The 72,089-nt window shown below is 36.5% G+C and overlaps 1 long non-coding RNA gene across 1 annotated transcript; it reads left to right on the forward strand.

The window, feature by feature from the left end:
• The first annotated feature begins 24,306 nt into the window (after nucleotides 1-24,306).
• On the forward strand, nucleotides 24,307-36,056 carry LOC139439613 (uncharacterized). The gene is made up of 5 exons (XR_011649560.1): nucleotides 24,307-24,730; nucleotides 25,072-25,108; nucleotides 29,160-29,242; nucleotides 29,335-29,534; nucleotides 31,875-36,056. It is a non-coding gene; the product is annotated as an uncharacterized lncRNA (long non-coding RNA).
• Nucleotides 36,057-72,089: the final 36,033 nt, after the last annotated feature.

The following is a 72,089-nucleotide window of genomic DNA, read 5'->3' on the forward strand; positions in this document are numbered from 1 at the left end:
ATGTGAACATATACTCACATATACGCATATTTTTATAAAAATAAACATATATTTACCATGCATTTTAAATATACACACAAATATAAATCAATCTAAGGTATTCTTTTCAACAAAACAAGCAATGAGACAATACATAAAGCACAGGATATTTTTTAAAAAATTTGAACACAGCTATAAATGTGCCTTGGTCTGCAAATTTGAAGATCATCTTGTTAGAGTTTTTAATGTCAAAGATAAAATTGACATACAAGGGAATAAATGGGAGTACATTTTTCTGAGGAAAAAAGATAGGTGACTATTCTAAACCAGGGCCTGTCATAGCTGGTGTGGCCTCACTTTATCACATACACATCCCTTGGCAACAGAGGCAGTTGAAGAAAAAGAAGTTAGAATTAAAGGAGTCAGGGCTTGGCTCTGTGAGGCTAAGTCTGGTTGGAGTGAAAGCCCTGACATGGCTTGGTCAGACGTTGTTATACTGTGCCTAGAGAATATGAAGGAAGGAAGAATATCAAATATGGCCCATGAGGCATGGCAATTGAGGGAGTGTAGGTGATGAGCAACAATATAATCCAGTGGGCCATGGTATTAGGAAGGTGATGCCTTGAGTCTCACTGTCTTGGAAAGTGTTGGGGATTGAATTATGTCCCCAACAAAAACATAACCAAATCCTTACCCCAGTCCTGTTGATATGAACGCATTTGTAAATAGAATAATTAAAGATCTTATTTGGATGAGGTCAAATTGAATAAGGGTGGGCCTTAATCTGGTATGACTGGAAAGGAAATTTGGGCACAAATGTTTAAGCCACAGTAGGCCAAAGTGACAGATTCTCCTAGTGATGGAGGAAGAGATTAATTGCCAGCAAGCCAACACCAGAATGCTATAGACTTCATAGATGGTGTAGCCTGCTGATATTTGATTTTGGATTTCCAGCCTCCAAAGAATGATTCAATAAATTCCTGTCGTTTAAGTCAACTAGTTTGTGGTATTTTGTTATGGTAACCCTGGTAAATGAAGAAAGAGCCAAGGGACACTAGAGAAAAGATATACCAGCTGATAGTATCTGGGCAGGTTTCAGAGCACCCTAGGTTCTATGAAGGATCACTGCTTTCCTATCAGGCAACTAGAACCATGGGCATGGAAACCAAGGGAGATGCCATGTCCTTTGGAAATAAAAGCACCAATATAGTACAGGTGTTGGGTAGGAGAGAATACTGTGACTCAAAAGCTACTTGAGTTCATCTAAGAACCTACCCATAGCACACTAGACACTGGATCCATTGACTGCACATTCTAATCCAAAGTCTATCACATGATGGAGATAGACCTCTGACTTTGACATAATTGGCTCAGGGAGAGAGAGAGCCCTGGACCTGTGGTAGGGATCACCTTCTGAGAGGAGCTAGGAAAGTCAAGGACCACAAAAAACATTAGATGGCCCTGAAACTGCAGTCCATTACTGACCTACCAGCTAATAGTAAAAAAGAGAAATGAGAGGCAGGAAAATCAATAGCCTTTGCACCACTTGCAAAATTAAAGGGGTGTTCTTTGCAGCTGGTATTTCAAAATCATTTCTCAGAGATTTCCTAATTTTAAAAACTAAACTTCCCCTTTAAATGTCCAACACAGGCTTCTCAGGGACCAAAAACTACCTGAAGAAAGAATTACTGAATGAATGTAGGAAACAAGCAGCTCCAAATTAAAGAACAAAGACGAAGACAACCTTTGTTTCTGTGATGTTTTTCATATAACTGAATGTCCCCAAGTGCTTCACAAAACATTTAATTACATGCTAGCAACAGAGGAAATACTGGCATTGCTATGTGCCAGCTCTGGCCCACGTAGAGCAGCAATGTTAAGTGAATTCACAAAGCATAAGGGATTTTCAGAAAACTCACTCATAACTTTTTCTCTTGGAAAGCATGAGCATTTCATTTTCGAGCATTCACACATACTGTGGAGAGTGAAGTGGCCTATCCGCACTGCTTCCATCAGGCTATCATGAAAACAGGATGGTGGTCAAGGTGAGTCAATAAAAGAGTGTGAAATTGGCCATCTAAGATTCTAGCAGGGCCTTATGATGCAACTATTGGCAAAGTTAGGAAACAGCTAGAGCCTTGTGCATCCACAAAGGACCTGAGAGTCACGGAGTGTCTAAGAGGATAGGGCAGGGAAGCCTTTGAGAACTTCAGCTGGAGAGACAGAATTGGCAAAGCCTGGGGTATATAAAATGGGCCAAGATCACTTTAGATTTTGTCATTAGAGGCTGGCCTATATTTCAGCACACCCACTCTCTTTAGATCCTTAGGTAACAAAGAGCTCCCACAAGTCCTTTCTCATCTGGCCTTCAATGCAGGGATGGCATGACTGACCAAGTCCTGGAAATAGATCAACCATAGACTATAGATGCTAAAAACATCACTTAGGAGTTGCTCAGGAGTATAAAGATATAGGAAGAATCAGAAGAGAAAAAAAGAGCAAGTGCTAACTTTATAGGGAAACAGGCAGATGCAAATGAAAATTCATGGTTTGAGTGATCGCTTGGCCTCTTCTTGATTATTGGCTTATTCATTTAATTGTTTCATAAAGTATCATTGAGTGATTATTCTATGCTAGCTATGCTAGTTGCTGGATTATAGCTGCTGGAGATAAAAAGATAAATAAGATTCTCTTTCTGTCTTACATTCTAGATGACAGAACAGGCAAGTGAAAAAATTAATGAAATAAACTGTTCTAAGTGCTGGGATGAAAATATGCACAGGTTGAAGTAGAACTCAAAAAAACAACAACAAAAGAAATTGGTTAGTTGTACATTTCAGGGCATGAAGGGATTCAAGAAAGGTGACATCAAAGAAGGAATTGCTGTGCATGTAGTGCTATAGGATAACTGAAGCCAAGTGAATAGCACAAGCCAACGCCTGGAAGCCTGAAACATTAAGACCCATTTGAGACAATTATTTATATTTTAGTATAATAGCATCATGAAGACATTTTTACACACAGCAAGAGATGAGATTTTATATTAAGCAAGGGCTTGATAAAGAAGAACCTGGTATACCACTAAAATTAGTTTAGACTTTATGTTGTGGATAAAGGGCATTCACAGAAAAGTTTTAAGCAATGACAAGATAATATTTGTTCTTTTTTTTTTCTTCAGTAAGTATGTACTGAGTGTATGGTATGTACCAGTTACTGGGAATGAAACAAACATATCCCTCAATACCAAGCAATGTAAAATTTAATAGCGGTAGACTCTAGTGTAAATAAATAAGTGCAGTTAGGCATTGCTAGTGCTAAAGCAGCCTCATAATTTATGCTGATTTAAAGATAATAAAGAGGATGGGGCATTGGTCAATTTAACCTAAATATTGACAGTAAGTGGTTTAAGAAATGCATGCTAAAAGAAGCAGCTGGTTGAGATGACTTTTGAAAAGTCAGTAAGAGCTCCTTAGGTGAAGGAGTAGGGAAAGGGCTTTTCAGATATAGGCAGAAACAGATCAGGGGCATGGAGCCTTCAATCAGTCTGACTTGTTAGATAAACTGTAAGTAGTTGAGCATAGCTGGAGTACAGGGGTGAAGGAGTGAGGTGGGAAGCAGCTAGAGAGGCTGATAATCATCTTAGAGATATGGGGTTCTTACTTTGGAAGCAGTGTAGAGAACAGATGATGGATGGGGTCAATGAACCAGTTAAGAGGTCATTGCACAGGGAAGTGGTAAGGGAAAAAAAAAAGACGTCATTGCAATTGCCCTTTCAAGATAGGTCAAGAGCTAAAACAAAACAATAGCAATGAGGGTAAAGAGGAATGGTCATAGGATAAACAGTTAAGATTGCAGGCATGAGGAAGGTGGGTGTTTCCCAGACTGACACCTGTGGTTTTTGACCAGAGTAACAAAATAGCTGATAAAGATATCTATTCCTTTAGCTTCTGAAGCCAGGAACAAGTAACTATACTTTTTCCATACCTCCCACGGCTATTGCATTATTACTAATAAAAAATAAATAAATAAAAACTAACATTTTCTAATGCATTTGTTGCTCTAAAAGTACTTTTACAGACACAGCTCATAAATCTTCACAACACTGAAGCATTTAACACAGGGCTTGGCAATCAGCAACTACTTGTTGAATGGATGAATAAATGAGTGAATGAACAAATGTACCATGATGTTGGAATTCAGTATTATGCCTGTAATTTAAATTTTGATTGTGAATATTTTTTGGTATTGAGTATTGTGTAATCTTGAATATTGTGTCTGTAATTTGAATCCAAAACTGATTCAAAGTCTAGCACTTATTGCATTTAACCACAATTCATATCTAGACAGAAAAAGAAAAAAATAAAGTGATCAAGACATAGGAAGAATGAATCCATCTTACCACTTGCCATGCTTGACTTCCACTTGGAAAAAGATAATAATCATTTCTTTCTCATGACACTATTTCATGTTTAAGCTAAATTAGACGATGAAAGCTCACAGCATATAGGAAGTATTGGATATGTCAATGAAATCTGTTTGGATCACCTGTTGCCCTACTTTGCAAACAATTCCAATTGATTTTCAATCTTATCAGTCTCTGAAATGATTAGCACAGAATTTGGTCATTAAATTATTGCTAAAGATGATGTGAAAGAGCTTCCAAGAAGAATCTTCCACCTTGTATCCTCATCCTAAAAATTTCCATTCCATTCACTTGTTTGACTGAAAAACCACAGTATCAATGAAAGAGGACAACCAGGAAGACGGTGGCAGAGTAAGGAGCTCCTAGAGTCAGCTGGTGCTACAGGGCAGTTAGGAATCACCAAGGGCTACCTAAAACACCTGTTAGAGTACTCCAGGAGGCCAGAAGAGCATCATGCAACATCCTTGAAAGAATGGAAGGAAGAGACTGCTCATCTTCAGAGAAGATTTGTAAGTAGAGCATTCCATGCTTCTGAGGCCAGTGCCCTCCACTGGTGGAACAAGCTGCCTGGAGAGGTATTGTAGGGCTGGAATTGGAAGCTCCACTTCCCAAAAACAGCAGAGGAAGAGATGGTCGGGCACCAACTTCAGTTACTGATTAGTAAACTCAGCTACCTAAAGTATAACCCCAAGAACGGCTAAAGCTTGAACCTGTCCAAGTCAGAATGAGGTGGGTAGCCATCATTTTAACTCCACCCCCAACCCCCCACCCCTGGCAATCACAGTGCTGGTAGGGACCAGCTTCTTTCCATTAGATCAGATTGCAGCTCTAGCCAAAGCCCCAGCCCCACCTCTGGCAGAGAGGAATCTGGGGGGACCTGTGCCAACCTCTACAGGAAAATACAGGCCATGCCGTGGAGACTGGTGATCATTCTACTCTGGCGGCACAAGCTGCCTTGGGAGCTGTTCTGTGGCAGAATTTAGAAGTTCCATTTCTCAAAAACAGGGAAAAGAGAGATGGTTGGCCACTGACTTTAGCTACTGATTAGTAAATTCAGCTTGCTAAAGTATAGCCCTAAGAAGAGCTAAAGTTTGAACCTGTCCAGATCAGAAAGAAGCTGGTAGCCACCATTTTGACTTTGCTCCCAGCATGAGGGGAAAGCAAGCTGATTGAAAATTACAGTGAAAGCAGGGACTGGATTCTTTCACCCAGATTGTCCTGCAGCCCTAGCCTAGGCTTCAAACTCACCTCTAGTACGCACTGCACCAGCCTTTTGGGGTAACTATAGGTGCATTCAGCTGGCACAGACTGAATAATCAGAAGTCTACTGGGATAACTGCAGTCATTTTGGACCTGTATGGCATAAACTGCTGCCCACACCTGCAACTCCATTACCACTCCAAGCAGAGGAGGAAGGGGCATGAAACTACATCAATCTCTCTGGTCAACTAGAGTTTAGGCTTGCACAACTTTGATTATTACACACGGCTGTGGTTCTGTCCATAGCAAAGGAGAAAGTTGGGAGAAGTTTCATCTGTCCCTTGGACAATGCAGGCAGCTTGAGCCTCCACGGTTTATAACACCAACTCCATCCTTGGCTCCTTTAACAACCAGCAAGGAAGAAAGGGCAAGAATGCTCTAAACTAAAAAGAGAGACTACACCCAGAATACTTACATCTAGTAAGCCAGATGCCAAGATGCCAACAAAAAATTACAATCCACACCAAGAAACAGGATGATATGGTCCAGTCAAAGGAACAAGACAAGCTTCCAGATGACATAAAGGAGTTGAGACAACTAATCACAGATGTTCAAACAAATCTCCTTAATAACTCTGTGAGATGGCAAAAGAGATTAAGGATATTAAGAAGACATTGGACAAGCACAAAGAAGAATTTGAAAGTGTACATAAGAAAATAGCAGATCTTATGGGAATGTAAGGTGCAATAAATGAAATTAAAAATACACTGGTATCATATAATAGTAGATATGAGGAGGCAGAAGAAAGGATTGATAAGCTTGAAAAAATGGTCTCTGAAAGCGAACATACAAAAGAACATAAGAAAAGAATGGAAAGAATTGAACAAAGTCTTGGGCAACTAAATGACAGCAAGAGACATGGAAACATTTGTGTCATGGGTGAAGAAAAAGAGAAGGGAAAAAGAGCAAAAGCAATATTTGAAGAAATAATGGTAGAAAAATTTCCCAACCCTATTGAAGGATATGAATATCCATGTCCAAGAAACACAATGTACTCCCATCTGAATAAATTCAAATAGACCAACTCTGAGACACATACTAGTCAGAATGTCAAATGCCAAAGACAAAGAGAGTATTCTTAGAGCAGCAAGAGAATAGCAATACATAACATACAAGGGATACCGAATAAGATTAAGTGCCAATTTCTCATCACAAACCATGGAGGCAAGAAGACAGTGGTAATGATATATTTAAGATAGTGCAAGAGAAAAATTCTGGCCAAGAATCTTTAATCAAGCAAGATTGTCTTTCAAAAATGAGGATGAATTTAGAATATTCACAGATAAACAGAAACTGAGAGAGTTTGTGACCAAGAGATCAGCTTTGCAGGAAATACTAAAGGGTGTGCTATATTCTCAAAAATAAAGACAGGTGACAGAGGCTTGGAAGAGAGTCTAGAAATGAAGATTATATCAGTGAAAGTAACTAAAAGTCTCAGAAGAGTGGTGAAAATAAAATATAATAGATAAAACCCAAAGGTCAAAATTAGTGAAATAAGAACTGCCTTTATAGTAATAACATTGAATGTTAATGAATTAAACTCCCCAATCAAAAGACAGACTGGCAGAATGGACAAGAAAATATGAGTCACCTATATGTCATCTGCAATCGCCTTAGACCCAAAGATACCAATAGATTGAAAGTGAAAGGCTGGAAAAAGATATTCCACGCATTCAGTAACCAAAAAAAATTTAACAAGCTGGAGTACCTATGCAATGAGTGTACCACAATGATGGGGGAGATTGTTGGTGTAGGGGGAGTGGGGTAGGGAGGATGGGGGATATACGGGAACCTCTTATGTTTTTTTATAATGTAACCTTTTTTGTGATGTAGGTATCTTCAAAAAATATAATTTACAAAAATGATGGGGGTGGGGGAATGGGGTGTGGGTTATATGGGAACCTCTTACATTTTTCTAATGAAATGTTCTATGTGATCTATTAACTTTAATAAAAAATGTGTTATAAAAAAAGACAATAGTAATGTGCAATCTGAGGAGGAAGTCAGGAAAAAATTCCGTTTATGATAGCAACTAAAATAATCAAATAGTTAGCAGTAAACTCAACCAACCAATGATGTAAAGTACTTGTATTCAGAAAACAGCAGCTCATTGTAAAGGATATCAAAAGAAGACCAAAATAATTGGAAGAACATTCCATGCTCACGAATTGGAAGATTAAATATAATTAAGATGTCAATTCTACCCAAATTGATATACAGAGTCAATGCAATGCCAAAAAAAAAAAAAAATCCCACCAGTGTTGTGACCTGCATAGTATAGTCGCAATTGAACAGGGTCTGTGCAGTCCTGAGGAGGGAGAGGTGAGGGAATGGAGAAACGAAAGACACAAAAAAGCGGGGATCAGGTGGGCTGTGAGTAGCTGCAGGAGTGCAACCGCTATCAAACACGCCCAGCGTAATTATGCAGTTTATTTTATACCCTTAGTACAAATAGTGCATACAGCTGTTCTCACAGGAAGCTCTTGTTACTAGGTCATTACGAATACACAAGTTATTCTTTGTTTCTATTAGCTTTCTGATAACACAGTTTTCCTAGACTTCATTATCCATAATCAACATAGCTCTGATCAGCACATAACTTTGTCCAGGGGTGCCTTCTTCTTTATCTCCAGTCTCTCCAGGTGCACTTTCTTCTTCATCAACATTCTTTCTGTGAACCTTGGAGCCTGCTTTGCAGGCCCCTGGGAGTCTTGCTTTGCAGGACACCCCATACACAGCATTTTTAAAATAAATGGAAAACATGATTATCAAATTGATTTGGAATTGTATGGGTCCTGAATAGCCAGAAATATCTTTAAAAAGAAAAATGAAGTTGGAGGACTTCTGGAATTTACCTCACATTACCTCACAACAGTGTTAAAAACAGCACTGTACTGGCATAAAGACATAACAGATAGACCAAGTGAACCAAATTGATGGTTAAGAAACAGACCCTCACATCTACAGTCAAACCCACCCAGCGCAGAATGAAGAGTCCATTCAAGAAATGGTGCTGGGAGAACTTGATATCCACAGTGAAAAGAAGGAAAGAGGACCCCTATCTCACACCTTATCCAAAAATAACTCAAAATGGATCAAAAAACTAAATATAAAAGCAAGAACCATAAAACTTCTAGAAGGAAATGTAGGAAAAAGTCTTCAAGACCTGGTGGTAGGTGGTGGATTCTTAAAGGAGATAAGAGGAGTACTGAGATGGACTACCAATGTTTAATGTATGTAGAAGTTTTAATTAACTTTATTGTAAAAGTTTGGAAATGTATAGAGTTGATGGTAACACATTATAGTAACAGTTGGTTTATAAATCAGAATGTGGCTGAAAGTGTAGTCTATGGATATAAATGCCAATTGAAAGAAAGCTAGGGAATAATCTAGGGACTGAATAACGTGGTAACCATAGAGGTGAATGATAATTGTGGCTGATGATACAGATGCAAGGATGTCTTTTGTGAGCTACAGCAGATGTATATTAACCATTGCAGGGTAGTGGAAATGTGAGGAAGCATGGGAAAAATATAACTGGAGCGACCTATGGACTGTGGTTAACAGTGACAATGTAATATTCATGCATCTAAGCAAAAGATGTACTGTGTTGATAATGGCAGAGTATGAAAAAAGTGTGCCAAATGTATATTATGGACCTGGTAATAGTCTGATGATATTATCTCATAATCTGTAACAAATGTTTCACCATGGTGTGATGTGTTGCTAGAGGGATGTTATGTGGGAATCCTGCACATGTGTATGATGGTTTTGTAAGTTTAACAACTTCTGTCATAAAAATATATTTAAAAAAGAATAATGGGGTGGAATCAGGGAAATCAAATGTAAATGAGGACTATCATTAATAGTAAGATCTTGATGATATCCATTCATCATTTGTAACAAATGAATCACAATGCAAGGTGTTGGTTGTGGGTTGACGTAAGATCCCTGAATGACGTTACTCATGTTTCCTTTGTAAGTTCACAACTTCTACTATACACTTATTGTTTATATATGTTCATATACAAATGATATAAAAATAATGATAATAATAATATTAGGGTGACTTGAGGGAAAAATACACCAAATGTAAATTGTTTTGTTTGGTAGTAATATTTCGGTAGGATGCTCTTCAATCATTAGTTAGAAATGTTTCACAACAATGCCAGGTATTGTTGGTAGGATGAGATAAGATGTCTTTGTGTCATGTTATGTATGTTTGTTTTGTAAGTTCACAACTATTACTATACACTTATTGTTTTGTATGTTTATGTATGTGCGATATACTTCTATAAATTTAAAAAAATCAGTGAGAAAAAAAAACTACATCAGAACATTATAGCTTTCTGTGTGGCAGTACAGACCACCTCACTGGGTTGCCCCAAGCTAGGAAGGGGAACACATTGCTATTTATGGGAACTTCATCTGAACTGTGGCTTAGTCAGAGCAAGTAGACCTCCTAGAAGGCACGGAGCCACTGAATCAGGCCCTAAAGTAAAAGGAGAGGACAGAGATTAGTCCAAAGAAAAGTCTGAAAAGTCAATATTAATCTATAAAGATGTTGCATATTATGTAAGAATTATTTCATTTACAACTGTCAGATTCTTTCTGGTAAGTATAGTTAGTCCTCAATAATTAATGAAGTTGCAGGATATAGCTAACTCCCCCCCCCCCCAATACCTGGCTACCATGAATTATGTTACCATGAAAACACATTTCAGACTGAGTTCTGCAACATAAATAATTGGATATTAGCAGGCAGACATGACAACAGTCATACACATGTGTGGAAGCTAAAGGAAGTACCAGGTCTCTATTATTTTAGACGCTCTAACAGTACCAGAGTACAAAATTTACTCAAGTTATGAAAAATTCTAGCATCATGATTTTAATATTCATTTCAAAGTTTTGTAAAAAAACGTCAGAAAAATTATCAACCAATATTCTAGTTATGAATCCTAAACCTTGGCCACTATTTGGTATGAAACAACTACAGAGATCCATAGAGACTTACACTTGTTCATGCAAAGTTGGGAGAACCTATGTGCTCTTTCTAACCAATCCACACATTTCCAGTGTCACTCACTTCACCAGTGAAAAATCATTTCTAACATCCATTATACCAGTTAAAAAAAGCCTCTAGGGATGATTAGAGATTCAATAGCCAACGACTTCCAGCAGCCAACTGTAGAGTGGACAGTTGTATAGAATATTTCAAATACTAACTAATGCAGGATATATTCTGATTAGAACACTTCTAAATTCAGCTCTCTGCAAGGTATAGTTAAAGGAAACTGTTTAGAGGATGATCAGAACAACTTTGGGTAAATTAATTCACTTTTCTGTACTTCAGTGAATTTTGTAGTGCATCACACTATGGGATTTAATAAAATGGATTAAGTAAAATGCTAAGTCCTATAAATTGCAAACCCTAAATTCATGTTAGTAGAAAGACTAAGATATTATCTTTGTCATCACAACCATCATCATCATTCTCTCAAACAGACTCAAACTGCATTTCAAGTTCACAGTATTGATTGAAATAGGGAAGCAATTAGCCATCAAGGGGACTCCCTTGAGCAGCACTGTCCGATAGAAAATGATATGAGACACATTTGCAGTTTTTAATTTTATAGCAGCCATATTAAAAAATGTGAAAAGACACAGGTGAAATTAATTGCAATAGTATATTTTATTTAACCTAATATGCCCACATTATCATGATATATATCATATCATATGAAATTAAGATTTCTAAATTATTCTTTCATATTAAGTATTTTAAATTTTTTGTTTCATAATTCTAGCACATCTCAATACAGAGGCTAAATCTCCATAAAAAATACTAGGTCTGTGCTGAGATATCACAAAATTTATGGAAAGAGAAGAATCACATATATAAGTTGTTCAAAACATATTTTAGGTTCTCCAATAACAAAATTAACCAAAATTAAAATTTCCATTTTTCAGTTCCACTAACTCTATTTCAAGTGCTGGATAACATGAGCTCTAGAGACTACAAATGTTAATGTTGGCTTGTAGGTAACAGCACATACTGGCAACCAGCAAGGTGATGGGGATTGAGGAGCACAAAACCAACCCACAAGAAGAAGCGTAATAATAATAATTCCTCATAATCCATTTAAAGAAGCATGTCTTTGACATTAACAATGCGCCAGATTCTAGGGATTCAGTGATGCCCTTGCTCTTGAGTAACTTGGTGGCTAATTTAGAGTTAGATTAACACATGTTTTACAGCAAGCTTAAGTTTAACTGTACTTAGATCTGAGTTATTTAATTTTTCCAACAAACTCTGAGCTAAGTAGAATTATCACAATTTTTTAGATGAGGACAACTGAGGCTCAGAAATGCTACTCTATAACCTTGAACGAAAACTTGGAAGTCAAGGACACCACTCAGGCATGACAGGAACATGTCTGAGTGGACGGTGTTTCAAGACAACATAGCACTATATGCAATGGAACACCCTTTCTTTCAAAATTATTTAAGCTCCAGTCTTTTGGGCAGTCTATTCACATTATTGAATTCTGGTCCACTGGAAAAGGGAAAATGATTCTAAAGTTTAAATTTGAATAATTAGTCTTAGGTTCTATCAGCAAAGCACAGCTACTTCCCCTGTAATTCAGAGACAGACTCTGCAGTTGAATGTATCATCTCTTTCTTTCTGTCATAACTACTGTAAACTTCTTTTCCTAGGTAGGAGGAAAAAGCTAACCTATTCTGAAATGGAAATCAATTTCAAGACTCAGAGTCTTTCCCAAACAGGATAAAAGTCTTTAAGGTCCTGGCAAAGAATTCCCACAGGAAGAAATATATCCTATAAGGAGTGTCCCAAGTAATGACACTTCTCAGCTTCATTGATTGAACTTATTTTCCTCAAGAACTAGAAGCATTTTCTTGAGCTGCCTCCCCCTATCAAGTGTATCTATTTGGTAACTCGAGGCACATCTGCTTCACTGATCCAGCTATCTTGTCAGCTAAAGAGACAGGTATAAGGATCTTCTTTCTCTGGTAGAGAAAGTTTATTCCTGTAGTAGCCATGATTCTCTCCATCTGATAGCCTGACTTCATTCAGCTTCACTGGCTTTGGTTCTGAACCCCTACACATAAACCCAAACCATTATTTCCCTTGTACTTCTAAAGTAGTAAGGAGTACAAAAAAATGTAGACCATTTTTCTAATTTGCTATCTGTCTTGTATTCATTGCACTTCTACATGTTGCTGTTTTGAAAGTGGCATTTTACATATCTTAAAACACAATGTTTTCTGCCCATTGAGAAATCATCAGGAAAGTCAATCCTGGAAAATATCTGTTTCTTCAGGGAAAAAAAAATAGATATAGAACTTAGTAAATGGAATTAAAATAAAAGGGGGTGGCTCAATTTATACCGGAACTCAATTTCATGTTTTAAAAAAGAAATGTTTTATTCTGGATGACATCACTATGGATTTTATGAAATATTTTCTTTGTACTATATTAAGAGCAAAACTGATAGCCTCAGAAAGGGAAGAAGAATTGAAAAAATGGAAAAAAAGGAAGAAAAAAGACTTCTTCCTCTATGTTCACATGTAGTTTTACTTGTATTTTATCATAGAAATCTCCTTTTTCAATTTATTTTTAACTATTTTTATAGAAGTTTTAAATTACAGAAAAGTTTTATAGAAAATATAGTGGATTCCCATATACCCCACCCCCCTCCATTTTCCCCTGTTAATAATATCTTATATGAGTTGTACAGTTGTGGCAATTAAAGAACAAATATTGAAGCTTTACTACTAACCATGGCCTATAGTTTACACTACGGTTTATGCTTTGCACTGTACAATTTTATAGGTTTTGACAAAATGTATAATGGCCTGTCTAATATTCATTGCAAAATCATGCAGAACAACTCCAATGCCCTAAAAATGCCATATTTTCCACCTATTTTGCCCTCCCTTTCTCCTCAGAACCTCTGGTAATCACTCTCCACTATTTTTATATCAGTTTTACAAGTTCTTCCATTGCAACAGCAATAATAAGTCTACTTTGGTCCATAGTTGCATTACCCCCCTCATGATTATTAATTTATCAACCTTGAGGATTTAGGAATGGTGATTTCTGCTCTGCCTCAGACTGAGAGAAGGTTTAGTTTTATGGGGTGGATAGAGGGAACTGCTTTGCTTGCAGTTGTAGGTACTCTTTCCTTTTTGGGATGGGGGTTGTCTATCATCATCATTTAGTTAGTTGTCCTGGGTGAGTCCGATGAACTGGAGAGTAGGTGTTGGTTGCAACTCTGCTGAGATTCAGGGCTCAACTTGCATATGAACAGACCAAAGATTTAAGTCTCTGGGATAAATATTTAATGGTATAGAGCTAATTATAGGTGCAAATGAAAGGGGCAGAAGAACTGTGTGTAGGAATCTTAAAAATTAGCCCAACTCTGCTACACTGGGGAAGTAGGTTAAAATATATTCCAAGGTAAGGCCCAATAATGGGTTGCTGATTTCATGGAGTTTTGTGCCTTGTCTATAGTGTCCAGATGTCTCTAGAGCTCTTGGAAGCACCCCTGTTTGAGGCTTTGTTTACTGTGGCAGTTATTGAGATCTCCCTAGATGTGCGTAGGGGTAACCTCTGGAATGACCTCTGGACTCAATCTGAAATCTCTTAGCCATTGTATTAGTCAGCCAAAGGGATGCTGATGTGAAGAACCAGAAATCGGTTGGCTTTTATAAAGGGGTAAAAGCTTGCAGTTACAGAGTCCTAAAGAGTCCAACTATAGGGTACTTCCTCACCAAAATCTGTTGTCACAAGTTGAAGCAGGATGGCAGGCAGGTAACTTCTGCCTGGTCTCTCATTTCTTCTTCCTCTTAAGGCTCTGAAAGCCCAGCTTCTTCCAATCTCAGCTGTAGGTTGGCATAGGATTCATCTCTCTTCCTGGGGCTTTAGCTGTTTGAGCCATCTCCTTTTTGTCACATGACAGGTGAGAAATGACCAAGTTCTCTTCTCTTCTGTGTATGTCTGTTTCTATCAGCAGGGAATCAACCCTGAGTCATGCCCTACTGACTTGGTTGAATCAGAGCCCTAATCTTGATTTAGTCAAGTAAATGTAATACCTTTGAATTTAATACAATCAAAGGGCATCACATCCAGAGGAACAGACTAGTTTACAAAAATAATCTCTTTTTGGAATTCATAAATAATCTCAAACTGCCACAACCATAAAACTCTTTTGCACTTAATCTTTCCCCATTTTGGTCAGCATCTTTTTCTAAATGTGTTGCTGGTTGGTGCTTGGTAATAATCCCTTGGTGCCAAGGATGCTCATGCCTGGGAGTTATTTCCTATGCCAAGAGGAAGGTACTGAGTTTATTTGCTGAGTTTGGCTTAGAGAGAAGGCAATTTTGAGTACCAGGAGGTTTTCAGGAGGTAACTCGTAAGTCATAAATGTTAGGCTAAGTTTCAATTTTACAAGAATAAGTTTCATAAGTACAAACATCAGTATCAAGCGTTTGGCCTTTTGTCTGTTTTCCTTTATTAGGCACAGCCTATAAACTCTAGAGATTCTTGCCACTCTGTTAGAGAATGTATCAGGACTCCCCAGGATGGGATTTAATATATAGTTGGTTATTGTGTAGGTCTCCACTCACTGAGATAATACTCTATGACCAGATGAACACATTCATATTCCATAGATGCACGTCCCAGGTACACCTTTCCCCATACATCCCTCCACCATCTCCACCCTGCACCAGTAACCCTCCCCTGACATAGTTGCCAAAAGAACACTCTCACAATTGTATTTTCAATTACAGTCCTCTACCTCCCCAGGGTTTACCTGTTCCTTCCTCCTGTCCTCCCCCACACATTTATGGATATCCCAACCCCCCAACCATGCTCATTATTTTAATCATGTTTGATTCTAGTACAGCACACTACCTTTTGCTTTCAATCTTGCCTTGTTTCACAAGCCTGATGAATGGATTGCTTTAAAAAAATTAATCAGATCATATCCCGTTTCTGCTTAAAATCCTCCAATGACTTCCCATCTCACCCACAGTAAAAAAGCAAAGAGTTACAGGCCCTTATATAATCTGGACTGTGCCAACTCTTTGACCTCGTCTACTGTACTTCCCCTTACCTACTGCACTCTGACCATACTGGTAGCCTTCCTGTTCATGGAACTTGCTGAGCTTCTTTGCTTCATTTCCTTTGCCTGGAATGCTCTTTCCTCAAAAATCCACATGTTCACTATTTACTTCATTTTGAACTCAGCTCAAATATCCACCTTATCTGAAATTCCTCATCTGACCATCCTATTGAAAATTGCACCCCTTTGCTTCCTTAATCTCTTTATCCTGTTTCACCTTTTTTACTCTTACAGCTACATGACCTAATTAAACACCTATTCAATTGTTTGTTGTCTCCCCAAATAGAGGGTGAATTTCATGAGGAAAGGACTCTGCCAATTTTGTGTACCCTACATCCTCAGTACCTAGAACAGTACCAACACCTAATGGGGACTAAATTAATATATATTTTAAAACATGTGAGTGGAATAGAGGTTCAATGGCTTGCCAGACTCACCCATCTCATTAGGTTTGGAGAGTCCATAATAGGATCTGGATACCTTATAACTCCTATTTCTCCTAGTTTGGTGGTATCCTGCTCAATAACCAAGTGGGATTATAGAAAGGGCACTGTGCATGCTCATCACCAGGCACAGGAAATCAATAATTCATTCAAGAATCACTTGCTGAGTAACCACTCTCTGCTAGGCACTGAGGCATAAATAATAGCGTACCTTCAAACTGCAAAGAAATGCTCAGATAACCAAGGTGCTCTTGGAGCCCAAATATGATATTCTCATCCCAGATGCATGGTGTTTGTGTGGTCAAGGATGATGATTCCTTAGTGAATACTGCAGAAAAAAAGAGGATTGACCAGGCAGAAGAAAGAGCATCTTGAGCAGTTACACGGTATGAGCAAACAGCCAGACTCAAGAAAAAATGTAGGAGGTTTAGAAAATTGCAAGGATGGATGAAAGGAAGACAGCAAAGAGAGGACTGAAAATGAAGAGATAAACAGGAAGAAAATGATGAAAGACTTTAGAGATAATCTTAGGACATTTTGACTATAATCTTAAAGGTTATTGGGAGACTGAATGATTTTACAGAGGAGAAAACATGAGAAAATGTGCATTTCAGACAAAGATAATTCTCTTCGTCATTGTTGAAAAAGACTTGTGAAAAAGACCCCAGGATGCCAGTTGAGGGCCCATTATCATAACATAGGCATAAGGTAATTGGGGCTGATCTAAAGTGAAGGCAGAGCAATTCACTCTATTTTGCAAATTCCGTTGAGATTACAGTATTTATAGTAAACATCAACATTCTGCTCCTATGTCCCTTAGAGGAAGCAGAGATGGCAAATAAGGCGAGTCTCTCTTTCAGAGAAGGGAAGCATATAAAAAGAAAAAAAGATATAATCTTGATAATCAACCCTGACAGCAGGGGTTGGTATCAGTGACAAAAGTAGAAAAGATGAGGCGCTTGTGAAGATATATCTGAGATAAGCACATAAGTTTCTTTGAAAAGGCAGAGACAAGAAGCAATTCAGACACAAGCTCACAAGATTAGAGAGGGCTGAGGTATGGGAAAAAGAGGTGAGACCCGTTCCACGGAAATTGGAATCATGACACTGAAAATGATATCCTTCTTGGGGCTGGAAGCAGGCCAATACCTAGTGGGAATGTTTCACCCTTTATTCCCCTTGGCTTAAGAAGACTTGTATCACTATATAAAGAAGGAAGATTGCAACTGTGAACAAAAACTTACAAGACAGAAGCAAAGAGGATTTGCAAAATATCTGACTACTGTGAGTCAGATTTTCCAAATAAAAGATCTTTGGAAAATTGGCTTTTATTTTCCCAATAAAGACCAGTTTTGAGGCTCGATTTCTAATGCCTAATGATGTATAAGATAAGACAGAGAAAGATTTGGAGAATGTCAGAGAAATTAAAGGATAAAGAGTTATCTATGTTCAAAGTTCTAAAATCACTCAACTTCCCTTTTCCTTTCTTCCCCGATTTTAAAAGTAGGGCTAATAAGCCCTGCCTGGTCAGTTTTATCTGGTTGGAAGAGAATTAAAAGAAAGGTGAAAATACTTTGAACATTACAAAAAACAGTTATATGTTATTAAATAACATCCTCAGATTTTCCTAGATGATAAATAAATCATTCAACATGTAAGAATTTAAAAACTCACATTAAAAAATGCTTTGCATTTTGCTTTTGTTGTCCATTGTCCCCAATGAAATGTTAAAGACATCATCCTTCATTGTAAATTTTCAAACACACACACACAGACAGTGAGGATCTGGCTCTCTGGAGAAGTTACTGCTCTATCCTCTCTTGTCCTTATTTTCTTAGGTACTCTTAGGCTGTTTGTTCAAAGTGAACAGTGGTCAACAGGTGCCATCTAAATAGAACTGTGTTACTTCCAAGATGAGAGCCATACAAGATAAACAATGAATAATTATAAGAGAAATGTTAATAAACCTCAAGTGTTATCATTTTCCTGACGTCTCTGGCTGCAAGATCTTCAATATTGACTGAGACAGATGCTCCCCAGCAATGGCAGAGCCAGGACTCAAATGCTAGAAAACAGACTGCTGCCAATCACCCTGATCTGATATAAGTAAGTAGCATGAATTTTAGTTTGTTGTTTTCAAATTTAGGAATTCTTTTGGTTTGCATGGACAGTCACCTTTGGTCCTATATCCCAGACACCAGTTTCATGAGTACAGACAAGATAAGCTAGTCATACGTTGGGAGCTAATGAGAGAAAAAGGATGGAAAGTGTGTTCTGTCAGAGGGAAGGTCTGTACAGAGTGCTGACAAGAGCATGAGCTTTGAATTTCATTCTGGAAAAGTAAAGCAATTTAGTATGTTTGAAGCCAAGACTGTGAGAAAACTTGTGTGTCATTAGTGCAGAGAAATGGGACCAGGGAGTAAAACAAGGGTAAGACTGTGAAGGACATACAATTCTTTTCAAAGGGACTAAAGATAGTCTTAACTACTTTAGCGTAGAGAGTGCCAGGACTGTGGGGTACAGGACAGCTTTGTGTCACAGCACACATTTGGTCATTGAATAGTAGCTATTTTCAGAATTTGTTGGTGGCCTTGTCCTGTCACTTAGCTTGGAGGGTAACAGTCTAGTTCTGTAGTCAGATCACCTGAATTAAAATCTCAGCAGGCTATGCAACTTTGAGCAGTTATTAGGTTGGTGCAAAAAGAATTGCAGTTTCAGACCATGAATTTTAAATCATTATAACTAGGCTCAAATATCTCTTTAATAATCAAAATAGAAATCATTACAATCAACACATTTTTGCCAATGAGAAATAAGTTTGCTTATTCCTATAGAGGCAAAATCTGTGCTTTGGGATTCAACAAACTCTGGGAAAGCATTTTCTGCATCCTGCAGGTTGTGTAAGTATTTTCCCTGCAAAAAGTTGTCGAGATGCTTGAAGAAGTGGTAGTCAGTTGGCAAGAGGTCAGGTGAATATGGTGGATGAAGCAAAACTTCATAGCCCAATTCATTCAACTTTTGAGGCAATGGTTGTGTGATGTGTGGTCAAGCGTTGTCATGGAGAAAAATTGGACCTTTTCTGTTGACCTTTTCTGTTGACCAGCTGTAGGAGTTGCAGTTTTTGATGCATCTCATTGATTTGTTGAGCATACTTCTCAGATGTAATGGTTTCACCCAGATTCAGAAAGCTGTAGTGGCAGCAGACCACCAAATAGTGACCATGACCTTTTATTGGTACAAGTTTGGCTTTGGGAAGTGCTTTGGAGCTTTTCCTTGGTCCAGCTACTAAGCTGTTCATTGCCAGTTGTGTAAAATCCACTTTTCATCGCATGTCACAATCCGATTGAGAAATGGTTGGTTGTTGTTGCGTAGAATAAGAGAAGTCGACACTTCAAAACAATGATTTTTTAAAATTTTCGGTCAACTCATTAGGCATCTACTTATCGAGCTTTTTCACCTCTCCAATTTGTTTCAAATGCCGAAGGACCGTAGAATGGTTGATGTTGAGTTCTTTGGCAACTTCTCGTGTAGTTGTAAGAGGATCAGCTTCAGTGATTGCTCTCGATTGTTGTCAACTTCTGATGACTGGCCTCTATGCTCCTCATCTTCAATGCTCTCATATCCTTTACAAAACTTCTTGAACCACCACTGTGCTGTACTTTCATTAACAGTTTCTGGACAAATGCATCTTTGATGTTGCAAGTTGTCTCCGCTGCTTTACGACCCATTTTGAACTCAAATAAGAAAACCACTTGAATTTAATTTTTTTAACATAATTTCTGTAGCCTAAAATAAATATAAAATAAAGAGCAAGTAATAAGTCATTAGCAAAAAACCATAAAGCAAGAAATGCACATTAAAATGATGTATAACATAACCACATTTATTTACAAATATATTATAATAACAAATGGCAAATTTCACCAACGCAAAACTGCAATTAACTTCTTAAGTCTCAGAGTCTGCATGTGAAAAATTAGAAAAAATATAGTATTTACTTCATAGGGCAACTGTGGGGATTCAAAGGATGGAACATATATGGAAAAGTAAACATGTGCTTGCTTTTAGCAATATAGCTGTTATTTTTATATGTTGCATTCATAGTTTCTCCAGAATGTAACATATACCTAAGAATACCTACAATGTGCAAGGACGCCACAAGCTGGAAATCTCCCAGTTGTTGGGGTTGCAGAGCATCTGTGAGGAAAAAGCCTTTTCCTTGGCTAAAGCTCATTTCCCCACTGACACTGCACTCTACCAACAGGGTCTTGACAGGGCTTGTAGGTTTGCATTACCCTTCCACAATGAGTTGACAGGACCTGCCTAATAAGAGAAATAAAGTTTTGCCTTCATGGTGGCCTGATAGTCTAAGGTGAACCTGTGTTTAAGGAGGGTCAAATGTTATTTTTAGTTCAGTCTCCATCGGGATCATCTTTAGACTGCGGTGTTGTATCTCATCTGCTCAGTAATCTGTGATTAATTGCAAACCTTCTTCTTTGTGCCTAAAGAAAGTTTAAATGTTTACATTCAGACATTTTCCTGATGGCCCAAATATTTAGAAAAATTTCCATGGGACCAAGTAATCCTTGTAGCAATAACAAAAAAGGATCAGGCTTAACACATCAGTGGAGAAAAACAGTTCTCTTTTTTTCTTTGGCTGTCATATGGTTATAATTCATATTTACTATGTTCCAGATACTGTGCTAAGTGCTTTGTGTACATTATTTCATTTTATCCTCAGAAATTTATTTTTCTTCCCCTTATTTTAGCTACTTAAAACAGGTTTCTTGGTTTACAAGAGGCGGAGCCAGGATTACAATCCAGATCTGTCCTATACAAAGCTTAAAGTTCATAACCACTGTGCTCTTAGAATGCCTGTCATGATGTGATGAATTGTGCCCTTTCAGAATTATAATCCAGAATCCTACCAAGACTCTACTGGCATACATCTCTTTGGAGTCAGCACACATGTAAAATATAGTGTGTCATACATGCACATATAAACTTGCATTCATTGCCTTTTTTCTTCTTTTCTTTTTCATTGATAGGAGAATTTAATATTAAAACATCAATGCTACACAAAACAATCAATACCTGTGAAAATCCCTGTACTTTTTTGAAGAAATGAAAAAGCAGATCCTGAAATTGATATGGAATTGCAACAAACCCTGAATAGACAAATTGATACTACACAAGAAAAGTAAAGTTGGAGATATCACACCTCCTGACCTCGAAATTCACCACAAAGTCACAGTACTAAAAACAGTACAATACCGGCTTACAGACAGACGAATAGACCCATAGAATAGAATTGAGTTCAAATACATTGGTAGCATATCTGTGGCCAACTGATTTTCGACAAGGATGCCAAGTACGTTAATCGAGAAAGGAAGGTCTCTTTAAGCAATGGTGTTGGGAAAACTCGATATCCACTTGTCAAAGAATAAAATACATATTAATCAATATTATTGACTTGAGAGTTCAGAATGAGAACCTCACCTCTATGGTCAAAAGATTTTTTAGGAGAATGACAGTACTGAAGATAATCCTAGCAATGAGATGGTTTTCAAGAACAATGTGTGATAAGCAATCTGTACGCATAGATACGTTCAATTATATTAATTACTAGAAGTCTCCTATCTATAGACAGATAATTCAACCATGTCTAAGTGCTCAAAAGCTTGTTTCATTTTGTGAATCTTAATGATTATTACCATTTCACATCTAGTCTATAGGATAAATAATAAGATCAACATAATAATAATAATGATGTTTACTAGAACTACTAAAACTGCTGCTAATATTATTTATTGAATAGGATAAACCAGGTACTACCTAATCACTCTCCCTATATATTATAATATTTATTAGGTAAAATTATCTCCATTTTACATATTGGAAAGTAAAATTCAAAGTTAAGCACTGTACACAAGACCATATGGCCAGGACAAATGAAGTTAGGTTCCAAAATCCAGGAGAACTGACTTGAAAACCTATGCATGTTCTTTTTACTATACTCTACCATAAGAAATTTTTCTTTCAACAACTTTTTTCTTGATAGTAATCACACATACTTCATTCTTCAACACTCTTGAAATAATTAGGAGTATTATTCTCTTCAGTCTTCTTCTTCTGTTAAGACTGAAGGCTGGCGTCACTTTCAGGGTTTTGTAGGGATAGATAGAGAGAAGACTTTGCAGGAGGGTATTAGCGGGCATGGTGATGCTGAAATTGATGTTGGAAATCATGACAGAGCCCAAACAGAACCCCAAAATTCAGTAGTCAAAACAAGCAAGCTCAAAAAACTTGTGAAGATTTCAAAAGTCTCAGATGCCAGAAGAAGGCTATAATGACTGTTATGTTATTTAATTTATGAACTGATAAACAATATGGTGTAAGTGTGTGTGTGTGTTTGAATTAATAATCCAGAGAGTTAGTTCAGGCATTCGTACTCTGGGGTGATTCAGAAAGGCCTTGCTCCAGAGCTGGTAGTTATGAGTTGGCTATCTTTATTGCCAATCAATAGCAGAGGGTTTGCTAATTGCTTAATAAATATTAAAAATGTTTTCCAATTGTGAAAAACTAGTGGTATTCAAGACCCATCCATTGTCTGAAATATTTCAGAGACAATCCTCACACTAGCATGAATAAAATGTCCAATGAGTCGTTCACCCCTCACTCTTCAGGTTGCTGCCAAGCGGCCAAATTCTGAAAAGGTACTCAGCTATGACATAAAGCATTCTGTTTGCCTGCAAGGCCTGTAAGGTTCACTGAATCCTACTTCTTGATTGTTCCATCAGCCTCTAGTGAACCTTGTAGGCATGTTATATTCAGAGCACTTAAGACCGAGAACTGGATCATTTTGATTTACAAAACAAAAAGGCTGTTGAATTATTATTGTTACTGCTTTTAAATAAATATTTCTAAGATATATCTCTAAATATGACTGAATTTGCTATGATAATTGCTTTTATTATAATGTGGTATTCAGGTATTGATGTTATCAGGGAGTAGTTAACCCTCATTCCATCTAACTGTGGTGCAAACCAAGATCTATTACAATTAATCTAATAATTGTACATGAGAAACTTGGCATAGGCTAGTTCTCAATAACAGACAAAACTTCGACAGCAGAAATGGAGGACTGAATATCAATGAATATCAATGGAGTAATGTCTGAGGCAATCTGATAGAACAGGTATTGATGTCTGCTTCTTGCACTTATGAATGAGCCCAAGCTGATGAGTTGAGATGAAGATATGGGGTGGAAGTTGACACCTTCCTTATAGCCAAGATCTCCTTACTGATGATTTTATCTTACCAAAATAATCACAGAAAAATAAACAGTTATCAGCTATTATTTGCCAAAAACATGCATATTTCTAAGAGCCAATTCTTTATCTCCATGTTGTCCTATCAAGCACCCACCCTCACACATTTCTATCTGTACTTATTGAGTGCCTCTTTATGTTAAATACATATCATAGATTTCATTGATGAAAGCCCTTAATAAACTTAATGTGACTGTACAAATTGTTCAAGCCAAATGCACATCTAAAATGAGTTCAGTCCAGGGTAGAAATTGATGCTGTGCCCAAACTTCACATTGATCTTCCATTTCCCCAGATGCAAGCAGCATTTTGGATTCATTTTCCTATTTTTCTTTCCATTAGTGCCACCAAAGCTTACAAAATTTCCAGGGAAAACTGAAGTCTGTGTGTCGACTTTCACTAATTGATTGAGGGTAAAACATGATCTCAACTCATGCAAGGCTTGCCACAAATGCATCAACACAGGGCAAAGCAGCCTATCTTTTTCAGGTCTTTCATTTCTTTCTCTTATAAAAAAAAAAAGCATATTGAAAAAACCAAAAGAAAGCAAAAATAAAAACACATGTAAACAAACAAAAATAATCTCCTCCTTAATGACTTTCTCTAGGATGCCAGAGATCTTTTTGTCAGTTATCTTGAGAGAGGGCCAGCATCCTATCAGCATTCTGGCATTTTAATGCACTATTCAGCAGGCATAAGTCAGACTGTCTAAGTCTGTTCCTCTTTCTCCAGTGTATCTAAAAAACACAGTAGTCCGTCAAATCATGCACTTGCTCTAAAGGCAGCTTTCTGTTATGGCTCTACCCTGGATGCTTGTGCTTACTTTTGCGTTCAGCATAGAAAGGTCAATATTTGGAATAGAACAAGAAAGATATTTATGAAACTGTAGGAACACACACTTCATTTGGAAGTGCTAGCTGTGTGTTCTGCACTTTTTCTGAGCCATCTCCATAGGAAGCCTGTATAAATGCTACCTATTATTTTTGTGAATTGAGCTCTTAATTCGCATCTGTTTTCTATTGGATAACACCAGGAAATTGAGATCACCAAGTTTAAAAAAGAAGATACCTGTTTAATGTTCCATGGCATTCAGATTTTGTGCCTGATGTTTGTTCACAGCAAAAGCCTTGCAGGCAAGAGGTAAGATGAGCAATTTAACCAATCATTGACTACTTGAGTCCATTATATAAACAGAAAATAAGGCCATTGTATTAATGGGGGAAAAATAATCTTGAACAGTTCATTGTTTAAAGAGAGACTTATTTTCATGTCTGTCATATAAAATGGGCCTTTTAAAGCAATATGTAAAAATTAAAAATGAAGTCTCTGTTTTGGAACTGTAAATATACAGAATTCTAGCATTAAGTGCTCTAATGTAGCATTTTCTTTTTTTCTTTTTGGGTCTAATAAATAATAATCACAAACTTTAAAATGTATTTCACTGTGGAAAGTTGATATTTACTGCAAGTTGATTTCTTCAGTTTCAGGAACTAGCACTAGGTATCTCCTCAGTATCAGGTACGTTGTATATCTTGTCTATTTTAATCTTCTGAACAACATTATGAGGTAAGCATTACTTTCATGTTTTCTGATTAGGATGCGATGTTATATCTTTCTGATGACATGTTGGTTAGCTATTAAGTAACAAATGACACAAAGCTCAGTGACATACATCAGAAATTGTATAGCTTATACATCCAACAGTTCTCCTGATCTTGGCTGGGGTTCTTCATGAGTTTAGAGGTTTCCTAGCTGTCAGCTGAGGAAACTGGAGCAATTTGGCTCTGCTCTACATGTCTTCCAAACTCCCACTGGATAGCCTAGGCGTGTTCTTTTCATGGCAGTGGAAACAGTGTAGGAGGATAAGTGGAAACGTACAGTTGCTTTTGCAAGCATCTTTTAGCTCATTTCTATTAATAACTCACTGGCCAAAGCAATATATGTAAAGAGAGAAAATAAATTCTGCCTCTTGATAAGAGCTCCAAAGTTTCCTGACTAGGGTTCAGCCACAATTGAAAAAAAAGACAACAAAAGCAAATTCTGGTGATGCATCCTAGTATAGGTCAGAGTAAAGGAAAATTTAACCAGTAATAGCATTGTCAAGATAATACCTCAACTGAAATGGAAATATCAGATGATCTTGTTTTGATCCTGTTAAATTTTATAACCTATCTAACTCTTGTAGGACTATTCACATATAAAAATTATCTTGATCAGTAGCCTTCAAATTCTTTCAGTCCCTATTACTTTATTTTCTTATAATAAGTCAGCTGGTAGCTTCTGATTCATATTTGTTTTTCCATTAGGCATGCCTATAGTAGAAGAATAATCTATTCTTGCCAGCAAGGTGTTTTTATAGCTATCTCCATTTCATTTTAACTTCAGTTTGCACAAGTTAGTCACACTTTCAGGACCTGACTTTTTCTTGGCACTGAAATGAATGAGTATCTTGGCTTTCAGTTGGAAGACCAGATTAGATGGACCAGACTGGATGGGCTATCTCATACATATTTGTGTCTCAACCATTTTATGCATGACATGACAATGATATCTATCACCAGAAAGTATGCATTCACTATAATTTTTTCCTTTTCTTACTCACTCAAGAAAATAATTGGAAGTAAAAATGAGAGAATAATAAAACATAGGGCAGCTTTTCATAAAAAGGTGCCTCACAGGATATTTTCACTTTACTAAGAGATATGCTTATGTAATTTGGGGAGAGGTTAGGTCATCACATAAATTTAGGAAATCCTGAAATGACAAAGTGGTAGTTTGCCAAAATAGTTGATAGCAGCTCACAAGAATTAATTCTACTTGTTTCTTTCTAACTCTGCATTTAATGATGTCACATCATAGCTTGAAATTGGCTATAGTGGGAGCTTTTCCTTTGGGCATGGAAATCTGAAAACATTACAAATTAGAAAAAGTTTTCCACAGGGAACCAGTTTACCAATTTGCCTTTAGATGTTAGTTTCTTTATCATAGGATTTTCAGACCCTTTATTTGATAATACCCTGGTGTCTTTGAGATATTTTGACATGAGATGCTGTGTCATGAACTCCTTATAATTTGTTAGAAAAAACGTGCTAACGTAAATATTGTGTGATCAATTTATTTATTTTTTTCTGGAAGCACCAGGGATTGAACTTGGGACCTTGTACATGGAAAGCACTGTGCTCAACCACTGAGCTACACCCACTCCCCATTATTGACTCTTACTGACTGATCACATATGGATTACCATTTACTTATTGATTCACTTATTCAACAAATGTTTAAGAGCCTACTAAGCACCAGGCACTAATGTATCAAGACACTATAGTTAAATACCGTTTCATGATATCACTTCCAAATGTAAGCTGCATCCTGAGTTCTACAGTTTTCAGTGTCAAAATACTTGTTCACATGTCCCTGAAAGCAGTTCCTCTTTATCATTGCCAAAATATGGGATTTTCCATGCCCCAATGAAGTTGCATATTCACAATATCCTGGGCACCATGCCAATTGCCCTATATAGGATCTTATACCTAATCGTCATCCTTTGGTGGTGACATAGTACTTTGTTATTCCAGTTTTTATAGGTGAGGAAATTTAGGCACATTGAGCTAAATTAATCTGCCCCAGGTCACATGCTTGAAAATGCTAAGCCAGAATTCCAACTTAAATAAATGACTGCACAACTCAAAAGTCTACTTAAAAGTATGCCTTGCTACCACCCACTAAGACACTTTAGGCTATGTTGTTGTACCCATGTGCTTAGAGAGGAACAGTAGGAGTTAGTTCACTTGTCTCTGCACTAAGCATTTATCCAGTGCCTACCATGAATTACGTTAATCATATTTCTTAAAATGAGTTGCACATGCCCCAGAGGTGCTCAGAAGTCCTCCATGGGGGTCCCTTTAGAGCCTTAGAAGAAGTATGACTCTTCTTCCCAGAGATTCAAAAATTTTAAGGGTAAGCATAGTATCATTTTCATGTTTAAACAAAGACATATTGGGAATAGAGTGTAAAAAAGTAATGTAATTTTTAATAACACTGCAGAGAAGTTCTCAGAGATTTTATACTTTTAGGCAGCTACCCTAGCCTAAGTCTCAGAACTCTTCTGGTCTTCTTATGAGCTAGGAACACTCCTATGGTTGTAAGTATGCTAACTGTTAGCTATTACCAAAGGGGACAGGTTCTAGAGTCAGAAGACCTGTGTTTAAGCTCATCACTTACCAGCTAATTGACCTGTTTCTTGTTATCTCTTGTGCATTATTCCCCAAGTACAAATCTTTTTTCTGTTCCTACAACACTCTTTGCTCAGGATGGAACTCTTTCCCCTAGTCCTTCTCACACAGAGCTTTCAGCCTTTTATTTTTTTTACCTACCTTGACTCTCCTAAAATTTCTATTACCATATTTACATATTATCATATTTATCTTTCATAGAATATATTAATATTGGAAATCATCTTTTATATCATTGCTTTTTATACACTACCAATATCTGTCACAGGAATTTAAACTTTATGAGAGCAGGGAACTTAGTATCTTCACAGAATTAATCCTAGTTCTTAAAATGATGCCTAACATAAAGAGAGTATTCTATAATGCTTGTTAAAAGAGTGACTAAATGATGGAATGAGCAAACCAGTAGCAAATTCATTAACTTCTTTCCCTAATTTCCATATATATTAAATGGGGTAGAGAATAGTCATTTTCATAGTGCCATCATTAAGATTGCCATAATATATATAAAGTGCTTAGAAAAGTGTCCAGTATATAGTACACACTCAATAAGTGTGCTATTACTTTAATAACAGACATATATAAGAACCTAAGCAAAGAATAATAACAACAGAAAAATACTTCTCTATATTTTCTGTATTGTATAGAGACAGTACTGAAGAGTTTGATAAATAAAAAATATTTAGATTTTTAAAGTCTGCATCTGCAAACCACAACGAATTACCAGGTAGATTTATGTGGGTCTTGTCACTATGGACATAAGCTACATTGTTCTCAAAGAGCAATGAAAATGATGATGTTTCCCTCATAAGACTATAAAATAAAATAAAAGACAATAATCATAATGATTAATAGCAAGGGTATGTGCAGAAAGCTGCATCATATGGTTAATAATACATTGTAAATAGTTATGAGTTGTGGGTGTGTTTGCTTATGTGTTTATGTATTTGGTGCTGACCACTCACATAGAAAAAATGACACTGTGCTTGCCCTTTGTTGTTCGAAATCACAAAACATGAAATCACAAAATCTTTCAGAGTCTGCTTCATTGCCATAGTAACTAGACTATGTGCTCATTATCAGAAATTTCCATCATTAGATTACCTTCCATGTTAACAAAAACATTTTGGTATAAAGTGGATATTTTACCTTACAGCCCTATTTTTCAAAGCATCTCCAAATATTGGGATTCTTTGAACTGTTAAAACTCAGAAAGTACAGATTAAGCGTGGATTATATTTTACAGGTTAATAAGCAGTCATATCTAGCTTGTTTCTAAAGCTCAAATTACACATTTGAAAATATTGATTGATGGCCTATTATGAATTCTGTTTTAGATGCTGAATAAATTGCAGTGTATCCACAGACAAAATCTTGATGGTTTTTACATTCCAGTGTAGGCAACAGAGACAGAAAGAAAGTAAGTATGGCAGACTGCATTATTTTCCTCCTTTCTTCATTTATCCTTTCATACATAGTCTTCACCTAGGACTTTGTACCTCTTCTCACAAGGGACAGCATAAGTCCCTGCTCTGAGATTGAGTGTGTAATCTATTTCTTACTGGGACGCTGCCATGTTACTGAAGAGAATATCCTGAATTCAACTCTGACCCTGTGTCTGATGGATGTATGAGCCATACTTGAAGTTTGACATCTGATTTGGGAGGCTGTTAGAGTAACCACCATGCTATCAAGCATTCTGCTTTTGAAAGGTAAGTTGAAGAAGCACATTTCCTAGCTGAGCTGACCAAGTTGTTGAAGCTAATACCTTTTATCTCTGTGTACTTCTCTAGTAACAAGGGTCCTGACAACCATTTTTCTAGCTCATCTCCCAAGCACCTTTGTCTGTGACACTTGCTGCCCTGTTTTTTCTTCTCTTCTTCATCATATATAGTTTCTTCTTCCTCATACTTCACCAACACTGTGCTCTCTATACCACTTATTTTATTGTGTATAAAGTCCTTAATTTTTTGTAATAAAAATTTTGTGTCATGGATTTAATACATGTTAAATATATTTGTAAAAAAAATTTTTAATGAAATAAAGAAACCAAGTTTTACCCTAATAACACAACCCAGATATAATTGTGTTTGGCATATTCTGTTTGTCCAAACATTTTTTTGCCCTGTGTATATATCATTAGCAGTTGAATGCTTTTCTCACATTGCTGAATTTTCTTCACTGCATATCAATTAATGTAGTGCTTTGGTCCTTTATTTCCCTGTGTACCGATTCTCATACCTCCCCAAAGGAGTATATATCAAAGTCATGAGTTTGGAAGTTGAAACTGAGTAGAAGATGTCCAGCTCCTTCCTCTTTTCATTCTCTAGGGATCTAGTTGCCTACAAGGAACATGCTTTTGTTCTTTTCCTCCATGTAATGAGTCTTAGTGAGGCAGTTACCCAGTGAAATTTTTTATTTTTCTTACAGTGTCTATAACAATGGTTCTCAGGTAGGGGCAATTTTGCCCCCAGGGGACATTTGACAAGGTCTGGAGACACTTGGTTGTCACTACTGGGGGGTGGGTGCTACTGGCATCTAGTGGATAAAGGCAAGACTGCTAAACACCCTACAATGCATAGGACAGTCCTTTACAACAAAGAATTATCTAGTCAAAAATATCAACAGGACTGAGATTGAGAAATCCTGTTCTCTGTGGTAAATTCTGCAACATCTTGATTGAATTTATTGACAGGAGTTGTGTGTATGTATGTAAATGCCTTGGTTATATTTTCTGACAATTATTGGATGAAACAAAGGACTTTTTAGGTGTGAATTTGTAGTCGTATTGCTTTTTTCTTAGTTGTTACATAATAAGTTTTTATTTTGTTAGGTTTTCTACTTAACTTTAGTCTTTATAGTAATACCAGTGTTATAATATTGAAATTATTTTATGTGTAACATAGGATAAAGCAAAATAAATAAATACATTGATATGATTGGGTATCAGGTTTTGTAGTGTGGGAAAATGGAGAGCTAGGTATGAAATGGGGGAATGTGAAGAAGAGTCCTATGGTGTTAGATTTAATTTGGAGATATCAATGTAAACTTTTATATATTCCCCAGATCTAGTCACTAACCTGGAAACAATGCCATCCCATTAAGCACTGAGCACATGTAGTATCCAAAGATTGATCTCTGAACACTATTTGCCAGGAAAGTCACAAAACACATGCTCTGCAGTCATCTTCTGACACTCATCTATCCCTTACCTCCTTCTCTATTGTGCACAGATGTTTGAGTCTTTCATTCCACAGCATAGGGGAGATGTGAATCTAATGAAAAGGCCTGACCATGTCTTGATCTTGGAAACTAGGAACAAACAGCCCCAGATGCTTATCAGGGCAGGCTCTCTCAGGAGCAGGGCACCTTCTCCCTGGAGAGGATAAACACTCAACACTCAAACAGCACAGATTTGTCTCTCCTCTTTGAGGTGAAGTGAAGGGTGCAGAGTTGTTATCCACTGGTCCTGACCTGAACAGCTGGCCTCCCCAGGTGGCTGGCCATGATGGGATCTCTTCCCCTGCTCTTTGGACCCTTTGTGCTATGTAAGTAATAAAGCAGTCATTTGCTAAAAGTTTCTGTTGTGCCTGACCCTGTGTTTCCACCATACACTTACTAGCAACTCTTTCCATACTACTGCCCACTGAAGTGAATCCTTAGAGGAATAGTTGGTTCCCAGGTCTGGCTAAATATAAGTTCAAAGGAAGGACAGTTAAAGCTGACCCTGACACACAGTGTGAGTGTGTACATGCAGAAGACTGATGAGGTAACATAAAAGTTCACAGGAGCAGCTCAAAGGGCCTCATATTGGCTTAGATTAGAGCAATTGAAGCATCAATTGTATAATGGTAATGGATTATAACAGCATGAATAAAACTGTTTAGAAATCTAGAAGTCAATAGTAAAACTCAAAGAAGAGGCAAATGGAGAGTGAGACAAAGGAAATGTGGTAAATACTAAAGGTGAATCTAGGTAATGATATACAGATAGATGCTCATTAAACTATGCTTTCTTTTTTTCCCTATCTTTGCAAATTTCCACATAAAAAGAAAATGAATTGGAGAGAACCAGCAAGATGGCAGCAGAGTAAGGAGCTCCTAGAGTCAGCTCCTGCAACAGGGCAGTTAGCAAACACCCAGAGCTCTTTGGAGCTAGCTGAAGCCCCTGTTTGGGGGCTCCAGGAGGCCAGAAGAGCATCCTACAATGTCTGATGGAGTGGAAGGAGGAGACTGCCCATCTGCAGAGAAGACTCATAAGTAGAGCACTCCAAACCTCTGAGACTGGTGCCCATCCTCCACCAGAGGCACAAGTCACGTCGGGAGCTACTCCGCAGCTGGTATTGAAAGCTCCACTTCCCCCAAACAGGGGAGGAAGAGACGGTTGGGCACCAATCTCAGCTATGATAAGGAAATTCAGTGGGCTACAGTATGATCCTGAGAATAGCTAAGGTTTGAACCTTCCAAATCACAAAGAGTCTGGGAGCAGCCATCTTAACTCCATGCCTGGCAGGAGAAGAAGTGGAACGGACTGAGAATCCCAGTGCTGGTGGGGACTGGCTTCTTCCCATCCAGATCATATTGCAGGTCTAGCCTAAGCCCCATTGCCACCTCCAGCAGGGAGGAAGTTGTGGGGATCTGTGCTAGCCTCTCCAGGAAATAGCCAGCCAAGCCATGGAGGCCGGTGATTATCCTACTCTGGTGGCACAAGCCACCCCAGGAGCTAGTCTGTGAAGGGAATTGGAAGCTCTATTTCCCAGAAGCTGAGGAGGAGAAGATTGGCTGCTGATTTCAGCTACTGATTGGGAGACTTGACTGGCTAAGAGATAACCCTAGAAACAGCTGGGGTGAGAACCAACCCAAGTCAGAAAGGGGCCAGTAGCCACCATTCTGACTCAGCCCCCAGCCTGAGGGGAAGCTAGGCTGACAGTTTCTTTCACGCAGATCAACCTACAACCTGCCTAAGGTTCAGCCCGCCTCTGGTCAGGAGGAGGCTGAGGAGCCCTGCACCAGCCTGTACAGGTAACTGCAGGGAACTTTGGCTGGCATTGACTGAAAATCACAAGTCTACATAGATTGATGCACATACTTGCATCTCTATCCCTGCCTCAGGTAGGGGAGAAAGGGATGTGAAGCTTCATCAGTCTCTCTGGGCAACTATAGTCTAGGCCTGCACTTGGATTATTCCACATAGCTGTGACTCTCTCCCTACCCCTAGCAAAGGAGAAAGTTGAAAGAAGCTTCATTGGTCCCTGGTGCAATGAGGACAGCTTGGGGCTTCGCAGCTTATAGCACCAATTACATGCTTGGCCCCTACTGCATAACGAGCAAGGGAGAAATGATAGCAAGCTCTAACTAAAGAGAAAAACTACACCCAGAAAAAATACTCTAGTAAGCCAGATACGAAGACACCAACAAAAAATTACAATCCACACCAAGAAACAGGAAGTTATGGCCCATTTAAAGGAATAAGATAAGCCTCCATGAGACATAAAGGAGTTGAGACAACTAATTATAGATGTTCAAACAAATTTCCTTAATTAATTCAATGAGATGGCTAAAGAGATTAAGGATATTAAGAAGACACTGGATGAGCACAATGAAGAAATTGAAAACATACATAGAGAAATAGCAGACTTATGGGAATGACAGGTGCAATCAATGAAATTAAAGAAACATTGGAATCATATAATAGCAGATTTGAGGAGGCAGAAGAAAGGACTGGTGAGCTTGAAGAAATGGCCTCTGAAAGTGAACACATAAAAGAAGAGATGAAGAAAAGAATGGAAAAAATTGAACAAGGTCTCAGGGAACTACATGACAGCAAAAGGCATGCAAACATACATGTCATGGGTGTCCCAGAAAGAGAAGAGAAGGGAAAAGGGGCACAAGGAATATTTAAAGAAATAATGGTAGAAAATTTCCCAACCCTATTGAAGCACATAGATATCCCTGTCCAAGAAACACAATGTACTCCCATCTAAAAAAATCCAAATACACCAACTCCAAGACACATACTCATCAGAATGTCAAAGACTAAAGACAAAGAGAATTCTGAGAGCAGCAAGAGAAAAGCAATGCATAACATATAAGGGGTATCCATAAGATTAAGTGCTGATTTCTCACCAGAAACCATGGAGGCAAGAAGACAGTGGTCTGATATATTTAAGATACTACAAGAGAGAAACTTCCAGCCAAGAGTCTTATATCCAGCAAGACTGTCTTTAAGAAATGTGGGCGAGATCAGAATATTCTCAGATAACAGAAACTGAGAGAATTTCTAAGCAAGAGATCAGATTTTCAGGAAATACTAAAGGGTATGCTAGAGCGTGAAAAGAAAAGACAGAGAGAGGGGCCTGGAAGAGAGTCTAGAAATGAAGATTATATCCAGAAAAGTAACTAAAAGTGTCAAAAGAGTGGTGAAAATAAAATATGACAGGTAAAACTCAAATAGTCAGAAATAAACTTAATCAATGATGTAAAGCACTTGTATTCAGAAAACTGCAACTCAATGTTAAAACAAATTAAAAAAGCTCTAAATAACTGGAAAAACATTCCATGCTCATGGATTAGAAGACTAAATATTATTAAGACATCACTTCTACTCAAATTGATGTACAGATTGAATGTAACCTGATAAAAATTCCACCAGCATTAAAGAAAAATTGAAAACATGACCATTAAATTTACTTGGAAGGTTAAGGAGTCCTGAATAGCCAGAAACATCATAAAAAGGAAAAGTGAACCCCCATCTCCAGACTTTAAATCATAATACCTAGTTATAGCGGTAAAAATAGCATGGTACTAGCCTAAAGACAGACACAATAGACCAATGGAACCAAAATTATGGTTCAGAAATAGACCTTCTCAAGTATGGTCAAGTCATTTTTGACTAGCCTGTCAAACTCACACAGCTCAGGCAGAACAATCCATTCAACAAATGGTGGTGAAAGAAATGGACATCCATAGCTGAAAGAAGGAAAGAGGACCCCTATCGCACACCTTATCCAAAGTCTAACTCAAAACGGATAAAAAAAAAAAACTAAAAATAAAAGCAAGAACCATAAAGCTTCTAGAAGAAATTACTGGAAATATCTTCAAGACCTGGTGGTAGGTGGTGGATTCTTAAAGGAAATAAGAGAAGGACTGAGTGGACTGCTGATGTGTAATGTATGCAAAAGTTTTAAATAGCTTTATTATAAAATTGTGGAAATGTATAAAATGGATGGTAACACACAGTGAGTAACAGCTATTTTATAAATGGGGATGTGACTGAAAATGGTAGTCTAGTTATGGTGACCGAAAATGGTAGTCTAGTTATGTAAATGCCAACTGACAGAATGCTTGAGAATAATCTAAGAACTGGATAACACAGTAAACCAAGAGGTGGGTGAGAATCGTGGTTGATGGTACAGTTGCAAGAGTGTCCTTTTTACTAGAACAAATGTATATCACTACTGCAGGGTGTTGGGAATGTGGAGAAGCATGGGAAAAATACAGCTGGAGTGACCTATGGACCGTAGTTAGTAGTAATAATATAATATTCTTGCATCTATGCAAAAGATGTACTGTGTTGATACTGTGGCAGTATGGACAATGTGAGCCAAATGTACACTATGGACATGGCAATAATCAGATGATATTATTTTATCTGTAGCAAATGACATACCACATTGTGGTGTGTTGATGGAGGGGTGTTGTTTGGGAATTCCGCATATGTGCATGATTGTTTTATAAGTTTACAACATCTGTCATAAAAAATATATTTAAAAAATAGTAATAGGGTGACTTGGTGTAAAAACACACCACATGTAAGATAAGAACTATGATTAGTAGAAAGATTTTAACAGTGTTCTTTCATATTTTGTAACAAATGTCTCATAACAATGCAAGATGTTGGTGGAGGGTTGATGTATGGGACCCCTGTATGATGTTATGCATGTTTACTTTGTAAGTTCACAATTTTTACTATACACCTAATTGTTTATGTATGTTCATATATAAATGATATAAAGATGACAATAATAGGATTCGTTAGGGAAAAAAATACTTTGTTTAGTAGTAATATTTTGACAATGGTCTTTAACTGTTAGTTAAAAGTTTAAAAACTGCATGTTATTGATGGTAAGGTGAGATGTTATATATGTTTGACATTATATATGTTTGTTTTGAAAGTTCACAACTATTATACTATTTATTGTTTATGTATGAGTGATATATTTCAATAAATTTAAAAAAAAAGAAAAAAAAGAAAATGGATTAAAAATGTTATGTTTAATTCATTTCATTCTATGTGCCAGTTACCAAAATCAGATTTATTTTGAGAAACATTTCTTAAATCTCCCACATTTTAAGTATTGAATGAGTTTATTAATTAGTTTTGTTTTCTTATTGACATGTTTTTCTTTCTCAGTTGTGGCTATCTTGAGAAATATGGAATAATAGGTACCCTCCTAATTTGATGGTTTCTTGAGTTATATTATCCACTCAGTGATTTTATTGGTTCTTTGTGGCGCAAACACGTTTAAAATTATCTCTTACTATAGTAAAACCGACTGATTTTCCTATTAAAGAAAATATCAAATGTTGGTTTCTCTTTATTCTGTTTCCTTATATTTAAAAACTAGCTAATTCTTTCCTGAGCTCTTATCTTTCATATTATACCTTTCCAAATAAAATCATTAGCAAAAGAACACACAATTGACATTTTATTTCCTATCTTAGCCCTCCAGAGATACAAATTAGTAGACATATAGTCTACTTTCATACTATCAGAGGTGATTAACTTTACTAAATATTTTGCCCCTACCTTACATGAATTATTAACTTTCAGGTCCCAAAATCAATTTCATTAACACTTTTCCAATGACACCTAAGCTATTGTTTATAAAAACACCCAAATTCCAGAACGTCCTGGTAGAAGTTTTGTCCATATCCCATTGGGCTGAACCAATCACTCGGCTCTGGAAGCAATTTCAAGGGAGGATGGGGAATGCTGAAAAACACAGGAGTGTTTGGTAGTGATGCCAATCTTTTCTATTATTATTATTTATTATTTATTTTTATTTTTAAAGAAACTTTAGATTACATTAAAGTTACATAAACAATATAACAGATCACAATATGCCTCACTCCTTCCCCCTCTCACTCTTTCCCACATTAACAACATCTTTAGTGTGGTATATTTGTCACAATTGATGAATACACATTGAAGGATTGCTGCTAACCATAGATTATAATTTACATTACAGTTTACACTCTGTCTTGGACAATTTTATAGATTATGATAAAATGCATAAAGGATTGTAGCTCTCATTGCAATGTCATGCAGGACAATTCCAATGTCCCCAAAATGCCCCCATATTACACCTATTCTTCCTTCTCCCTCTCTTCAGAACCTTCAGTGGCCACTGCCTTTATATCAATGATAAAAGTTCTTCCACTTCTAATCTAATAGTAAGTCTATAATAAAATAATAATAAGTCTATTTTAGTTCATTGTTCATTCCCCAGTCTTGAGGATTTGGGGATGGTGCTGCTCACTCTGCTTCTAATTGAGAGGGATCTTAGAATCCATGGAGCAGATGGATGGAATTATCTTGCTTGCAGTTGCAGATACTCTCTGTTCCTTGGGATGGGCCTTGTCTCTCATCATGTCCTGGCTAATTGTCCTGGGTGAGTTCAAAGAAATGGAGAGTAGGTGTTGCAACTCTGCTGAGATTCAGGGCTCAACTGGCACATGAATGAACCAAAGATTTAAGTCTCTGGGACATATATTTTTAAAATATAACACTAATTATAAGTTTAAATATAAGGGACAGAAAAGCCTTGTGTAGGGAAACTATAAATGAGTCTAACTCTGTTACACTGGAGAGCATAAATTCAAAAGTAAGGCCCACTGACAGGGTGCTCAATTCCTGAGCACTATAAGCTCAATGCCCTTATAGTGTCTAGATGTCTCTAGAGCCCTGAGGACCCCTGCTGTTTGAGGCATTGTTAACTGTGGTAGTACCAGTTTTTGCCATAACCTGGCTTGATACTTTGATTCTTTCCTCTCTCCTACCGTCCCTCCTCCCTCCTTTTTCCTCCCTCCTTACAACTATTTTCAAGTTCTTGCTATCTGCCAGGATCTGTGTAAGGTTTTGGTCTTACAAAGATAACAATATCTCTTTTTTCAAGGGTCTTACCTTTTAGAGAAGACCACATCCTGATTTTGTCTTAACTTTTTTTTGGACTTTAAGCAGTCATTTAACATTCTTAATAGTACTTTCTTTATTCTTTCATGTGCACATTAAGCAAACATTTCTTTAGCCTAGGTTTCCTAGAGAACAAGTCCAAGGTGAAAGTTGTGTCCTAATACTTTTTTCAAAACTAAAATCACAGGAAGGTAGAAGTGAGGAAAAAGAAAATAAGGTAGGGAAGAAGGGAGAGCAAGTTAAACAGTGTTCATTATTAAGCTGACTGCAGCTTCCTTGTAAGGGCAGATAAATGCTCAGTGACTATGTGAAGCACAACATCTTGGAACATTTTGTCAGTCTTGAGTTTATTGGCTTACTCCTGTCACTCTTCTCTTGCATCTGTCAAAATCTATCCCACGTGGCATTGATTTCCTCACACTTGTGGGTTCTCTCAGAGTTGCCAGAAGGAAAGTCACTGGGTCAGTGTGCAGGTGTGACTGTCATTCTGTTTGTCAGTTGGTGCTGCATGGGGAGCTCCCTAATCTAAAGGGGTAGGCACTGCAGCAGCCCCAGAGAGTTGGCACAGGACCAAGTGAACTGTGGGAGCTGTTGCTAGGGCTGCTTTGGCAGGGAAGCAGGTTTAGGCCTGGGATAGGGGAGGCTTGGATACAGCAATGTGGTTCTGAGGTGGCCCATTAATCATCATCTGATCTACCAAGGTAATGTTGAATCAGGGATACATTTTTCTGTGCTTGTGACATTCACAGTATAAAAGAAATGAAATAAACATGTAAACAGAAATTCTGGTATGACAGAATACCAAATTCTATACACTGATATGATTACGGAAGGCTGAATAAATCAGGAGACATTTGGGGTGGTTTTGTGGGATGCATAAGCATTTTTAACTGCAAAGAGATTAACTAAATGAATTAACATCATCCAAAATGTATTTTTCTAAATTAGGGTCACATGATATGGCAGAAACTGCCAAATGGCTCATTTCTTCACAATCCAAAGTCCCTAACTGGCCTTCATGTGGTATAGAAGCTTAAAGCTAAAAACCTGCACTTCCCAGATTCCTTCATACCTAATGACCTAAGTTTTGGCATTGGTATGTACCTGTGGGGAAAGTAGAAGTGATCAGAATGGGGAAAGCAGACAGCATGCAAGTTCAGAGTGTTGAGTGGTAGTGGCAGCAGGGTGTCCACCAGAACAGTTAAGTGAAATAGCAGTGTTTCTCCTGGTTGCATTGTTCCAGGGTTTGTACTGTACATTCCTGGCTTTCTAGCCTTCATAGAAATGCTACAAGCTACTAATAAATGTCTTTCAACCTAAACTACCTAAGTGGATTCTATAGTCTGCATCCAAGAACTCTGAAGAACAGAACTCTGAAAAAAAGCTATGAAATGTTAATAACCATTCTGTGAAATCAGATACTATGGTCATAAACATTCAGAAAACCAGAGTTAGATTTAAACAAGTTTCTGCATGGAATGATTTCTCAGAGCTGAGAAAGGCATTAGCAGGTATTGTAGAAATGTAATTGGCATTGTCGTACAATTTTATTTATGTTACAATTGCATCTTTCTTTTTTTGCATGATTATATTTCATGGCTCATGCTACACATAACATTCCATGGGAATTCTTGACTAGATGATTTCTAAGATCCTTTTCTTTTTTAATTTTATTTTTTAAACAAATCAATTTCATTGATACATATTAGTAAAGCATATAATCCATCCAAAGTGTACAATCGATGGTATTTGACAAAATCACAATTGAGCATTCATCACTTCAATCATTATTAGAGCATAAATTTTCACTATTTCAATAATAATAAACAAAAACAGACAAACAAAAAATTCATCACCTTTCAATCTCTCTATGCTTTCCTTGCTATACATAGCTGTTATTTCTGAAAGCACAGCTTTTTATTTTATTTATAGTGCAGAGTTGTTATGCTATGCATTATTTCCTAAGATAATAACATTACTAATTGCTCTTATTTCCTGAATCTAATATGACTCACTCTACTCATTGATGTACACAGAATATCCCATTTGATCCATCCTCATAATAATTCTTTGAAGTGGCTATTATTTCCTTCATTTTACAGATGAGATTCAGAAATAATATGTCAAAGGCCACCAGTATAGCATAAAGATTCAAACTTTTGAATGCCTGTCTATGCTCCTTTCTCTTACAAATTATAAAATGGAGCTACAATCTACAGGTTAATTCAGATCTTCACAGATATAATTTGGGAAAAATTTTGCCAGGTATCTTCCACCTTTGAGACTTTAACTGGAATTATATATATAAGAACATTTAAGTTAGCTTCAAATAGCCATTAAACAATAATAGGAAACACTGTCTGCAATAGCTTAATGATAAAAGGTCATAACCAGTATGGACTGCTAAGGTGGGTTTTACTTCAATGTCTCACAAATTTTTCAGACTTTTTAGGTTTTATTGGCATTAACTAGTTACATATATCATTCTTACACAAGAATTGAATTCCTTGGCATACTTATTTTTCCTTAATCTTCCTTAATTTTTGTCAGTCTGGAATAATTACAAGTAGAGCAGATAACATGTCACTCTAAGTGATGGAACTAACAGCTTCTGGGATCAGGTCATGTTTTAAGTCTTCCTGTCAAAGTACTTTTCTGCTCCCAGGCAACCAGCTTGGAGGCTGGAACTGCTCTCCTCTCCCAATCAGAGAGACAGTAATGAGAGGGTTAATTAGGCTAATTATATACAAGTGTAATTGTCCATAATTTGAAGAAACTAAATAGCATACTTTCTGAACTTTATAAGAAAGAGAGGGAAAAGTTCTTATTAACTAGTAGAGCTGAAAAAGGGTGGGCTTTCTTTGCCACCTCTTTTTCAAGGAAGTTTCAAACAATTTTCACTGAGAGAAAACAAAGGTATTAGACTACTAGGAAAATAATTACAGCATGAGACTAGGAACTACTGTGGGCAGTAGTCTTCTGAGAGAATTGTTAGTGCCAGGAATTCAGCACTGCACACTTTTTTTAACCAGAATATAATAGTAACTGCATTATACCTCAGTTCACTCTTGAGGAACACTAAACTGCATGCTTTTAGTTTCTGTGCATCACCCTAGAATCCTGTAACAGATTCTCTGTCTTGCTTAAGCTAGTTCAAGTGGATTTAGTTTACTTGAAACCAAAGTTCTAATTAATACAAGACTAGAGTTACAAGCTCAGAAACTGAATCTTTTGGGAAAAGATAAGGCTCCTAGCTCTAGGAGAGAGGTGAAAAGATAAAAGGGTACATTTGTCCTAAGACTAAAGCTCAACTTCTCCAAGAAAATCGTTTGATTACCTATAGTGCTATTTTACCAATGGGGTGCTCTGAGCAGCCTAAACCAACAAGTCCTTTAAGCAGCAGAAGGTTGCATTTCCATGACAGGTTACTTAAACAATGAAACATTGCTTCTCTAAACTAATTTAATACACTCCACAGGACTTATGTGGATTTCAGCAAAATCTTTAAGTTATATAATCAAGTGCCTTGAACAAAGGGGTTGATAATTTTCTCAGGGCCAATGGCTGTTAATTCATTTAGTTCAATTCATTTTAAGTGTGATTGTATCTCAACTGCTGTGTGACCTGGTAAAGGAATCAAAAGGACAGGTAACTTCCCTTGGGAAATTTATGTTTTGAGTCTACATGTTTATCTTGATGTTATTTAATGAATACTTTGTTACTCTATTCTCTTTTCTTCACTGAAGGAATCATATTCTGGAGGTCATAAACACTGAGCTTAAAGTGATGCTACCCAGGCAAGTAAAAACCATGGAAGAGGTTAAGTCATTCAGGGAAAACCAATTTCCCTTTCAAATTGAGAGGTCTCAAAAGAAAAATAAATAAATAAACATAATTTCAAGAACTCTTGAAGCTCAGACTCTTGAAGCTATTTTCATCTCTAAGAGCTATGATCCTATGACCCTAAACGATGAATATATGAAAACTAGAAAGAAAATCTTCAACTGATTGAAGCAGAAAGCCATCTACTGGAAATGAAAGATTCATGAAATATTTTTCCATTACTGTCTCTAAAATCCTTTCTGCAGTAAGTCTTTTATAATTGAGAATTAAGAGTTGGGGACTTTTCTCACTGTATGCTAATGTCTATCTTTTTTCTCTCTCTCTGATTCTTTGCAAATGGGCCTAATCCAGGTAATTTCTCTGAGCTGTAACTAGATAATGCAATAAAACAATGGATGTTCCAGCAAGGTAACTAGTGGATAGTCATTAAGGGATGGGTTTTGGAGTCTGCTTGGTTTCACTTCCAACACTAGACAATTAGGTGGCACATTTCCTATCTGTCAAATGGGGATAGAAGTTACCTATCTCTAGACCTGTTATGAGAATTAAAGGAAATAATTCACGTAAAATGCTCAAAGTTCTAATCATTTTTATTAGTATTAGTTCATTCATTCAGCAAGTATTTGCTGAATACATCCTATATGCTAGGCAGTGTTCTAGGCTTTGGAGATAGAACAGTGAGCAAGAGACAAGGTCCATTCCCTCAGGGACCTTAATTATTAGTGACAGAGCAGGTGTTAAAAATGAATAAATAAGTATATTTGGAAGTGATATATATTGGAATATAATGTTTGGAAGTGATCTGTCCTATGAAGAAAAGCACTCATTTGAGTAGAGTCCTTTAATCAATGTCCATTTCAAAATGAATAGTATTTTTACAAAAGGCTTATACAATTACCTGGCTAGGGAGAATTACCCAGATTAAATTACTATACGGAAGAGTAGGATCATAATAGTTTCATTCATTATCTTGCTACATTAACCAACCAACCAAAAGCACAAAAAGACTAAACTTTAAGTTGAAAAGAACAGTAAAAGTTCAACTACTTGGGGTTTCAAGTATTGTCATTTTTAAATCTGTTGAAACAATCACACTGAGAAATAGGTAAATTGGATCTCTGAAAAGAAGATTGTTCATTCTTCATTTGGTTATCTTTTTTGAGGTAGATTGAGCAAAGGAAAGTATAATTGATCAATGTTTTTGACATTCTTTTGGCATTTATTAAAATAGCATTCACATTAATAACAATGATAATAATAAAAGTAATGGCAATAAAATCACAAATATTTATTGAAAGCTTACTCTGTATCACATTTTTGCTACACCCTTCACAAACATAATATTACCGAGTTCTTAAAACACTATGAATTATGTACATTATCCATTTCAATTTACAGATGAGAAACCAACCTTGCAGAAGTTCCATATTTTCCTGAAGGATATATAGTTGGAAGAGGTGAGTGTCAAGAGCTGTTCTGTTGATTTTAGAACTATAAATTTCTTTATTAAATGCCCTGTCTTCTTACTTAACTGTGAGTTTTTCCTTCATTGTCATTCTAGGAAATATCATTTATTCATTACATAGTGTATTAGGTACCTTATATATAATATCTCTCTTAATTGTCTAAAAATAGGATGAGAAATATATTAGTCAGTTTTAAACAATGATAAACCTTTATTTCTACATCATGGGTTTGAGAGGTGGGCTGAGATTCACGTGATCTAGTGTGGGTTCAGTTTGGGTGGCTCCAATCCACAGATTGTGTCCAAATCTGCTCTAAATGACTTTCATCCTCTTTGGACCTATTAGGTTACCTGGGACATGTGCATCTCATGGACAATGTCAGAATCACATGAGAGCAAGTTCACCCATGCAAGCAAATATTAAGCTTTTCTTTTCATCAGGTCTGATAACATTCTGTTGCCTATACTAAGCCTCATGTCCAAGTCCTACATCAATGGAGTGGGGAAATATACTTGGTCCCCAGTCAGGGCAACTGCAAAGGCCTATGACAAAAGGCATGGAGAGAAGAAAAGTAAAGATTTGGTGACAGCTATGCAATCAACTGTAGATATCTACATTATTATATTAAGTGAAGAACTTGAGATTTAGGTTGTTTAGGAAATTTCATTATGATTAGTTAGCTTTTAAATGAAACGGCAAGCTTTGTCTGCCCGTTCCCAAAGAAAAAAGACTTTCCAGTATTGGGAGATGTTAAAGAAGAAAAAAGAAATGACTTGAGAGATTATGGTGTATGCCATAAGAGAAACTTTCTCTGTATCCTTTGCAAGGCCTAATCTTGTTCCGTATCCACAGTGCATGGTCATTAAATGTATAATGGTCATGAAGCAGCCATCAAGGGTTCCAATTAAACAAGCAGCAAAAGCACAGAAATGATAGTGTTGAATGGAACATATTTATAGGGGTTTGTATAACAGGAATTGTAATAAGAAAGGCAAAAGAAGACTTGGCTTTTGAACTAGAAAATGCATATATTTAAGGAATAGAGATGATTAAAATGAAATGTTAGCATCCCATATGTAGAGTTATTATAACAAGGAATTTGAAGGAAACCTTTTATGTCCCTCGGTTTTTACCAGGGGGATCAAACAAAACAGATGAACCATGATTGTAGACATAAACTTCCTAAATAGAGGTAAATCTGACTCTGGTTTTCATCTCCTTCTAGAAATGTAAATCTGAGATGTATGTCAGACAATGGTGAGTTGATATTCTATAATTGAGGCCAATAAAACAAATGTTGTAGGGCAGCAAAAAGGTATTAGTGAAATATATAGGAAGTGTTAACTCTTTAAAATTAGCTGAGAAAGCCAGTGGTGGCATATGAAGAATGTGAGTTAACAACCAAAACATTAAGAGCTAATATTTATTCAGTTCTTACTATGAAACACTTAATACTCCACTATTACAATATGTATGATCACATCTAACCCCAATAAAGACCCTTCATTCCTTCATTCAACAAATAATATAGTGATCATCTGTTCTTTACCAGACCCATACTAGTTGCTGGCAATATAATTGTGAACAAAAGTAGAACCCCTGTCCTTATAGGTTTATAGTACAATCAAATAATAACAGAAAAAAATTATAGCATTAAAATTGTGCCAAGTGCTATATAAAATGAAGTTAATAGGTAATTTAATCTGGCTAAAGAAGTCAGTGAATGGTTCCTAAAGGAAGTAATTTGAGCTGAGATCTGAAAGGTAAAGATGATTTAATTATGGGGAAAAAAAGCACTTGGTCAGGGGAGCATCATACAGAGGCAAATTTTCTAGAAGAGCAGGAAAGCTCTGTGGTGCTGGAGGGCAGAGAGTGAGGAAAAGCACAGAGAAGAAGGCTGGATAAGCGATGGGGACCATACCACGTAAGGCATGGTCAGCTGAGTAAGGAGTTTTGTTTTTATTCTAAGTATAATAGGAAGCCATAGAAGGGAACCAGAGGAGGAAGAGATGGTATAAGTGACATTATCAGGTTTTCAAACTGCCTGGCTGCAGGGAGGAGGCAGGACTGGATAGAAGATGGGCAGAGTGAATGCAGATAAACTACTTGGGTAGCTATTACAGTTGTCTAAGCAAAAGTTGGTTATAGCTCAGGCTAGTGTGATGATAAAGGTAAAGAGCAATACATATTAGAAATTCTAAGATGCACTTTTAAAGAATTAACATCTCTAAAATCAGAATGCTTCTTAAAGTCTCTGTAGTAGTTGTTATTCAACTGCCATTGACTATGCAAGTGTGGAGAAATTTTTAAAATACAAAAGAAAACAGAGCAGCAATCTTAAGAAATGGTACATTGCCAAAGCTCTGATGGAACAAGAGGAAGATATATTGTGAAAAAAATCTGGAGTCAAGTAACATATCATCATGCTTTGATTGGTAGCATTCTTTCTTTGGGTTACTTAAAATAATAATTAGGGATTTTATATGAACTGAAATAAGAAAACGGGATGTTAGGAAGTTAAATTGATTTTAAAAATTAGTGAAGATAAGGGAGAGTGACATCTTAAATTCATGATCTGGCAAATGGTTGAATGTTAATGCTGTTCAACAAAATGGGGAAATGTTGGAGAGTTTGAGGATTAAAAACCTGAGTTCATGGGTATATTGAATTTGAGGTACAATTCAGGCACAACAGAGAAGACACCTAATAGATAATTTAATATGATGATCCAGAACTCAGAAGAGAAGTATACATTTTATGAATCAAGAGGTTAATGCCATACCAATAATATTTCCATTTAACTGGTAAACTAATTGAGATAAGTGGAATTAAGAAAAATTTGGTCAAGAACTACCAATGCATAAATGGCAAAGAGGTGGGACAGATTTGATTGTAGTGCATGAAGTGCAAAGACACAAATACAAACAAAGCCTGAAACAACAAATTTTCAAAGAGTAAATACCTCATTAACAAATGTATGAAATATATTAGACCTCATTTATTCTCTCAAGTAATTAAGAAAATGGAAAAAAATAATCAGGATTCTGTATTGTGCCTTCTACATTATTAAAAACAAAACAACAAGAACAAATGAACTTCAAAACAAAGAGAATTTTCATATTTGGCTGGGTATCATTAGATCTGTTCACTTGTCAAATGTTATAAACCCTTTGGGAAAGCAAATGGGCAACACACATCCAAACAATTTAACATGTCTATGTTTGATCCAGACATTTATCTTTTGGAATGTAGCCTAAGAAAACAGTCTGATAAAAAACAAAGAAATTTAAACACAGGCGCACACACACACACACACACACACACATTCACATACACACTCATCACAGTTTTATTTAAAATACCAGTTTGGAAACCACCCACATGACCAAAAGTGGTTGATTAAATACTGCACCTGTATATACTGAATATTACACAATTGTTAAAATTGTCTCTTCAAAGTGCTTTTAATGTGAAAATAAGTGGAAAAATTAGAAAAGAAAAGTGTAATCATATTGTAATTATAAATATGGTTTTAAAAAGGCATAAAAAATGAAAATTCCCTTGTCTTCAGAAACTGTCAATGTTGAATATATATTAACTTTTTAATGTAAAATAAAATTAGTTAACATTTAAGCAAATTAAAATAAAATATTAAGTGTGACAGAAACGAATACATGGGTCCAAAATATGTAAATAATGATTCAGTGTAAATAAGCTGGATTTTTGTCATTTCCTATCCCGAGTTCCAGACTATATTTCTTTTCATTTTGGGGGCGGGGAGGGGTAAACAGCGAGAAGAAGACAATTGCTACCGAATTTTTCCAGCCAGTGCTCTTAGCTTGTGTTTAGGATCTTGAGCCCAATTCCTAATTCAGACATCCTCAACTACCTCTCATATCAAGAGTCAATTGAGATGATATCAATCAATGCCCTGCATAAACGTCATCTCAGCGAGCTTCAGCCTGTCTGAACAGATGGGGCTTGAATCTTTGGACTCATTATTTATCTTCCAGGCCCTTCCTCTCCTCTGGCAAAGCACTTGGACACTGTTAAAATAAAGCCAAATGGCTTGCATTTTTGTTCACAGATTGCACATTGTCCTCTTCTTTCCTCTGCCATTATTGTTTTAGCCATTTATTATCTCTATTAAACTTATTCAAGACTTGTGTGACTAATCCATATCTCCAAGTAATCTGTTATGTTATAATCCTTGGAAATTCTGTGCTTTATGTGGAATTCATGAGGAAGATAATTGTTGTTTGCCTGAAAACCATTTCTATTCTGCTTGTCTGAAATAAATCAGAATACTAATTTCGATTTTCTGCTGTTACTTTTGGTTGAAGAGGAAAAGAGAGCTGAATTAAACCCCTGCACAGGTTATGACATGTACAGAGTAGATCATGACTTGTTAATCCCACGAAAGTGGTTGAAAAGTATAATTAAAGTACATATATCCGACAATCATCAAGTAAAATTATCCTTGCTTCATCACTTTCTCCATTATGGAACTGCCTTCTTTTTTAGAAGAATTTTATTTCTCCTTCTTTTGAACTGAAATGCAACCCACCCTCCTTGAAGTAAAACAGGAAAACTGGGGTCCAAATTATATTAACAGAGATATACTGAGAATAAAATTAAGAGAATAGGCTAAAGAGAAATTGGGAAATTTTTCTGAAAATGTTTTTATTTTACCTGGTAAGCTTGACAGACATAACAACCAAGTCTATATACTACAAGTCACAAACTGGTGACCTACAGGTTGAGTTCAGATTTCAAATGGCTGTTTCCTAATACGAGGTTCCTTTACATTGCTGTTTTTACAATTAGTTATTATAATAAAACTTGGAGATTTCAAATAAAATTGAAAACATTCTGTCACAGAAATAATCAACCACTGCTGAACCATGTTAGCCATCTAGTATTTATTCTACTAGAAAATATCAAAACTCATTTATTTATAAATATACCAAAAATTAATTTTTTCCACAGTCATAGCTTTTAGATTTAAAGCTATCTGCTCTATAATTTTTTCCATTTCATTAACATAAACTTTTCTCTTTCTTAATTATATCTCCCCAAATTATTTTTGTTTATTGTGCTTATCTAATTCATTAAGATAAATACCAAGCTCCTTCTTCTTTTTTTTTTTTTTTTTGAGGCATTGGGAGCTGGGGCTTGAACCCAGGACCTCTTATGTGGTAAGCTGGAACTCAACCACTGAGCCACATTAGCTTCCCTGAATTTTATTTTATTTTTTCATTTGTTTTGCTTGTTTGCTTTTTGTTTTTTCAGAAGGTACAGGGAACTGAACCCAGGACCCTCCCATGTGGGAGGTGGGAGCTCAGCTGCTTGAGCCATATCCTCTCCCAATTTTTCAGGTTTCTTGAAAAATAAGGCATGTAAACCTATACATTTTTTATGTGTATTGCTTTTGCTTTGTCTCATATCAATTTTTTTAATAAAAACGTGTTCTTCTTTTCTTTGGTTTTTAGATAATTTTTCATTTCTTTTTTTATAATTTGAGCTATATATTAGTGTCTTTAAAATTTCTAAGATTTAAAACACTTAGATTATTTATTTGTAATTTAATTAGATTATAATCTGAAAATATGCACAGAAAAAATCTTGAATTTTAGACAGTCATATGAATTTTTATGGATACACACATTGAATAAATATCTTGATATTCTATATCTGCAGGTTGCAAAACTGTACATGTGTTTATTAAATGGAGTTTACTTTTTGCATCACTAAAGTCCTTCTCTTACTTGACTTTTTTCGACTATTAAAAATTTACAATTCTTTCTTCTTTTTCTTCTTGAATTTTTAAAATTTTACTTTATGTAATTAAGCATTGTATTATTGGAAGTGCATAAATTGTTTTATTTCTTCTTTAATGTGAAATCTCCTCTTTTTAAAAATTGTTTAACTAGAGAAGTTGTAGGTTTACAGAAAAATCTTACATAAAATACAAAGTTCCTTATACCTCCTCACACATAGTTTTCCTTATTATTAACACTTTGCCTTAATATAATACTTTTGTTACAGTTGATGAAATAATATCATTGTAATTATACTCTTAGCTATTCTCCATAGTTTACCTTAAAGTAATGTAAAGCTCTATGGTTTTTAAAAAATATTTATCCTAGTAGCACATACACCACCTAAAATTTCCCCTTTAAACTACATAACTTTTGACTGTTACATCACCATGTTAAATTTTGCCCTTTATCTTTATACAATATCTATATTAGCCTTTTTTTTTGTCCTTTTGACCTTAAATGTCAATCTTTCCTGATATTATTTCTTTTATTATAGGTATCTACTTAGAGCAATTTCCTTGTATTTCTTTTCCTATCTCTACTAGTTAGGATAGAGTTTAGGCTCCACTAAAAATACATATATTTATTTTCATCTCAAAAATATCAAGGAAGGTCGTCCACAGTTGAGTTGGTGGCTCAGTGGTGTTTAAGTCTAAGGCTTCTATCTTGTTCTTCCAAAAAATGGCTATTTACTTCTATCACATCCACATTTGAGGTAACAGAGGGAGAAAAGGGCAAATGGGTGGGCCGCAGGACATTCATGGGAATGACTTGCAAGTTGTAAACATCATTTCTATCCATATCCATCTACCATTGCTTGGTAAAATAGCCAAAACTAACTGCAAGACTTTGAAAAAAAAATGATCTTTTTGGCTGAGTAATTACATGCCCTTATAAAAATTCTATCGCTATAGAATTTGGAAAGACATTATTCTGGGGGTTTGCCAGCACTCTCTAACATACCAACTCTTTATTTAGTATTTTTACTCCCCACCCCCTTGTGACTTTTTGCATGCTGTCTGTTCTTTGCGTCCATTCACTGTGTGTTCTTCTGTGTCTATATTTATTTATTTTATTTCCCCACCCCCTTGTGGCTTGCTTGCTTGTCTGTTCTCTGGTCCATTTGCTGCGCTCTCCTGTGTTTTTGCTTGTCTCCCTTTTGTATTGCATCACCTTGCTGAGTCGGCGCTCCACGGCACTTGTGGCTGGGCGGTGCCCGGTGGCGTGGCCGCGAGACTGCCTTCACAAGGAGGCCCAGGATGAGAATCCAGGGCCTCCCATATGGTAGATGGGAGCCCAACTGATTGAGCCACAGCTGCTTCCTCAACCCTTTATTTTCAATCTATCTGTCTTGTTTTATTTTAAATGCATTTATCTCTAGAACAACTCTAGGGTTTATTTGCTCTAACTAATTTGAAATTCTCAGTTTTTGATGAGAGAATTATTTTGTGCCTTCACTTTTAATATAATAATCACCATATTAATTTTATTTCTTCCATTTTTCTTAATATTTATTATTTATTTTACACTATTAGTGCTTCTTTTAACTTTGCTTATTTTTGCTGATTTATCTCAGCAATTCATTAATTTCCCCCCTAATTTGTAAGTTGTGCTATGTATTTCCATTCTTTTGCCAGATACATACTTAATACAAATTGAAAACAGATACCAAATAACATCCTCCAAAAAGATGTTTTATTGTGCTACTTTTCCCTTACCCACCATAATAAACTAAAACCTTAACAGTACTTTTGCTACCTTGTTCTTATACTTTCTCCCCCTCCAGAAGAGATGATTAAAATGCCTTTATAGCCCCTGTTACTCCCAATCTCATCTCAACTTTTTCTGAGATAGTTTTATCACTCTTATTTCTGGATTATTATTAGAATTTTTCATTAATACATTTATTATACTTTGGGAATTTTGGTTTAACTTTACATTGCTTTCTCGAGCAATCTATCACTATTAATTTACACTTAACTGAAAGTTTTATTATGTACTGTTTCCTCTCCTATTCAGTTTTTCCAGTTCTGAGTTTGTAATTCTTTCTTCTGATACTTTTATTTTCCTGAAGGATTCAAGTTATTCAGCATATCCCTGAAATATAGTATATGGATAAATAGAGCCTTCATCCACATTTTCCTAGAAAACCTTAATTTAAGTCTGTTGTCTTGGCATAAGTATATGCCAGTCCAGTTTTCCTAGGATGTCCTACTTTGTACCTGTTGTTCTGATAAAATTATTAATCATGCCACTTTTTGCTCTCAGTTGGAAAGATAAATTATATAATATCTTATCTAAGGGGATATACACTCTGAATACTTGAGATTATCCTTAAATATATATATTGCTTTGCCCTTACATATGAATACCTTGATAAGGCATAGGTTTCTGGAGTTTTAATACTTAACTCTCACTCATTTGTATGTATTATCTCAATACCGTATAGTTTATTTCACTTTGTAAGCACCTCGATCTTTCTGTCTGAAAACTTAAGAGATTTTTCTCTTTGTCTTTAAATTTAGAAATTTTTTGTAACTAGGTACATGCTCTTTTTTTTTTCATCATCCCTACCAGGAACTCAGTGCCTTCTGTACATTTATAAAATCAAGACTTTCTTCGACCCAGGAATATTTTCATTGAATAATTGTTAAATTAGTATAACCCCTACATCCATTGCTTTTTTCTTTTCCTGGAAATTCTGTATTGGCATATTATATACTGTATCTGTCCTCAGATCTGTCCTTTTTTCCATCAATATCTCCATTTTGAATTTTCACTGTGAACTTTTCTTTCTTTATTCTTTTTGATACTGGAAGTCACTGACAGCCATACTTTCTTCTGTTACCTATTAAATTGTTCAGTTGTTCTGTAGATGATTTTTTTTTTTATTTCCAGAAAGTCATTTCTGTGTTATATTTGAATCTTACGTGCTCACATTACTTTTTTCCAAGTTGATATTTTTCATCAGGCATTGTTGTTTTGATCTTATTCTCTCAGTAGCTGCGGGAACTACTCTTGATGTGTTATGATTTTCCTTTGTCAGCTCACTAGAGTTGAGGTCCAGTCTTCGAAATTCCCTAACTAGTGGTAGGCCAATAAGCAGCAGAAAGGAAAGCAATTCTATCCCTGTGGCTTGGCATTTACAGAGGGTATCCTGGGCTAACAGTGTGCTTCTTGGTGAATGAAGGTACCCTACCAGATCCTTCTAAATTTTTAACTTAATGAATTTATTCTCTAATTTAAAACCCATATCTTGGTACCTCATTGTCTTTCAGCTTACTGACACTGTGGAAGACTTGGCCAGAAAGAAAGAGAGGCAAACAGGTTTACCTTGAAATAAAGAGCTTTGGCTCACTTCTTGCTCTAGTTGCATGATAGCAAGAAACAAAAAAGAACGTACCAGGACATGCCCATTATTTAAAAGTCCAGTTTTCATGCTGTATCTGGTCACTCAGGTAAAAGATAGCCCTCCTTCAAGAATAATACCAAGGAAGGCAGGGCAATGAAGCCATTCCTGGCACTGGGAGAATAATAAGAGTTTCCTCTCCCTCTAAAGACCAACACCAAGGCCTGTAAGTGATAAATAAACAAAACATAGTCTTTGTCATCAAACAACTCAAAAAATAGTAGAGAAATCATGCAGGTAACCCACATATTATAAAACAAATTGAAATGGCATAATAAGAATTTGTTCAGAATGATATGGGATTGAGAGGAAAGAATCATTAACTTTACTAGGTAGGTTTTATAAAGATTTCCCAGAAGTAGTGAAGTTAAAGCAACACCTCAAATTTACCTTAAATGATTAGGAGTTTGCCAGGTATAAGAAAGTTTATCTCATTCAGAGGAGCAAAATGTACAAAAGAATCATGATATGAAATAGCATAAAAATTCCTTGTGTAAGTAGAGTTCTGGCTCCAGGTAGGGCAGCACTGAGAGATAGGATAGAAAAGCAATATCGGTCAGAAAGTGAGTCATAAAAATTCTTATATGCTCTTAGCATTTTGTCCCACAGGGGATAGAGAATCAGTGGCAAGTCTGCATCTTCTAGTTTATATGATTAAGTCCACCCTAGTACATTTTTAAGAGATAATAATTTTAGGAAGATAAAAAGTCTTGAAAGAAGGAAAACTGGATTAGAATGTATTATAAAATGCCAAAATTATGATAGCACCATTCACTCTGATCTAGAAAAGCTAGTGAGACTTAGTAAAGTAGTAATGAGCTCTAAAGTTCACAAGTTTCTAAGTCCCTTCCTACAGACTTGATTCCACACAAATAAAGTAGTATGCAATTTATAAAAATTGATTGCAGCTGAAAAATTGGCTAATTATTCTCTATTATCAACAAAGACTCAACATCAAAATAATAGTTCCAGTTTGGAATTCCAAGACAGATGAAAACTGGTGGTAATCAGAACATTAAAGGTCCAAGGTGAAAAGCCAAAAGGAAATTATTTTGTATACCTGGTTTCAATAGCAATACACCTTGATTTTTTTATTCAAAATTAGTTTGGACAATAAGTTAAACAATCTTTTTCCCTTGAGATAAGGGAAATGAAATAGAAGACAATCTCAGAGTTGTGGCAACAGTGGATTTTAAGTCTGCAACGTGTTCCTTGAAGCAATAATGAAAAGTATTGAAGATTTTAGGGGCATGTATTCTATGAAGAAGAAAAATAATTTCAATCAAACAGCATTTGATTTTGGTGTTGTTTCTATGACTGTGTTTTATTTTTCTTATTTCCACCATATGTTTATGTTAAAAATAAATTATCTTTAGAAACATTTACTTAGATGATCTTTGTACAGCTGTCTAAGGAAGGGCTTTGTATATTTGTTAAGAACTTATTTCCTTACGAAGTATCAATATTTTCAGTGTGTGCTTGCTGTATTTAAGAACATTAATTTTTTAAATTGCAAAAGAATTTGTCATTCTAGATAGCTATACTGAAATTCATGGGGGAGTGGGTCCCAGAAGCTGTCCAAAAGGACATTTTTTTTTTTTTTTAAGATTTATTTATTTATTTATTTTCCCCCCCTCCCCTGGTTGTCTGTTCTTGGTGTCTGTTTGCTGCGTCTTGTTTCTTTGTCCGCTTCTGTTGTCGTCAGCGGCATGGGAAGTGTGGGCGGTGCCATTCCTGGGCAGGCTGCTCTTTCTTTTCACGCTGGGCGGCTTTCCTCACGGGCGTACTCCTTGCGCGTGGGGCTACCCCACGCGGGGGACACCCTTGCGTGGCACGGCACTCCTTGCACACATCAGCACTGCGCATGGCCAGCTCCACACGGGTGAAGGAGGCCTGGGGTTTGAACCGCGGACCTCCCATATGGTAGACGGACGCCCTAACCACTGGGCCAAAGTCCGTTTCCCCAAAAGGACATTCTTGAGGAGTTAATTATTTGTAGAGCTCAGATACATCTCCAGGGCATTTCATGGGCTTGGAAAAATAGTCTTCAACATCACAGCATAGATGAAAGGCTATAAATAATGATGTTCAAGGGTACTTCTGGGAAGATGACATCAGAGTAGGTAGACAGGACTCAACTCTCTTACAAAAACAATGGAGAAAGGGTGATAAACTGTCTGGAGGAGCTGCTTTGGGGATCTGCAGAACAGGAGAGTGTGAGCATCATGCAGGAGGGAAAGGGACAGTGTGAGATAAAGAAACTGAAATGAAAACAGTGAGTTACTAGACTCATAGCTGGGAATGGCACCCATCTTTCACCCTCAAAGTGAACAGAATGGTAAAACTTGTGGCTTACTGCAGCCAACTGAGAGGGGAACAGACATCTTCCTTCAAGGAAGGATGCAGCAAAGGGAGGAGAGTGATTTCTCTTCAGTGAGTTTGGCCAGCAGAGCCCACTTTGAATATCTGTCCAGACAAGAATCACTGGTGAGTGGAGGTAGAAATAGACAGTTCTGTGGAAAGACTCATGCAAGCTGCAAGCTTGGAAGCTGCAGGAACAACACTGATTTTTGGAGTCTCTCATGTCTCAGACCGTTTAGATCTGATCTGCATCCCATTACTGGGTCCCAGTCCCTACTTTAATAACTTAAACTGAGAAATTAAGACTTAGAATAAATTGAACCAAAATTCAAAGATGAGATATGGAAAAAAACCAATGGCAAGAGAGACAAATTGTCAGCGTAAATTCACCAATGTAATCAAACGCCTAGACATCAGCAAAAAATTACAAACCCTGCTAAGAAATAAGAAGAGATAGCTCAGCCAAAGGAACAAATCAAAAATCCTGATGAAACACAGGATTTAAGGCAATTAAACAATAATAATCACACAAATATCTTAAATCAACTTAAGGAGTTGAAGGAAAATATGGCTAAAGAGATAAAAGACATGAAAAAGACAATGGGCGAGCATAAGCAAATCTGGCTTTTGGGTGTCTGTGACTCCACCCTCATCCTGAAAGGACAACAGGGAGAAAGTGTCTGCACAGCCTCTCTGGGAAAGTGCATATGCTTTTGACCACAAAGACTGAATAGTTTTACACCTGTCTCTCCATCCTCAGCTCCCCATAAGATAGGCGGGATCTGGTGTTTCCTCAGCCTGTCTGGGCAATGGCAGGCAATTTCAGCCTGCATGGACTGGAATGTTGGGTGCCTGTTGATCCATCTACACCCCAAGTAAGTTGGAAGAGGAGCTGTAATTCCACAACCTCTCTGGGCAACTACAAGTGCTTTAAGAACACACCGAATGGTCTGTTGGGTCCCTGAAGTTGCATCCCCATCCCTTAAAAAGCAGAAAGGACAGTATTCCCTCAGTGTCTCAGGGCTACTGCAGGTGTTTCAGTCCATACAAATTAGATCACTGGGCACTCCACAGGGTCCCTGGCAGGGGAGGAAAGGGTGAAAAACTTCATCTGTCTCTTTGGGCAACTACAGAAGGTCATGGCCTGCACAACTTGGATTATTGTATATGATTGCATCTCTGTCCTACCCCTGGCAGTGGAGAAGGTAGGAGAAACTTCATCAGACTCCAGAGCAATACAGACAGCATCAGCCTTGACAACTTACAGCATCAACTACATCCTTGGCTTTTTTTTTTTTAATCTTTTAGTTAACTTTTTTTATTTTTACTTTTTGCACCTTTATTGACAAAGGACACTAAAACAAACAAACAAAACACACACACACCAGACTTTTACCAGATTGTACATACAGATGCTTCAAAAATAGTTGCCTCCATCAATTCCATTGTTTTAGAGTATCTCTTGCCCAAGGTATCAAAAAATTCTAGGCTCGTGGATGCCATCAGCTTAAATAGAGGAGTGGGTTCACAACCTGCAACACGATCTGCCACAAAGTCATTGAACAGAAAGGCACACTAATAATGATAACTAAAAATAAATTTCCATATATTTTAAAATCAGGTTCCCACCAAATGATGTGGCATATGAGAAATGAAAAGAGAATTAAAATGAAGAGGGTGATTACAAAAAGTACTTGGGGTTGTTGTCTTCTTACAGAATGCATGAGAGGTGCTGACATGGGTCATCTAGTGAGCTTTATTTCAGTTTGAAGATTTTCTGCTTGACAACTCTACCTGGGGAAGAAGCTTCAAGATAAGTTAAACAAAATGAGCAAACAGTAGTCATAGCTGTGTGATATGGCTTTCTATCTTTTTTTTAATAGCTCCAAGTAAAATGTGAAATGAAGAAAATGATTTATCTTTTATTCTCTAAGGAGAAAATGTAAAGCAATGTGGCTTCCTGACACTGACACGGTCACAGCAAATATTGAATTCAGCCGAGAGATACAGATCTAGTAGGAGTCACTGGATACAGGCGTACTTGGAGCTAAAACAGACCATGATCCCTGTCAACAATAAAAGATGGTATTCAGCAGAAAGGGCTTGCACTCATTTGTGTTGCTACCACACTTGAATATGTCCCAGTGGATTACAGAGTTCTTTACAGATGTGAGGAACACCCAGTTTTCAAGTCTGTCAGGATAATATCCTATCTTGTTTCTAAGCCCAGTCACAAGTCTTGAAAAATAACTAGAGAATGACTGAAAATGGGACTGACCCATTTTCAAGAAAGTAAGTATCCCAGAAGTACCAACTGAATGTTTCTTGTCAGGGTGGTATTTAGGTTTTTGTCATTGCCCTGCAACCCGAGCCTTATACAGTCGGCTAGTAATGTGCTGCTTGAGTTGAATTTCTGAATTAAAGTGGACATGGCAAATTTTGCAATTTTGCAATGAAATATCTGGTACCGTAGTCCTGGCCCCTTAGAGCCAATCAGCATCTCGAATCTTGATCAGGGTCTAGGATTAAAGTCTAGGATAGGTTCATTGGATGAAACTTGTGATCACAGTTCAACCCTGGTCTTGTGTTTGGATCCAGTATTGTGTGCCTCTAGCCATGAAGGTAAGTTCACAGGCAGTTTGTAGAGTGGATGATAAAGTGATTTTTTGCAGGTACTGTGGGTGCCTACTCTTTTTGTTCTTCAGATTCACAAACAGCAATGGGAGCTTCATTTATGCTCTTGGAGGGTAAATCAGTTGTTTCCAGAGGTGGCAGAGGTGTTGTGCCAGATTTGAGGGGGAACCAGCACCTTCCTGAGCTTGATAGTGGACTACTGGTGTGGATGGCTTTTTATTGAAAATTTCTCTCCATTCAAGGTGAGGATAGGATTTCTGAAGAGGATGACCATGCCCCCTATGCACACTTCCACCTGCCACTTCTACTGCATATCCAGCAAGGAGGAAAGGGCAAGAAAGCCTACACTAAAGAGAGAAATTTCACCCAGAATAAAAAATACATTGAGTAAGCCAGATGCCAAGACACCAAAAAAATTACAATCCACACTACGGAACAGGAAGCTACAGCCCAGTTAAAGGAAAATGATAAGCCTCCAGATAACATAAAGGAGTTGAGACAACTAATCAAAAATGTTCAAACAAATCTCCTTAATAAATTCAATGAGATAGCTACAGAGATTAAGGATAGTAAGAAGACAGTGGGTGAACACAAAGAAGAATTTGAAGGCATACATAGAAAAACAGCAAATCTTATGAGAATGAAAGGTGCAATAATGAAATTAAAAGTGCATTGGAAGCATATAACAGCAGATGTGAGGAGGGAAAAGAAAGCCTCTATGAGCTTGAAGACATGGCCTTGAGAGTTAACATAAAAAAGAAAAAATGAAGAAAAGAATGGAAAAAATTGAGTAGGATCTCAGGGAACTAAATGACACCAAGAGTCATTCAAACATATGTTTGAGAAGGAGAAGAGAGGGGAAAGGGGGCAGAAGGAATATTTGAAGAAATAACAGTAGAAAATTTCCCAACCCTTTTGAAGGACATAGATATCTGTATCCAAGAAGCACATTGTACTCCCATCCAAATAAATCCAAATAGACCAACTCTGAGACACATATTAATCAGAATGTCAAATGCCAAAGACAAAAAGTATTCTGAAAGCAGCAAAAGTGATGCATAACATATAAGGTATACCTGACAAGACTAAGTACTGATTTCTCATCAGAAACCATGGAAGCAAAAGAATAGTGGTATGATAAATTTAAGGTACTGTAAGAGAAAAGCTGCTGGTCAAGAATCTTATATATGACAAGATTGTCTTTCAGAAATGAGGGTGAGTTGGAAATATTCACAGATAAACTGCAACTGAGTTTGTAACCAAGAGACAAGCTTTTCAGGAAATACTAAAGGGAGCACAACAGCCTGAAAAGAAAAGACAAGAAAGGGAGGCTTGGAAGAGAGTCTAGAAATGAAGATTATATCAGTAAAAGTAACTAAAAGTGTAAAAAGAGTGGTGAAAATAAAATATGACAGACAAAACTCAAAGATCAAAATGGGTGAATTAAGAACTGCCTTTACAGTAATAACATTGAATGTTAATGAAATAAACTCTACAATCAAAAGACACAGATAGGTAGAAAGGATAAGAAAATATGTGCCATTTCTATATTGTCTACAAGAGACTCACTTTAGACCAAAGAATACCAAAAATTGAAAATGAAAGGCCAGTAAATGATATTCTACACATGCAGTAACAACAACAACAAAAAGCTAGAGTAGTTATATCAGATGAAATAAACTTCAAGAGCAAAACTGTTATTAAAGTTAAGAAAGGGCATTATATATTAATAAAAGAGGTAATTCACCAGGAAGAAGTAACAATCCTAAATGTATATGTACCTACCCAGGATGCCCCAAACTACATGATGCAAACACTGGTGAAATTTAAGGGAGAAATAGATATCTCTACAATAGTAGTTGGAGACTTCAATACATCACTCCTAGCACTGTATAGAACATTTGGGCAGAGGAAAAATAAAGAAACAGAGAGCTTGAACAATATAATAAATGGACTAAACCTAACAGGCATATACAGAACATTGCACCCCCAAACAGCAGGATATACATTTTCCCAAGTGCTCATGGATCTTTCTCCAGGATAGACCATATGTTGGGTCACTAAGAAAATCTCAATAAATTCAACAAGATCAAAATTATACAAAGCACTTTCTTGGATCATAATGGAAATCAACAAAAGGCAGAAAAAGAGAAAATTCACAAATATATGGAGATTAAACAACACACTCAAATAATCAGTGGATCAAAGAAGAAATTGTGAAAGAAATCAATGCATATCTTGAGATGAATGAAAATGAGAACACAGCATGTCAGAAACTATGGGATGCAGCAAAGACAGTGTTGAGAGGGTAATTTAGCCCACAATGCTTATGTTATAAAAGAAGAGTTAAAATCCATGACCTAACTACAAAGCTAGGAGAACTAGAAAAAGAACAGCAAACTATTCTCAAAGTAAGTAGAAGGAATGGAATAACAAAGACCAGAGCAGTAATAAACCCAAATGCCCATCAACAGATGAATGGATAAACAAATGTGGTATATACATACAATGGAATACTACTCAGCTGTAAGAAGGAATACAGTACTAACACATGAGAGAACACAGATGAATCTTGAGGACTTCATATTGAGTGAAGCAAGCCAGGCATTGAAGGACAAATACTACATGACCTTTCTGATATGAATTAAGCAAATCAAGCTGTCTCAGAGAGCTAGAGACTGGAAGATAGGCTTACAGGAAATAAGGGGAAGAGGAAGGTTGTGCGCTGATGCCTACATGGGCAAAATCTATGATAAAGTGGAGGTAAGTAATTGTGTAGCAAAGGGAATAAGATGGGGGCATAGGAATCCTATTGGGTGGAGTTTTGCAGGCTTGAGGAAGGCTAGGGTTGGGAGGATGAGTCAGATGGTCCATGGAATTGGGGGGAGGAATGGGGGGGAGCAAGTGAACATTGGAGATTGTCAGGTATGTGGTTGAAATGATAATGTTGAGAAAATTCTTTAGAAAAAATAAGGAAGGATCACATGTTTAAGGTGTGTGACAGGGTATGTGACATCCGGCACAGGGTTCACCAGGGGCAGGCTTCTAAGGAGTGTGTGAGTGCTTATCTTATCATAGTATGTTATATCAGTGGGTAGAAACCGATACAATGAGTGGGAAGGTATTGTTTGCCCATCCTGGGGAGGCCCAATGTTCTCAAAAAGAGGGGAAGGTGTCTCTTGAGAGTATGGGTGGCTCCCAATGGGGGAGGACAAACTAGTGGGTCAAGCCCTCAGCATTGTTGCAAGTATCTATGAATCTTGTCCTTCAAGCAGTGAGGCTTGGTTGTCAGTGTGGGCCTGAGAGGAGAAGGAAAGAGGAATCAAATAGATGGAAGAGGGAGTAATTGGAGGACAATGGAAGTGTTCTGCAAGATCATGCAATGATAAATACAGGCCATATAAATTTCACCAAAAAATGTATAAAAGTGTATAGTCTAAAATGTAAACCATAATGTAACCAAAAATTATAAAAGTGTACAGTCTAAAATATAAACCATAATGTAAACCATAATCAAACAATGGTTAGTAACTATGTTTCAATATCTGTACATCAGTTGTAGCAAATGTAACATCCACATGTAAACAGATCATTGCTGGGGAAGGGGGGAAAGGGTTTCATGTTGGGTATATGGGAGTCCCCTATATTCTATATATGACTTTACTGTGACCTAAAACTTTTTTGAAGACATAACAAACAATATTTTAAAAGAGGATATAGACCCTGAGGAAGAAATGGAAGACATAGCCTTGCCACTGTACATACAAGGCAACATCTATTACAGCGATGAAAGGCAAAATGTTAACAACAACAAAAAAAACACTTTCATGATATTTCTCATTTTTTAATACCTCAATTTATATTTTAATTTATTTTAGTTTTTCTAAATTATTATGTGTTCTATTTCTAATCTTTAAACCTATCATTACTATGTCATTTTCCTAATAATTGAATTTGGCAATATATTAGGTTTCATTTTTGAAGACGTTTTGGATCACAGACGGGTTCAACTATGGCAGGGGAGGAGCACTGGTGTGGGGTGTCATTGATGGGGGATGCGTAGGTGGGAGGGAGTTCTTCAGGGTATGCACATAAGGCATTTAGATATGTGCAGATGTTCGTTGGTTATTGTCGTAGTGAGTAGAGTTACACATGACAACTGAGGGAGTGCCGCATTTCCATCCTAAGGATCTCTGTCGCATTCCCCAACGGAACAGCAACAATCCCCCAAGTGCAAGGGCAAAGACCAGTAAAGAAGGATGGGCCGATGATGGGACCTTGATACTGATGACTATGCTTATGAGCTTGTGTTCATAAGCCTGTGCCTGAAATTTCAACTAGGCCTAGAGCTACAGGGTGCCTAAGAGTTACCTCCTGAGAGTCCCCATGTTGCTCAAATGTGGCCACTCTCTAAGCCAAACTCAGAATGTAAATGCATTGCCTTTCCCTCCAGCATGAAACATGACTCCTGGCATGAGCTTCCCTGGAGGCACCAGCTGGTGATGCAACTAGAAAAAGACCTTGAATAAAAGGGGAAAATGGTAAAGACAAATGAATTTATATGGCTAAGAGACTTCAAAATGAGTTGGGAGGTCATCAGAGGAGGCACACTTATACACGTCTCGGCAGTGTCTCACAGACAGCCTAAGTAGATACAACTCCAGGTTGTAGTGGTCCTGAGGACTACAGAGACACCCAGATCCTATGGCCATCGCAGATGGCTCTGGAGTTCAGTGCCTTGCCTGTGGGCCCTACTTTGGAATTTGTGCTCCTGAGTATGATGGAATTGGACCCAGATGTGACTTCTCTACACAAGCCTTTTCTGTCACTTTTACTGAACCTGTTGTTGGCACTGGAGCTGGTGTGTACTCAGGAAACCTGAATCTGGCCATGTGCCAGCTGGACCCTGATCCTCAGCAGAGTTGTAACACCTACTCTCTGGTTCATTGGACTTACCCAGGTCAGCTAACAGGCATGTGAGAATGGTCAACCACCATACCAGAGAACCAAGAGACTCTGCAACTGCAAGCAGGAAAATCCCATCCATCAGCCATGTGGGATCTAACCCCTTTCTTTATTTATAGGTGAAGTGGACATCACGATCCCAGGGTCTTTAGGGTGGAGGAATAAAATATGGATTAGAGTGGACTTACTGGTATTCTACCATAGAATTGTTGTGACTCTAGCAATGGAACAAATTGTATTATTGATAAGGAGACAGTGGCTGTGGGAGTTGCTGAGGGCAGGGTGAGGGAAGAAGAAATGTGATATGGTGGCATTTTGGGGACTTGGAGTTGTCCTGAATGATATTGCAGGGACAGATGCTGGACATTTATATATCCTGCTATAACCCACTGAATGGACTGTAGGAGAGTGTAAACTACAATGTAAACTATAATCTATGTGGTATAACAGTGCTCCAAGATGTATTCATCAAATGCAATGCCACACTGACGAAAGAGGTTTTTGATGAGGGATGAGTGAGTGGGGGGTGGTGAATGGGGTATATGGGAACCTCTTATATTTTTTAATTTAACATTTTGTGTTGATTTATGTATCTTTAAAAAGAAAAAGACAATTAAAAAACACACAGAAAAAAACAATAGAGAGAATTAACAAAACCAAAACTTGATTCTTTGAGATTAACAAAATCTACAAATCCTTAGCTAGACTGACAAGGAAAAAAAGAGGGAAAATTTTATATATATATATATATTATTTATAGATAAAAAATGAAAATTGGGACTTTACTTCTGACTCCAAAGAAATAAAAGAGATCATAAGAGGATACAATGAACAACTGTACACCAAATCCTGGACAATGTAGATGAAATGGAAAAATTCCCAGGAATATACAAACAACATACACTGACCCTAGAAGAAATAAAATACCTCAACAAACCAATCACAAGTATAGAGATTGAAACGGTCATCAAACAATGCCCCAAAGTAAGCCCAGGACAAAATGATCTCACAGGTAAGTTCTATCAAGAATTCAAAGAAGATTTAATACCAATTTTACCCAAGCTCTTTCAAAAAATTGAACAAGAAGGAATACTACCAAACTCATTTTATGAATACAATATCACCATAATACCAAAGACAGGTAAAGATATTAAGAAAAAAGGAAACTACAGATCCATTTCCTTAATGTATACAGATGTAAAAATCCTCAACAAAATACTTGCTAATCGAATCCAACAATATATTAAAATAACTATTCAAAAATATATCCTCTACTCAGAAGTTTTCTGATAATTTAACTCTAGAAAAAAGTCAAAACTCCTTAACCTGGCACTTAGTGGCTTTAATTTTCTGGCTTCTGATAGTTTTCAGCCATATTTCTGAGCTTTCCCATGTCACACACTGTGATCCAGTCATCCTGAAATTCTTTCAGTTAGTTTAATGTTCTGTGTTCTTCATTGCTTCTATGACTTTTATGACTTCCTTGACTTCTCCACTTTGAGTTAAGTCCCTTTTTCATTGTTTCCACAATGCCATGGTCCTACTCACATCTAAGCAATTATCAGGCATTGCATTAAATAGTATATGTTTGCTTTTGTCTCTTTCACTAAAGTGTGTGCTCTTTAAGGGTAGGTTTGATGTCTTATCTCTCTAGGAATGGCTTTTTTCCCCCTCAATGACTTTTTCTTGGTCTAATCGTCAAATTAGCCACGACTTTCAATGTAACAGTGGTTGAGAATAAATTCAACCACTTCCTTTGCCACATACTAGGTGTGTAACATTAAGCAAGTAACTTAAGTTCATTAAACATCAATTTTCTCGTAGCCTTACTCCACAGGGTGACTGTGATATGTATATGATAAAATTCATTAGTGCAATGTCCAGCAATTTGAAGCTGTCCTGTTAATGTTAGGTGATGTTCATGGTAATAGTAATATCTTTAAAAATAGAAGTAATGTTAGTAACACTTTAGAATGCTAAACTGCAATTCAAAAGGAAGAGTAAAACATACTAAATTTTACAGTAATGGTCCCAATGAACATATCATCTCACCCACTCCTCAATCCACAATCTCACTACCCTTCTTAGATTTCCTATATAATTAATGGTAGCCTCATTCAAACCCCTTGCCAAACAGGAAATTCAGTATTTCTTCTTAATTCCTTATCTTCATGTCTTATATCCAATCAATCTTCAAACTTCATTTATATAGCTTCCACAGTACAGCTCATCTTGCCAACTCTAATTTTTTTAAACAGCAGCCACAAATAATCTGACCATTTCTCTTCACTCAGTGGCTTCTTATTGTACAAACTTTTACTCATTATCCAAACAAGCCTCACAAAACTCTTCTATCCCATACTCTACCATCACTTCTCACCACTCCTACCTTTATACTCTGGGATCCACCAGATATTTCATTCCATTCTAGCAACTTATCTTGATCTCTCAAGTCTTCACACAAGTCATTTTCTCTTCCCAAAACAGTCTCACCAAAGCTGTCTTAATCTGGCTACCTACCACTCATTATTCAGGTTTCACCATAGTTGTGATTTCCTTCAGCTAACCTTGCCTGACATATACTCCCTCCTGACACCCACAGACAACCATCTAATCTGAGAGTGCTTTCTATGGGTTGCCCTACATAGCACGTAACCTATTTTACTGTATTGCAAATACCTTTTCACTTGGCTTCCTTTTTAACTATATTTTACACTGACATCTATGAAAGCAGAAATCAGGTGTGTCTTGCTCACCATTGTATCCCTACTAGTTATTTCAGTACCTGCTGCACATAGTTTAATCATGCATAGAATTCAGTAATCATGTATGATTAAATCAATGAATGAATAAGCAAGTGAATTAGATTTTTAAGCTTATTTTGAAGCTATACCTGGGTCATACTAGTGGTTATAGAAATCCTTTCTTCTCTATTGCAGTCTCTGTGGTGACCCTAGAAGAATCACCACATTCGTTAGTTTTCATAGTTGTCTGTAGCTAGTCTGTTTGAAGTTCTGCAGTTCTGTGAAGTTCTGTGGTGTGAAGTATAACAACTCTCCTCTCCTCAGCAGTAAGAGACTTTTTCACACTTTATTTATGAGACTAGAAGTGCTGATTCTTTCACTGCAAGTTTCTTCTTCAACTGATTGATTTTATTTTTTCATAATCTTAGAATCACTTTTCTAAAACTCTATTTATTTGATTTCATCATTTCAGTCCTCTGTGTTTAGAATGCCACTGGTTTTTATAACCATTACAATTGGCAAAAACAGTCAGCTATGCTGAAAGGGTCAAGATCTTATTTTGTTTAGCTACTCAATCTTTTCTTTTTGATTAAAAATGTATTTCAAGACATCAGTGATCTGATGCATTTGGAATGGTACTACTTCTGTCATCAGAGATCTCAATTCTTTGAAGAAAATGCTGGGAAATCCACTCCTTATTTCTATGACCATCTTCCAATTAGAGGAATACTTGGGTTTTAGTGGAGCAAACCAAATCCTTCTCAAAGTTTTGGCACCATCCACTGTGAGGACAAATGAAGGTTCAGTTTATAACAATGGATAAAACCTACAGGCTTTGGTGTCAAAAAGAAATGAATTAAGTTGGAGCCATGGCTCCATGATTTACTAACTTTGTGAACTTTGGCATTTACTAAACTCTGTTGGACTCACTTTTCTCATTATTTCTTTAAAAGGTTTACAATAGTATTCAAAATATGATGATTTTGAGGTTGATTCAGTAATGCACATAAAGTGCCTTATACATAATATGATTATATTGGTAAGCATAGTTTAAGTACATGAGCTACAGTTACTGTTTGTATTAAAATAACATGTGCAGTAGAGCTTATACTAACAATATACCATTTTATAATCTGAACCTGAATGATGCATGTTGGATCCTTGTAATCTTTGTAAATATCCCTTTGATGAAAGCATACACTAGGAACATGTCCTGGGAGCATACATTGGCATGTATACCAGGACTCAGCATTATCTGAATTTTTCCCATCTTAATTTTTTCCAAGTATTAGTACAAAAATTTCAACACTCAGAAACTCCAGCTACTGGTCATCACAATCCTTGGCTTTCAGCTTTCAAAACATCTGATATCAGATGATATGGATTGTTGTAGTTTTTCTTGAACTTCATTCTCAGAATCTTAAGGAATTTTCTTGAATCTTGAATCTGAAAGCAGAACATAGATTGAATACTCCTCAGCATGATCTCAGTGTTTGAAATGACCTGAAGATTTTCTAGAGTTGGCGTTTCTATTCACCTGCTGACTCAGATGGGAAGCAATCTCTGCTTAAGTACTTTACCCAAGATTAATATTGAAAAGATGATTCTTTAATTTTGGAGATATTTAATGAAATATTTTTTCTGACTAGGTTCTTTATTTTAATCATTAAAATAAGAAATTTTACTTAGTTGAAGAATTGAGATGGGAAGGAAGATGTTTTAGTTATCTATTATTGAAACACAAACCATCTAAAACTCAGTGGTTGTGCAAACACACTCTCAGGCGATCATGAGTGAGATATGACCTTGTGTCTCACCTTCTTGAGTGCAGGTGGAAACTATGACTTGCTTCTAATGAATAGAATATGGCAAAGGTTATGAGCTGTGTTCATTGTGAACTGCCTAAAGAGAAGGCCGTGTGGGAGGGAACTGGGCAGCCCCTAGAACCTGACTATTGTCTCCAGCCAAAAGCCAGTAAGAATCCAAGGCCCTCAAACATACAGCTGCAAAGAAATTAATTCTTCCAATAACCTGAATGAGTTTGGAACCATATAATTCCCTAGTCAAACCTTAGATGAGATTGCAACTTGCCCCACACCTTAATTTCAGCCTTACGAGATCTTAAGCAGAGAGCCCAGCAAAGCCAAGCTCTGGCTCCTAGATCCATGGAAATCGTGATATAATAAACGTGTTTTTTAAGCAGATAAGTTTGTGGTAATTTGTACAAAGCAAGAGAAAAGTAACACAATGACTTAAAACAAAAATGGTTTATTATGTCTTATGCTTATCTGGATTAAACTCCAGTTCATGTGCAATATTCTGAGGTTATTCATGCAGTTGCTTTCAGTTGGGAGTTTAGGATAGTCTTCAACTCCCACCCCCACATCTGTCCAAAGCAGAGTCAGACTTCTTGCATGTTGACTCAGAGTTCCAAGAAACAGAAAGAAGAAGTTGCCAGTTCTCTTAAGCCTTGGACTAAGAACTCCCAGAATCTCATTTCTGCCGTACTTTATTGGTCAAAGCATATCGCAAGGCCAGCTGAGATTCAAGGGTAGAAGAAATAGACTCTACCTCTTAATGTGGGTTCATCATAAGTATACTGCAATGGGAGAAATTAATGATGACAATGTTTTCAGGCAACATATTACAGTATATACTCTCAACACAATAATTCACATCTCATTCCCACTAAAAATCTTGAAGTCTTGTGCAATTATCATATCAGACTCAAAGTCCAATATCTTGTTATCTGAATCAAGTCCAAATAAAACTCCTCCAGTATGGATCCTGTCATTCTGGAGATTTGTAACTCAAGAAAGCAAACCCAGCATACAATGGCAAATCAAATGTTCTCAAAGCACCCTATTCAGAAGCAAGAAATATTCTTGACTAGGGTTCATTTCTGTTCCTTGAGAGTGGCTTTCCATAGCTTAGATTCTATTCTTTAGACTCTTTCTCTTACCCTTGAATTATGCTTCCTTTTCTTTAAGAAATGTGATATATTTATAGCTGAGTGGCTTGCTCAACGTTCATCATAACCATGTAAAGTCGGAGACCTAATGACCTCATTTCATTTTGAATTTTCTTTGTTCCTTTTCATCCAATCCAACACCTTAAAAAATACTTCAAGTTTCCTAGGTGTTGAATTATAATCTATTACATAGGACACACTTAACCTTCACAAATCTCTTTAAGAGGTTGTCCTGCTCTACTTTAGACTGAGATCCAGTATGCTATAGAGTAATACCTTTAAAAATTTTAGAAGACTTCAGTCTGGTTGAAAGGGTCTACAAGGCAGAGTTCTTAAGAAGCAGTTACTATAGCTATAACCTGAAAATTTCCTTCTTTATCCTTCTCTTGTAATACCTTATCATACATAGTTTAAAAAGCCATTTTCAAAAATTTGCCTATTAATCTCCCCAGCTTAATCTAGAGTTCATTGTTTAGCTTTATGTCTTCCAAGTAACTCCAGATAAGTTTGCAATAATCCAACCAATTTTACTACCAAATCACAAAGAACATGAGTTATATATTCTTCAGTCTCACATAATAATTTTCCCAGTGTCTATTTAAGTTCCACTAGCCTAACCTCCATTTGGGCCTCTGTCAACTGCCAGGTCACAATTCTAATGCCATATATTTTGTGGTGGAAACTATCTAAGTTGCTGCTCTGAGCAACTCCCTCTAAGGAGCTTTATCCACATCTGGGATTGATTTAGATGACAGGATCCTGGTCTTAGAACTGATGCCATAATGAGATGAGAATCTGGGGGGAGGGATGAATATATTTTGCAGGGGGGAATGATGTAAATGTGGCAGAGGTGAGAGACTGATGGTCTCTAAATATGGCTGTCAACACTTCCTTCCAGTCCTGTACATAAAATCTACTCTTTCCATCAAAAAGTAGAGTCGATTTCTCCTCTTTTAAAACTAGTCTGATCTCATGACTTGCATTGACTGCTGACATCTGCCTGAAATACTTGGTATAGTGCTTGACAATAAGTAGGATCTCAATAAAGATGAGCTGGTATTATTATGTTTGAAATTCTCATTTCACTCGACTAATCGCAAAATAACAGTTCTTTATTTAATATTATTATAGACTAAATGAAATATTTGGAATTTTAGATAGCACCAGTGAGTGGCATCAAAGAAAATCTCTTAGTGCTAAACCTCCTAAGTGATATAATTCCATACCAACACTATCCTTAATACTCTCTGGCATGAGGGAAATGTTATATAATTTGTGTTGTCCAATATGTCAGCCACTCAGCCACTAAAAACATGTGGCAACTGAGCCCTTGAACAATGGCTAGAGCAAAAAGGAACCCAAATTTTAATTTTATTTAATTCATTTAATTTTAATTGATTTAAACTTGAGTAGCCACGTGTGGTCAGTAGCTACCTTATTGGACTGAGTAGGTAAAAACTCTTGAGTATATAAATTTACTTCTCTGCCATGTGAAAAAAAAGAAAATAAATTTGAAAGTACTTGCTAAAAGATTTGTCAAAAAGTAGTTGTCAAATGAAGGCCACTTGGTTTTTTTGTTGTTATTGTTGTTTCCTGAAGCAGTAGTCCTTTCTTACCACTTAAGTTTTTGCTGATTTCGCAACACAGATTACCTCCATTCTGTACAGTGGTGTGGCAGATTGGATCATGTACCCCAGAAAAACATGTCCATCTGAACCCATTACTGTGGTTGTGAACCCACTGTAAATAAGAACTTTCAAAGAGGTTATTTTAGTGTATGAGATGATAGATTAGTGGACAGGGAGACAACTTAGTTGTATTTTCTTGATGTTTGTCCTTGATATTTGTTTTAAATATGAAAATGAGGAAGAAATGAAGCATCATATTCAATCAATGGACTGACCCTGCTTTCCTTGCTCTTCCTTTATATAAAAAGAGATATATATTATGCGATGGTAAGAAGAAATGAAGTTGTGAAACATGACAACATGGATGAACCTGGAGGACATTATGTTGAGTGAAGCAAGCCAGACACAAAAGGACACTACTGTATGATTACCTTATTAGGAGCTAAATATATAATGTGAAATATAAATATATCATGTGAAATATGAGTATGGGAATTATAGAATTACATATATAAAACCATTTCTCTTTGAAGCTAAACAAATGTAATTTAATATTACAAAATGTTAATATCAGAAAAAAAAACCCACAAACATTATACTAAGTTAAGGAGATCAGACACAGAATACTCCATATTGTACTATTCCATGTATATAAAATGTGAATATAGATCAATTTATGAAGATAAGATTAAATTAGTGGTTATGTAGGTCTGAGGAAGGAATACTAAGGGGTGTGGAGTCGTTATTTTTGAGTAATAAAATTGTTCTAAGATTTTTGAGATGATGAATGTACAACATTGTGATTATACTAAAAGCCATTGATTATACACTTTGGATAGATTATATAGTATGTGAATATATCTCTATAAAACTGCTTATTGAACGAATATATAATTGTGCAAGAATACCCAGAAACAGCAGCTATGAACAGCAGGAGAAACAGAGAAAGATTGAGGGGCGAGGATATTTCTTGTTTGTTTCTCTCTTTTTGTTTATTATTTTTATTATTGAAATAATGAAAATGTTCTAATGATGATTGAGATGATGAATGCATGGATCGGTGATTGTACTGAATACCACTGATTGTACACTTTGGATGAATTGTATGCTTTATTAGTATGTATCAATAAATTTGATTTGTTTAAAAAAAAGAGATAGATGCAAAGAATAAAATCTCCATGACACAGACGGGTTGACAGTGGTGTGTCCTTACTGGAAGGTTTGTGTATTACAACATATCACATTTTATATTTTACGGGATCACATCATATGCCTAATTGTATTTATAAATGCAGGCTTTAAGATAGTAAAATCTTTACAATATTACATCATAAGATGGGAGTGACTATAAAATCTTTCTTATGTAAGCTTGCTTGTCTATCTTTTGGCAAAATAATGAAAAGAGTTGTTGAATTTAATATGAATGTGTTTTTATTTTACAAAGGACAAGGGTTCCAAATGTGCTGATCTTTTCTTTTGTAAGTGGCTGTCTTGTAACTGTGACCTAACAAATCTTAAAATAAAAAAAAAGAAACTATTTCATCTATCCATTCAAGTTAAAAGGGATGTTTCAAAAGTAAGTGAGAAAATAATTGCGCTTTGGGAGAAACTCTTGCCATGGAGAGAGCATTTAGAAAATAGATGTTTAGAGTCATTACCATCCTTGAGTGGCATTGCTGCCAAAGATGCTGTTTTGTCCATAAGAATGTTCATATTTTACAAACCCTAAATCCTCAGAAATATTATTTTTAAAACCTTCAAAGATTTTCTCAAATGAAATTTATGGAAGTTTGGGTCCCTTTTTTAAAAATTTCAAAGTGCAACAATTTGCAGTTGGATTGAAAAAAAAATGAATTGAAATAGAAAAGGGAATTTATTAGATGAATTTCAGCAAAAACCATAGATAAATATCAACATAAACATTGCATGATTGGTGAATTGGTAAATGTAACAACAATTTAGTACAGAATGTTTTTAAGTCAGTCAATGATGTCTTTCTGACATTTGGGTTTATAAATCATTTAAAAATCAGGAATAAGAAAAATAAATCCAGAATTAGGTTTTTATATTTCTATATTTCAAAGTGCTAAAGCAAGATTAAAAATAAATGAGACAATCAGATTGTTATCCCCAAAATTATATTTATTATATATCAATAATAATATTTTAGTGAGAGTAAAATGATTTTATACCTTTAATAAAATTTTATCTCAGTATTTTAAAGTATGTA

Source organism: Dasypus novemcinctus, chromosome 9, assembly GCF_030445035.2.
Source record: "Dasypus novemcinctus isolate mDasNov1 chromosome 9, mDasNov1.1.hap2, whole genome shotgun sequence".
NCBI classification, from domain to species: Eukaryota; Metazoa; Chordata; class Mammalia; order Cingulata; family Dasypodidae; genus Dasypus; species Dasypus novemcinctus.